The 72,089-nt window shown below is 40.6% G+C and overlaps 4 protein-coding genes and 1 non-coding gene across 11 annotated transcripts in view; 4 read left to right on the top strand and 1 right to left on the bottom strand.

Annotated features, from left to right (window-relative positions):
* Nucleotides 1-5,102, top strand: part of LOC131234296 (protein PHYTOCHROME-DEPENDENT LATE-FLOWERING-like) — a 15,320-nt gene extending 10,218 nt beyond the window's left edge. For all 6 annotated transcript variants that reach the window (XM_058231065.1, XM_058231066.1, XM_058231067.1 and 3 more), the window contains 5 exons: nucleotides 1-923; nucleotides 1,725-1,951; nucleotides 2,029-2,189; nucleotides 2,948-2,986; nucleotides 3,072-5,102. The exon at nucleotides 1-923 is cut by the window's left edge. In XM_058231065.1, the coding sequence (XP_058087048.1) occupies nucleotides 1-923; nucleotides 1,725-1,951; nucleotides 2,029-2,189; nucleotides 2,948-2,986; nucleotides 3,072-4,415 (2,694 nt within the window). In that variant the 3' untranslated portion in view covers nucleotides 4,416-5,102. The remainder of the gene's footprint in view (nucleotides 924-1,724; nucleotides 1,952-2,028; nucleotides 2,190-2,947; nucleotides 2,987-3,071) is intronic.
* A 4,209-nt stretch (nucleotides 5,103-9,311) lies between these two features.
* On the bottom strand, nucleotides 9,312-9,472 carry LOC131235841 (U1 spliceosomal RNA). The gene has a single exon (XR_009166360.1). It is a non-coding gene; the product is annotated as a U1 spliceosomal RNA (small nuclear RNA).
* A 20,842-nt stretch (nucleotides 9,473-30,314) lies between these two features.
* Nucleotides 30,315-50,139, top strand: LOC131234474 (2-oxoglutarate and iron-dependent oxygenase domain-containing protein CP2-like). Of its 2 annotated transcripts, XR_009165721.1 has the most exons (10): nucleotides 30,315-30,793; nucleotides 38,956-39,003; nucleotides 39,478-39,654; nucleotides 39,770-39,920; nucleotides 40,041-40,127; nucleotides 46,217-46,341; nucleotides 47,689-47,807; nucleotides 48,825-48,936; nucleotides 49,438-49,971; nucleotides 50,063-50,139. XR_009165721.1 is itself a non-coding variant. In XM_058231382.1 (9 exons), the coding sequence occupies exons 1-9, from the start codon at nucleotides 30,494-30,496 to the stop codon at nucleotides 49,471-49,473; spliced, it is 1,155 nt and encodes a 384-aa protein (XP_058087365.1). In that variant the 5' UTR covers nucleotides 30,315-30,493; the 3' UTR covers nucleotides 49,474-50,139. The 2 variants fall into 2 exon arrangements, 1 of the variants encoding a protein (XP_058087365.1); XM_058231382.1 differs by having other exon boundaries at nucleotides 49,438-50,139.
* Nucleotides 50,086-50,816, top strand: LOC131234475 (uncharacterized). The gene is made up of 2 exons (XM_058231383.1): nucleotides 50,086-50,210; nucleotides 50,531-50,816. Exons 1-2 carry the CDS (start codon nucleotides 50,106-50,108, stop codon nucleotides 50,759-50,761), a joined length of 336 nt encoding a protein of 111 aa, XP_058087366.1. The 5' UTR covers nucleotides 50,086-50,105; the 3' UTR covers nucleotides 50,762-50,816.
* A 17,255-nt stretch (nucleotides 50,817-68,071) lies between these two features.
* Nucleotides 68,072-69,138, top strand: LOC131235173 (E3 ubiquitin-protein ligase RHA2A-like). The gene has a single exon (XM_058232312.1). It carries the CDS (start codon nucleotides 68,400-68,402, stop codon nucleotides 68,892-68,894), a length of 495 nt encoding a protein of 164 aa, XP_058088295.1. The 5' UTR covers nucleotides 68,072-68,399; the 3' UTR covers nucleotides 68,895-69,138.
* Nucleotides 69,139-72,089: the final 2,951 nt, after the last annotated feature.

Genomic DNA, 72,089 nt, shown 5'->3' with positions numbered 1-72,089 from the left:
ATGTTCAAGAAACCAAAACAGGAGCAGCTCGACTTGGTTCAACAGCAGCTCAATGGGGGTCAAGTAGGTGCCATTGGAGCTGATCTCCAGTGGAAGAACAACATGTTACCGCTCCGACTGGAGGCTGGAAGAGTCCAACGTGCAAGATTTGCGGGCCCGAAGCATCCCCAAGCTTTGACGAATGACAGCCAGCAGGCAGTTCTAGAAGGGGATCTGAAGCTGGACACAGGGACACCCTCTTATTTAGACCCAAGGGGCCCACAATATTGTGTGAAAGATGAGCTGATCGAGACCACCAAGCTAGAAAAACCACAGGTTGAGAATATAGCTGGTCATCAGACAATGGGTATCAGAAGCGATCAATCTAATCATCTGCAGCGTCAATCGCCGCTCGTGCGAGCTCAGTTCCCACCCCCAATTCAATTGTACAATCCTGGTCTGCCTGTCGAGAAGGATATGAAAAGGGACGATGCTTCTCAGAAAAGGAAATCGGCACAGAGTCCCTGGGTGTCTTCTGTGGGGCCCACCCAGTCCCTGGTAGCACCTACAAGATCGGGGAAAATTTCTAGCTTCTCTTTGGGAGCTCCCTACAGCACAAGCCAGTCAGCTTCTGCTATTGGATCGCACAAGGAGAAAGCAGCATCAGTGTCAGGCGCTGCCCTTGGAACTGCTTCTGTAAACTCTGGCCACAATGATTCTTTGCGGGAGAATCAGGCCTCACTATCAACGAAGAGGAAATCTAACTCGCTCCCTAAAACGCCGAGTATGAGTGGAGTCGGATCTCCTGTGAGCGTGAGTAATGTTAATGCTCCGTTCAATGCAAACAGCCCTCCAGTTGGGACCTCATCCGTACCACTTCCTTCTGGATCTAAGGGCGATCCAGTTCTCAGCAGGTTCTTCAAGATTGAAATGCTGACACAGAGGTGTGTTTCAAATTGTTGTGAGGTTTTTCAACCACTGTATCTTTACAATCTAGCAAGGAGGAAGCTCATTAGGGTTGTCAATGGGCTGGGCTTGGACCTAGCAAATGCAAAATTTTGAATAGGCCCAGCCTGAACCGTTCAAAATGTGGGCCCGAAGCCTGGCCCTTTGACAGCCCTAATTCTCATTCACAGCCACCATACAGCCATCAATATTCTGGGCCCACCCATAGATAGGTCGTAATCCAAAAATCAAACTGATTGGATGATCCTAACTTTCCACTTGGCGGGCATCAAATGGACAGTGAAAATTAAGAGGTATTGTACTGTGCCCATGCCAAAACACAAGAATGGGTCGCATTCAACCAAGAGAAAAGGTCAAATAGTGTACCGCTAAGATCTCTCAATCTAGAGAATTTTAGGGCATGGGCCATCCATCGGGTGGCCCATCATATAAAGGGTTTGGATAACTGGTCCATGTGGGCCACTTATACAAACTGAAAACACTGGAATGCTTCTGTACAACCTTCTACCCAACTGTTGTATGATATAAAATAAGAAATTGATGGTCCAATTCAACAGAATAGAAGTTCAATAACCATGGGTTAGTATCATCTGATCTAATCTTATTCTGGGGTTGTGTCCTATATTCAATGTGGTCTGTCATTTGGATCATTTTGATCGAGTTACGTGCATGCCATGCATATGGTGACCATTTGCATGTCATAGTGCCAAAATATCACTATCAGATGGCTTCTCATCTTGTGAAGTTCAATTGCAACATTGCAAGTTACTTCATTTCAGGTACCGCCTCAATTACAAAGATTGCAAAGTTAATGAGTCTCCTGAAAGGAAGCCGTTCTTGCACGACCCTCAGCTGCTTGCTTTCCAGCTCTCCCAGTCTGAGGACACTGATGGATCCAGAGACACCATAAATACAATGCCAATGTCCAAGTCACTCATTGGAGGGAGCATCAATGCCTGCAAGACCAGAGTTCTGAGTTTCATCCGCCCACGACGTGCTTATCAAGGTAAGTTCTGTGGACAGTCATATTGCCTGATCACAGCTGAAGTGACCCTTTTTAGCTGATGTCTTCTGAAACCGCAGGAAATGGTATGTCTGTCATTGTTCGTGAGTCTCAGTGCAAGCTAGTAATGTCAGAGCACCCCAAAGACCACTTGGTAGAAGCGCAGATTATTTATAAAGGTGAAGAGGAGAGTGATGTTTTTGCAATTTCTCAGTATGACCTACCAAAGCTGCCCAACACTGTGAGTTCCGGTTAATCATAGCAAGTTTCTAATACTTCTCTGAGGTTTGCTAATTCCACGCGTGTAGTTCCCAGCCCCATCTATGTACTTCATTGCATGTGGATCCAGACTGTGGTTCCCACCATGTACATGTTGTGGCCCAAGAGTTGGGCGGTCCGCTTGTCGGGTGGTGGGCACAGTATCAAAACATATGGGCAGCTATGGATGTGTGGTCCTCAGTGACCATTTGTTTCATAAACTGGTCCACCTGACGAGCAGACCATCATATTTTTTGGGCCACAGCATCAACATTGTGGGGTCCACATTGACAAATCTTGTTGTCAGCAATTTCTCAGGAGCTTTTCAGATTTTGATGTTTTTCTTGAGATATTATTGGAAAAATCTCTGTAAATAAAAATATTTAAGAACTTATATTATTTTAGAAAGTAATATATAATTTTTAAAATAAAATGCATATAACAAGTAAATGTTTATTTGAACTTTTAAATATTTATTAGTTAAAACATGATAATTTTGGGATAAAATAGCGAAATATTAACAACTGCAGAGATTTTGAAATTATTGTGATATTTGTCACAATGGTGGGGCCCCACAGTATAGAGGGCTCAGATGTTCCGTTCATCCATGCATGTGCCAGCTTTGCAAAATCTGGCTGTGTGGGTAGAGGGGATCCTTGGCTAGGATCGACACGCATGGAATGAGCTCATCTCCACTTCTACTTGGACAATGTTTTCATGCAGCATATATTTTGTTTTCAGCATTATGCAGACTTGCTCGCCGCTCAGTTTGCTTCCCTGGTAGGTTTGCTACATTGTTTTCTGATTGTAGAGAGTAGATTGAAATTTCGTTCCTGTGTTGTCATGCAATAATCTCGATGTATAGATGGTGCGCAACCGGTACCAACTTACCAATGATCAAGTCCAACCTTATTCAACCTGCAATGATGGCGCATCCAGTAACCAACCTGCCTTTCCCGGGGAACCGTGGGGTAGGCCACCTGAGCTACCTTACCCAACAGCCATTTCAGGCCAGTCCATGAATGCAGTTAATCCCATGAGCAGCAGCATCTCAACCCAGAGCCTACAGCAATTCTCGCCGCAGAATATTGTAGCTGGGGTCCGCATGCTATCGCGCAACAATCTCCATGCTTTACAGATGTCATCCAGCTATCTATCGAGACCACTACAGCTGGACTCCGCTGTCCAACTCGCTGCAATGCATAAGCAGCAGCACCCTCACATTCAGAGATCATTGCCGCTTGTCGGGAACAATTTGTTGGGCAGTAGTACAAACCTCCAGATGGGTAATCAAGTGGTTAGCAGTCAGGCTCATCTGCAGTTTCAGTTGCAGCAACGACAGTCGCAGCTTCACCAGCAGAGGAAAATGATGGTTGCAGGACTCGGGCCCACTGTGGGTGCAGGCAACATGGGCATGATGCAATCCATGGGCAGTTCTCAGGGGCTCGGGAACATGGTGGGCCTTGGCTCCACGAGCAATGTAGTGGGCATGGGTGGTTTGGGCGGGTCCATGTCAGCGTCCATGGGGGGACATGTCCCCGGCCTGAGCAACCTGGGCCAGATTAGTAATCTCAACCGCGTTTCCAGTATTGGCAACTTGAGTCAGCAACTCCGGGCTGGAGGGATATCCCACGCTCAGGCTGTGACGTTGGCAAAGATGCAGTTGCAGCAGCCACGGGGAAGGGGAATGCTGAGTGGAGGGCTGATCCGAAACTCGATTGACGGTGTTGGCGGAATGGCTGGAAGTGGGATAATGCATGGCGGGTCTATGTCGATGAATCAGACGCTTGGCAGGGGTGGGATGCCCCACTCACAACATGGGGATATGGTGTCTATGGGCTTCCCAAAGTTTCCTTCCACGAACCCTTTTATGAACAATCAGCAGCAGCAATTGCAGGAGCTGCAGCAGACAGGCTCACCGATGAGCCCACAAGTGAGCGGCTTGCCTGAGCAGGTGGGTTCGCCGATGGTTCATACGAGTTCACAACAAATGGGCCAACAGGTGCCAATGAGCCCGCAGCAACTGTGCTCTGGGGCAGGGTCTCAGCAGCAGATGAACGCGGGTAGTGGCTGGGTGGGCCCAGGGAGTCCGCAGCTGAGTTCACAAACACACGGGTCTGTCGGTAGTATAACAAGCTCACCCATGGAGTTGCAGGGTGTGGCTAAAGTTGGTGCTACTGTGAGCAATGGTGTGGTGGGAGGCGAGTGAACCGTGAGCTGATATGCAAAGTATCCTCCAGCCGCGAGTTTACACAAATGGGCCCTGTGGTTTGATGATTCACACTGTTGATACGGTGGGGTCCAACCTGGATGGATGATTCCTGAAAGAGCCCAGATCCAATACTAAGCTTTAAACAGGTACAATCTGCACCTGCATGAACTTAACAAACATTGAAATGCACATTGACGCATTTAGACTGCACCGAGACACACTTAAACATGCTTAGATGCACTTTGACACATTGCACATACAAAACTTTGTATTGGATCCAAGCTATTCCTGAAACCTCTCCCAGATGGAATGATAGTTAAGAAGGAAATACATGAATTCTCTGTATTCTGGGGAATCAACCATCCATGCAATCGCCCATTAGATCGAACAGTATGGATCACCAATCAGCAGGCACCAGTTGGATGAATTCAAGGGTTGAGGATGCAGCGCATATCGTCTCGTCCCGAGGATCACAAAATCGCACATTGGAGCTGATGGGTGGTTTGTAAATAGGAGAGAGGAGGCATGGCTGCTTGCTCCTGTGAGTGAAGAGTGTGTAAAGCCATTTTGTTTCTCTTTTCTTCTTCTTCTTCTTCTTTTTTTGCGTTGTTGTTGGAAAGTTCAGCAAATCCTTTATATGTGAAGAGTATGTATTCCTATACAGTAAATCCTTTTGATGTTGCACTTTGGGTTTTCAGTTTGTACAAAGTGGGCCCCACAGGGGATGGCCCATGCACAAAATCCTATAAAATTGGAGGAATCTTATTCCTTCAATAGCTGGCCCATGTACAGGAATGGTTCACATTCAGTGTAGAAAATAGGCCAAACAGCATTCAGCTAGGAGGATCTTCATATCTGAGGATTTTGGTCAACTGGCCATCTATGGTGTGGCCCAATTTCGTTTGGAATCATTGGATGTTTGAAGTATAGGTCCATAACTCATCTTTATATCATTGCTTGGCTGGAAAGATGATCCTGACCATTGGATTGCAAGTGTTTTGCGGTTATGTTGAGTATAAAGATGGGCTATGGCCATGAAAGCATGTGAGCCGTTCATCAGGTGGGACTTAGCACGAAAATAGGGCGTATGTGTAGCAATTTCAAAATTTGAAAATTTCAGAAATCCATCTTGAAATGTGGGAAGATTCCCACCCGTGATTTTTCTGAATATTTGGTGATTAGTATTCTGTGGTGGCATTTTTGGATGGTCTAGCCAATCACTCGGTTGGTTTTCTTCCGATTTTGACCACGTTGGTCCACCGAATAAATGGACGAGCTTGATGGTAATGACTGGTGATCATCCTGTGTGGCCTGCTACAATGTTAGTTTTGCACAATTTATAAAATGGTGGTCACTAGCCATAGCTGGTGCAAGCTCTCAGCGCTGCCCAAATTGGGTGCTCTGTTGGCCCCGCTATGATGTATGTGTTTCATCCATGCTGTCCATCTACTTTTTCAGATCATTTTAGTGCATCAGCCAAAAAATGAGTCAGATCCAAATCTTGGGTCGAGTACACCACAGGAAAAATGGTGATTGAATACCTACCATTAAAACCTTCCTAGTGCGTACCCTAATGTTTATTAGGGCGGGGATTGGTTAGTACCCTACCAGGACCTGACCAGAGACTGAGAGTTGAGTTCCATGGGGCCCACTATGATGTCTGTGTTTTATCCATGCAGTCTATTTATTCTGACAAATCATTTCAGGTGATGAGCTGGGGTAGATCAAATGCTCCCACCAGAAATATGCCTACTGCTAAAAACCTTTTGGGCCATGGAAGTTTTGGATCAAGCCCATATATTTATATGTTCCCTTCATGGAGGTCTATAGGACACCATAAACTAGTTGGATGGCAAATAAACATAATCGATGGTGGTCATTGTCAACACTACTTCCAGTGGTGTGGTCTACTCAAGACTTAAATCTGCTTCCTTTTTGGACTCATGCCCTAAAATAAACTTTCAAAATGGACGGACGGCTTATATAAAACACATATCATGGTGGCCCGACAGAGGCACTGACAGGACCCTTCTTCTCCAGCTAAGTCCTAGTGAGGGTATTACCCAGTCCACGCCGGTTTATTTGCGATCCAATCCGTTGATTAGGTCTCACCGACCTGGATAAAGTAAAATTACAAATATAATCTTTATCAAAACTTCTATGGCCAAGAAGTTTTTAATGGTGAACGTCCAATGACCACTGTTTCCTACGGTGTTGTTTACCTAAGATGTGTATCTGCCTTATTTATGGACTCATGCCCTAAAATGACCTGGGGTAGATAAAAGGCATACATCATGGTGGGACCATCTTTCCCTTGAACATGCTACTAGTGTCGAACCATGGGCCCCATAAATGCATACAAATCAGGTTGGTCAGCTCATCAGTTGGGGCAGACAGTTCCATCCTACACAAGTGGTACGTGACACAAGTTGTCATTTCGTCGCCTGTAAGTGATCACTTGTCGTTCATACGAACCTGGCTTGGGTGGATCCTTGACTGTGGGGCCACCGTCATGTATGCGTATTATATCCCCGCAGTCCATCCATTTCCACCCAAGATTTGAACGTTCTGTATTTTTGGACTCTTTAGGCACCCACTTAAATCACAAAATGTTACTCTTTAACCGTTGGCCGTACTTCGATAAAACTGTCCCTCCATCCCTAAGGGCTAGTTCGAGAGTTTAGATTTGAAATACATTAAAAATCCAAATCACAATTACATTTGAATTAATGTGATTCTGAATCCTCATCTGTGTTTAGTGGAATGCACTAAAATTCAAATCTTATATTTGAGAACTTGTATTTAGAGGGCATTGGAATTCTTCGGTATATTCACCAAACTTAGATTAACTAAATTAACTTTCACATCTTTGATAAAATGATTGTAACAAGCCCATTAAAATTATATTTTAGCCAAAAAAGAAGAAATTTTGAGCCTTGAGTGAGCTACAAATGCAATGATCACAACATGTGACTCACCAACATTTTTGGGTGTCCATTTAGATGTCCAATGTTTGGATGGCTCGTATCATTCTATTAATGTAATTTTAGTGTTGCAATTGATAATTAAATTATTTTAGAGTATCATTAACATGCCATATGTATAATGGATTATTAGACTAAATACATAATTGTTACATGTGTGACTCTTTTGTCCTTAAAAAAAAGAAGCAAGAAAGGCATTTACTTTAAACTACACTGGAGTCTTAACATTTTGTTGAGATTTCAAAACACACCAAAAAGGTAAATTATAAATACCTCTTATTTCAATTACCTCGAAATCCAAGTTTCCAAACGCAAAGAGCATCTATTTGGATTTGAAATTCACCATTTTATCACCAAATCCAAGGTGCCAAACGGGATGTAAACAACCACTGAATGCTAGTAAGACCAAGAGATAGAACCTTTGGTGCATCATGAGTACAGTTATTGGACCAAATTGGGAGATTACCAACCCTAGAACGTGGAATTGAAGCCAACAATTCGCATCCACTTGAACTCAGACCCATGCATTGCTTTGATAAAACTGCACCTAGTTACGCAAAAAGTATTAGAAGCCGACAGAAAAATAAAGAATACAACCTAGATCCCTCCTAAAGGCAATGCATAGTGTAGATCAATCTTTCGCAGACCTTGTAAACTTGGATTTAGACAGAAAACGGACCCAAGAGAGGAGAAGAATGTTGTGGAACACCGCTTGAGCGAAAGAAATAAGGAAAACATATTGTTGGTCCATCCCACACTGATAACAGCCTGGCTTTCTTTTCACCAACCCAAGATGTAAATTCCCTCTTACAAATCTTTGCAGTGACGAAAAATGACAGGCGTCCACTGTCGGCCCACCACAAGCTGACAATGTTACTCTATAAATTCGACTCCAATAATCTACAGAGGAAGAGAGGAAGAGAGGGTGAGCTGGAGAAATAGGGTTCTCCTTTTTTGAGAAAGCCCATTCAACGCCGATGTCTTGCTTGCCTCAAAGCACCAGCTCTTAAAAAATCAACTCATCCGAAGAAGCTAGCCAAATCAGGAGTAGAGTCAAAATCATGGACGTCTGACCATCCATTTTAAATAAAAACAGCTTCCGATTTTCATTCTTCCTCACGTCTAAATCAAACTCAAAACACATTTAATTTCAGACATTCCAAACATATTATTATCATCCTCCATAGTCTTAGTTTTTCTGTTTTATGCCCTATTTTATTTATTATGTTTGCCAACCTAGAGTTGCTTGACTCCATAAAGCTAGGCCATGATTTCTTCTATTTCATCTTGCTAAGTTTTCTTAAAAGACCATGAGGTATGACTAAATGTATAATGTTACTGTATAATTAAATTTCCTTGAAAGTTGTATACCTCCTAAAATAAAGATGGCACCTAGTGCGAGCAAGATGTTACCTAACCCCTTCATCTTCCGTCACCGACCCTTTTACTAAGAATTGCGGTAACCCCTTCATCTTCTATCACTGAGAATTAGGTAAACCCTTCATCTTCTGTCACTGACAGGCCCATCATCAGAGTCATTTAGATAAGGAGATTTCATGTTCTACCTGACTCTCATTTAGATAAAGGAGATTTCATGTTCTCCCTGCCTCAAGGCAACTGGATTCGATCAAGCTTGCTTCCATGAACTGCACAATAAAGAAAATGAGTAAATAGGCAAGTCATAAATACATTGCACCATCCTAAAAGTAGCATCCTCCCACCACCACAAATGCTTAATGACACTTAAAACCCTCAAACACATTCTTACACTTAAAAGCTTCTTCCCAAGTGAACGACACTATTAGTGAGGGCCACTTTAACAAATGGTTCAGATCTTCAATATAAAAGGTTTAGATTTATTAGTAATGGTAAGGGGTAAATACAAAACGCTTAGATTTATTAGCAATGGTAAGGGCCGCGCATGCGCGTACCCTCTCTATCACAAATTCTGACGTCCACTCTCCCACTTAGGGAGACGGTAAGGCAGCCTACCTCCAAACGTGCAATGGAAGCAGCTGCCCTAGGCCATCCACCTTCCTGATCACAGATAGACCCCGCCCAGGTAAGTATGCTTTAACAAGTTTCGTTCCTCACTTTTGTACAGAAAGCTATTCCCTTGTTTTGTTCTCACCGTCCGATATGGGACCTTTTATTATAATATGAAAAACTTTAATACTCTGGGAGAGTGTGAGGAATGATACACAGGCACTTAGAAATTAAATAAGAATTGAATACGTTGCATACAGGTCAAATTGAACTAACCCAATTATGGGTCCCAGTTTAGTTTTTTCATGAGCTATTTATTACACCTGTTTCATTACCTGATTATTGGATTGATGGATTTTTATTTACTGTTAGAATTGAAATATCCAACGGTCCAATTTCAACAAACAAGTGTCCACCAATCAGAGGTTAGGTTTGCTGATGCAATCTGATTTTGGGGCTTTGAGTTAAGGGAGTGGATTAGGTGCGCCGGCGTAACCCAAGATGGTGCAGCCATTACAGTGGGGCCCCTTGATGTATTTATTGTATATCTACACTGTCCATTCCTTTTTTCATATTCTTTTAGGGCATGAGCTTAAAAATGAAGCAGATCCAAATCTCATGTGGACCATATAGTAGGAAACAGTGATGATCGACTACTGAAACCTTCTTGTGAACTATAAAAGTTTTGGATCAAGCTGATATATGTTTTTATTTTCTATGTTTCTTTTAGTTTTCTATGACCTTATCAATAAGTTGGATGGTAAATGGCGAATTAACATTATGAAAGGCCCTAGGTAATTTTTTATGGTGGAGGATTCAACCACCACTATTTCTCATAGTATGGCCCACTTGAGATTTGGATCTGCTTAATTTTGGAGATCATGCCTTAAAATGATCTTTCAAAACAGATATACAATGTGATATATAATACATACATCAAGGTGGGCTGCACGGTAAGGGCCGCGCCATTAATACTAACATATCAAGCATTGTATTCCACCGAGAGTATCAAATAATTACCTTTGCTTGTTCTGGATCTCTTAAAATCCTAAAAAGGATGGTTAATTTAAAGAAAAAATAAAATTCAGTTTGGAAAAATCTTTCAAGGGCTTATTTGGAATTGGATTCATGAAAGCATAGCTAAAGAAACAATTTCTTTGGAACCTTATTTCCAAGAAATTAGGGGAAAAGAATCGTTGTTTTGTTACTTATTTTTCAATAATATATTTTTTTTTCTAGAAATTTAGAATATATTTTTGAATTTGTTGTTTGAAAAAACAAAGATGGTCCTGGGAAAAACAATTCTAAGCGGCTGTTAGCATATGCCAGATTAGCACATGTGAATGCTTGAAGATAAATAATTGAACATGTGGCATACACAAGATATGTGGGTGATGCAGACATCAATGGTGCATCCTTTAGAGTGTACCAGAGGAGAAAGCGTTGTCGACAGAGTACCAGAGCGGATGAGTTGATGTAGATGGATGATGGGTCCATCGGACCCGCTTTCTGACGCGCTACAAGTGCAGAAGTGGTATGACCAAACCCTAAGCATAAATTCATGGGTCGGATGTCACATCCTACCACATGGGTGTTCACCTTGATCATAGATTCATGGGTCGGATTTCATACCCTACCACACGACTGTTTTAGTTTTATACTTTTTTTTGTTCTTTTTCTTGTTTCAGGAGTTTTATTGCAACTTTATTTATTTTTCGTCTTTTTGTTATTTTTCTTATTTTCAAGAGCTTTAGTGTACTTTTAATTTTTCCATACATTATATATACGTTGTGAGAAACTCTATTTTCATTATCATTGAATAAATAAAAATTTGCTTATTTTTCTTCCTCTTTATTTAAGAGATTAGGGTTTCAGGATTGACCCTTAAGTGTTGAGGATTTCACGTCGATTACATGTTTCCTTCTTTCTAGATCTTCGACGTGTAAGAAAATGTAAGAATCATCTTTTTTTCTTTCTTTTTTTTTTACGACAAAAGGACTTATATTTTTTTCATATCGAATCTTTCGTTCTTCAATCCCGTCATTCCTCTCTAGTAACCTCTTTTTAGTTTGAACGAAAAAGAGGAATAATTAGTCAGTATAATCAGATCCAAACTTAACCGTGAACTGATTTATGCTAGATTTGAGATATCCTCATATCCTAGTCCTTCATTTTTACTGTTTACGTGATCTTATACTAAGGGGCATGATCTTGACGGAATAACCCCATCATTGTGTTAAGATTTATCTAATCCCTTTAATTGAAAATGGTTAGTTAATTGGTGTATTTATTTGAATATTTTTTAATCTGATTACACATGCATTTAGGGTTATGTCATCATATGTTCATGCATCAGTGAGTGCTTGAAGCTAGATCGTATAGCACACGTGGTGCACGTGAGGTACTTGAAATTGCATGGCGGCACATGTGATGCAATGTTTTTATTAGCACATTTGATATGTGAGCACTTGAACTTAAAAGCTAGCACTTTTGCACATTGACTTTAGTGGTACACATGGCATATTTGAAGCCATTGAATATGGACAATGGCATATATGACTAATAGACCCATGTGAGGTGTTTTGTACATACGAAACGTAAGAGAAGATAGACGGTACATGCATGTAATACATTAACACGTGGGGAACATGAGAAGATGGATGATGGCATATATGGTACATCAACGCATGTGAGATGTTTTACACATGTAAGCACAAGAGATGGATGGTGGCATATGTGGCACATCAACATATGTGCGATACTTTACACATGTAAGCACAAGAGATGGGAGGTGACACATGTTGTATAACAGCATGTGTGGGGTATAACTAAAGATGGACAATGGCTATTTTAATACATTGGCATGTGGCACATGGGAGGCAATCAAAGGTGGATAATGGAACATTTGAGAAAGTAAGGCCCTGGCATGGTGAGATTTGATTGGTCCAGGCCCTGTGTAATATCAATCAAATACATACTCGACCAAACCACTTTCAAGCATGATTTTGTATGGTCCTATTTCTGACAGCAACACCTGGCCTAACTAAAATTACCTACATTTGGGCTTAACCGTTTATATTTCCCTTTTCTTCTGAGGAAATGCTTTTCAGGACAAAAGAATCCACAAACACATTCTAACTTGGTACTTTTTGCTGTAAAAATCTTAGTAACAACTCAGCCATTGACCATATTATTCCAGCCGTCAATTCTATAGCCACCAATTGGATGGGTCTGATCGTTCTGATTGGGAAGATTCTTAGATATGATCAATCTGCAATGTCCTGCAATTCGGACAGTCCAGATTGATCTTAGTGTATGCCACGGATACCAATACACCGTGGATGAGTCACCACCACTTAAAAATGGTGGGGAACCATGGTGGTAATTTATTGTGGAATGCGTCTCCGTATCACATGCATGGGATCTCAACAATTCATCTGGTGGGCCCTACTCTAGATGGGTCATACCATGAAAGTCGCAATGTGTAAGTAATCCTAACTACTTGATTGAACAAACTACAATCATTAGGGGTCATTTGGCACCATGGATTTAGGGGGATTTGAAGGGATTTAAAATTCCCTGATATGTTTGGCACCATAAGGGCCCGTTTGGGGGCGTGGATTTGGAGCCCCCTGGATTTGAAATCCTCCTATTGTGTTTAGCACCCTGGATTCGGAATCAACTTTAATCCAAAAGTAGCTATAGATGGTGTATTTAAAGGGGTTTGAATTTAATTATTAAATCAACTTTAACTCATCTAGTTAGTGAAAGTATGTTATGTTTGATACAATGGTTCTAATAAGCCCGCTGAAATATATACCTTTGCAGAAAATGATAAAATTTCAAGTCTTGGATGGGCCAGAAGCACAGGAACATGTTCGAGTGACTAACCAATGAATTTTAACCATTGATTTACATGGACAATGTTTAGACAACATTGATCATCATATTAAAGTAATTATAGTTATGCAATTGATAATCTAATTGTTTTGGGATATTATTATTGGGTCATGTGCCCAGTAGGTTAATAGTCTAGTGACACACATGTTACACATGCAACTCTTGAAAAGATTTTGGATGTAATCCAAGCTTTCATGGGGTAGTTGAAACCCCCTGGATTTAAAAATCCCATTTATTTTATGGTGCTAAACAACTAGGGGATTTAAAATCCTCTCAAATCCTCTTAAATCTATGGTACCAAATTAACGCCCCCTAAAGTAAATGGGGTTTCAAATCCAAAGAATTTCAAATCCCCTCATAGAGGGGGTTTGAAATCTAAGGTGGAAGATGTTATTACATCTAAAATCCTTCAAAGAGTTGCATGTGTAACATGTGTGTCACTAGGCTACTAATATATTGGGTACATGGACCATTGGCGATGTCCTAAAACTGCATCACTATAATTACTTTCATAGTATAATATACATTGTCCAAACATTGTCGATGTAAATCAACGGTTGGAAATCGTTGGTTAGTTATTTGGATGTGATCCTTTACTTGTGGCCCACCTGACTTGGAATTTCATCATTTTTGGGCAAAGTATATATTTCAATGGGCTTCTTACAACCATTGTGTCAAACATTAGATACATACACTAATTAGAGTCATTAAAGTTGATTTAGTAATTAAATTCAAACCCCTATAGATATATTTAGGGAGATATTTGATACTTTGGCAATCTATAATGCTTCATATGGCCGCAGTCCTAACTTGTAAAATTGTCATACACCCACTCAACCTAAAATAGACTAAATTACATAACCGATTGTCACTAGCTCACAATCCTAAAATCAGAATGGTTGAGCATTCCTTACCTCTGATTTGCGGACATTTGTCTTTGTAAGTAGGACCATTGGATACTTTTCAGTTTGAACCATCTAATGAATGTCCATCGATCCAATAGTCACCTAATGTAATAATCATAACTTTTGGTTCATGATTCATCTTACCCATATTTGGACAATTTAATTTGAATTATTTGTATGCCATGTAAACAATTTCTTAAGTAGTTCTAAGTGCCTTCGTATCACACCAGGTCCTAACTCATGACTTAGTGGTAATAAGCATGTCAGTGAGCTGGCTTGGAGTAGGTCTTGCCCTAGATTTTGAAATGATTCGGGCTAAGCTGTCGGGCTGACCCAATTCAAAATTATGATATTTTAGGCCTGAGCCCAGCCCGCTAACACTCTTAATGTGGTAGACTCACAAAAGTTTCAACACTAAGGTCGTGACTTCGAGTGCCTACTGTGGTGTGTGTGAGTGTGAGGGTGTGTTCGTTAAAAATAAAAACCGGCATATCACCGTTACACTCTTGTCTAGTCACTTGTATTTGATATGCATAGGCAATTATATGAAAATCCACGACAATTTGGTAACCAAAATTACCAATTTATGTTTGGTAGCCTCTATTTTGAAGAGAGAATGATGATTGTGACTTGTGAATTTGTCGTAATTAAAATTCATTGACATGGAATGACACATTTATTTTTTACACTTAACCTCATACTCCACATACTCATGCACACCTACTCCACACACTCTTGAACCACAAGGGGTGCTTGAACCCGCAATCACGTGTTGAAACTCTAGAGAGTCCACCATCAAGGGACGACAACAAGTGCAAAATGATACAATTTTACTATGATTTTAAAAAGTACATTTTTACATGTTTTATCTAATTCACAACAAATACATTCCTCCCTAATACAAGTAACATTTGCCAATAATAACTCGTTACTAAACGGTTACTAAACGGTGCTCTGACAACCCAACTAAGATGTATGTATTTTATTCATGCCGTCTATTCATTTTGCTAGCTTGTTTTTGCGCATTCTCTTAAAATTGAGGCAGGTCAAATCTCAAGTAGACCACACGATAGGGAATGATTGTGGTCGAATGCATGCCATTAAAAACTTCGCCTTAAACTTGAAACACATTTAATTTCAGACATTCCGGACATATTAATATCGTCCTTTATAGTCTTATTTATATTTTATTTTATGTCCTATTTAATTTTCTATGTTTGCCAACCTAGAGTTGCTGGACTCTATGAAGCTAGGCCATGATTTCATCTCTTTCATCTCTTTCATGCCGCTCGGTTTTCTAAAAAGACTGTGAAGTATGACTAGATGTATAATTAAATTTACTTGAAAGTTGTATACTTCTTTAAATAAAGATGGCACCCAGTGCAACCAGATAGGTTACTTAACCCCTTCATCTTTTGTCACCGACGCCTTTACTGAGAATTGCAATTGAGGGCCATCATCGGAGTCATTTAGATTAGGAGATTTCATGCTCTTCTTGCCTTGAGGCAATTTCATAGACCTTAGCCTACCATGGATTGGATGGATAAGTGGCCACTCAAATTTCTAGACACATCTTTCAGACGAGCCTTTAATGAATTGCACATTTTAAAAAATGAGTAAATAGCCAACTTAAGTCATAAATACATTGCACCATATCCTAAAAGGAGCATCCTTCCTCTCCTCACTGTGTTGGGAGCAAAAGTCAACCCCCGGCGGCGTTGAGAGACTCTTACACAAAAATGATCCGGGGAAATTGGCTAATATAAGACAAGGTAAGCCCGTGGATATAAGACACATATATCAAGGTGGGCTCCAGAGTAGGGATTTACCAAAGCTGCGTCCCATTTATACAATCTTTCTTTATGTGTGGGGACTACCTTGATGTGTGCATGACATCTGTTCCATTTATACTATCATTCTTTTTGTGTGGGGACTACCTTGATGTGTTCATCTTTCTTTATGTGTGGGGGCTACCTTGATGTGTTCATGACATCCATTCCGTTCATCATATAAACTCCCATGTGTGGGGATGGGATGACCAACATTGAAAACCTTCCAAATTCGATGTTGGTCCCACCGAGTTTTGTATATGCCATCCAATTCATTCAGAAAGGTGTGCCACATTGGGATGGTTGAATAATCCAGTCAAAATGAAAATAAGTTACAAATTTAATGCAGAATAATTAATCATTTGCTCTAAAAGCTCAAACTAATAAAATATGGTGAATAACAACTTACTTTAAAAACTCAAACTAGTAGAACATGGTGAATAACCACTTGATCTAAAAGCTCAAACTAATAGAACATATGATGAATTAATTCATTTATCTTATAACCTAAGCCCCAAATCCATAGACATGTCATGCAAACATCAAGATGGGCCACACTTCATGTTGTCTCTCATGCAAGCATCATTAGATTCGTACAAACTAATAGAACATATGATGAACATATGATGAATTAATCCATTTATCTTATAACCCAAGCCCCAAATCTATAAGCATGTTCCAAATCTATGGGCATGTCATGCAAACATCAAGAGGGGCCGCACTTCATGTTGTCTCTCATGTAAGCATCATTAGTTTCATACAATTCGCACATGGCAAGATCACACTATCAGTGAGCCCACCCCACTTGGACGTGGCAGGATCACACTATCAGTGAGCCCACCCCACTTTGACGAATGGTTCAGATCACTTCATGTTGTCTCCCATGCAAGCACCATTAGATTCGTACAATTCTCAGATCACTTCATGTTGTCTCTCATGCAAGCATCATTAGATTCGTACAATTCGGCCCATGCGCATACCCTTTCACGTCCACGTCCACTCTCCCACGTGGGGAGACAGTAAGGCAGCCCACCTCCAAACGTGCAATGGAAGCTGATGCCCTAGGTCATCCACCTTTCTGATCACAGATGGGCCCCACCCAGGTAAGTATGTTCCCACAAACTTCGTTCCTCCCTTTTGTACAGAAAGCTATTTCCTTGTTTTGCTCTCACCGTCCGATATGGGACCTTATATAATATGAAAAACTTTAGTACTCTAATAGGGTGTGAGGAATGATACACAGGCACTTAGAAATTAATTAAAATTAAGAGTTAAATAGCGTTGCATGCAGGTCAAATTGAACTAACCCAATTAAGGGTCCCAGTTTAGTTTTATCATGAGCTATATTTATTACACTTGTTTCATTATCTGATTATTGTATTGGTGGACATTTATTTATGGTTAGAATTGAAATATCCAATGGTCCAATTTCAACAAATGAGTGTCCACCAATCAGAGGTTAGGTTTGCTCATGCAATCTAATTTTGGGACTTTTGGGGGAGCGGATTAGGTGCGCCGGCTGCATCAATCCGCGTCCCAGCCTCACCCAAAATGGTCCAGCCCTTAAAGTAGGGCCCACCTTGATGTATGTATCGAATATCCACATTGTCCATTCCTTTTTCTAGATCCATTTAAGGCATGAGCCTGAAAATGAAGCAGAACCAAATCTTATGTAGACCATATGGTAAGAAACAATGGTGACTAACCACTAAAAGCTTCTTGTGGACAAAACATACTAATATTTGTTTTTTTTTTTCCCCTTTATCTAGTTTTCTGTGACCTAATCAACTGGTTGGATGGCAAATAAACATTACAGTGGACCCTAAGTAATTTAAAAAAAAAAAAAAATAAATAAAAATTTACAGTGGAGGGTTCAACCACTGCTGTTTCTCTTAGTATGGCGCACTTGAGATTTGGATCTACTTAATTTTGGAGATCATGCATGCCTTAAAATGATCTTTCAAAACAGATCTACAGTGTGACATATAATACATACATCAAGGTGGGCTCCATGGTATTGCCGCAACATTAGTACCAACATATCAAGCATTGTATTCCACCATAGTATCGAATAATTACCTTTGCTTATTCTAGAACTCTTAAAATCCTAAAAAGGATGGTGAAATTTTTTTTTTTTTTTTTTTAAAATCAGTTTGGAAAATTCAATCAAAGACTTATTTGGATTCATCCAGAGCATGGCTAAAGAAATAGTGTTTCTTTCAAAACCTTTTTTCCAAGAAATTAGGGTAAAGGATTCATTGTTTTGTTACTTATTTTTAATAATATTTTTCTAAAAATTTAGAATCTATTTTTAAATTTGTTGTTTGAAAAAACAAAAATAGCTTTGGGAAAAACAATTCTAGGTGGCTGCTAGCAGCATATATGAATACTTGAAGATACATAGTTGAATATGTGGCACATGATAGATGTGACGTACTTGAAGCAAGGCACATGTGGTGCAATGTCCTTATTAGCACATTTGATACGCGAGCACCTGAAGCTAAAAGGCAACACTTTTGAACATTGACTCTAGCGATATACATGGCATATTTGAAACGATTGGATATGGACGATGGCACATGTTACTAATTGACCTATGTGAGGTATTTTGTACATGCGGGACGTAAGGGAATGTAGATGGTGGTAGTACATGCATGTAATACATTAACACATGTGGGGCACATGAGAAGATGGATGGTGGCACATGTGGTACATTGGTGCATATGGGATGTTTTGCACATGTAAGCACAAGAGAAGATGGATGGTGGCATCAATGTATGTAAGATACTTTACACATGTATGCACAAGAGATGGGTGGTGACACATGTTGCATAATAGCAAATGTGGGGTATAATCCAAGATAGATAATGGCTCATTTAATATATTAGCATGTGGCACATGTGAGGCGATCAAAGGTGGATAATAGAACATTTGAGAAAGTGGATTCAATGAAGCCATGGCATGGTGAGATTTGATTGGTTTAGCACCGTGTAATATCAATCAAATACATATTAGACCAAACAACTTTCAAGGAAGCTTCCGTGTAGTTTCATTTCTGACAGCATCATATAGCCTAAGGGGTCATTTGACACCATGGATTTGAGGTGATTTCAAATCCCCGCATTGTTTGGCACCATAAAGTAACATGGGGTTTCAAATCCCCTCAATCCGAGTTTTCAAATCCAAGGTCCACATCTAAAACCACTCCCATAGTTGCATGTGTAACATGTGTATCACTAGACTATTAATCTGTTGGACACATGGCCCACTAATGATATCCTAAAATAATTAGATTATCAACTGCATCACTATAATTACTTTAATACGATGATCAGCACTGTCCAAACATTGTCCATGTAAATCAATGGTTAAAAATCGCTGGTTAGTCACTCGGACGTGATCTTGTGTTTGTGGCCCATCCGAGACTTGGAATTTCATCATTTTTTGGCAAAGATTATATTTCAGCGGGCTTATTACAACCATTGTGTCAAAAATTACATAAGTTTACTAATTAGAGATATTAAAGTTAATTTAGTAATTAAATTCAAACCATTGAAAATATACTAAGAATAGCTACTTTTGAGTTAAAGTTGATTCTCCCTCTACCCTAGGGTGCAAAACACAACAAGAGGATTTCAAATCCAGGGGTTCCTAATCCACGCTCCTAAACAGGCCCTAATCAAGTCTTACCACATCAATGCCTCCCCAAATCCGCTCTACATTTGGGCTTAACCGTATATAAACCCTTTTCTACCATGGAAATGATTTTCAAGACAAAAGAATCCACAAACACATTCTAACTTGGTGCTTTTCACTGTAAAAATGGTAGTGACGAATCAGACATTGACCATATTATTCTGATTGGGAAGATTCTTAGATATGATCAATCCGCAACATACTGCAATTTGGACAGCCCAGATTGATCTAAGTGTATGCCACGGATACTAGTATACCGTGGATGAGTCACCACCAGTTTAGAATGGTGGGGGACCATGGTGGTAATTTACTGTGGAATGCGTCTCCATATCACATGCATGGGATCTGAACAATTCATCTGGTGAGCCCTACTCTAGTTGGGTCATACCATGAAAGTAATGATATGTAACTGATCCTAACCACCTGATTGAACAAATTGCAATTATTAGTTTGGCACCATGGATTTGAGGGAATTTGAGGGATTTCAAATCCCCGTTATGTTTGGCACGATAAAATAATTAGACTTTCAAATTTCAAACCCCTTAAAAAAGGGAGTTTGAAATCCAAGGTGTAAGCTTGAATTGCATATGAAATCCTTCCAAGAGTTGCATGTGTAATATGTGTGACACTAGGCTACTAATCTATTAGGCGTATAGTCCACTAATTATATCTCAAAACAATCAAAATATCAACTGCATCACTATAATTACTTTAATAAGATAACATGCAATGTTCACATTGTCCATGTAAATCAATGGTTAAAAATCATTGGTTAGTCACTCGGATGTGATCCTTTGCTTGTGGCCCATCCGAGATTTAGAATTTCATCATGTTTGGGCAAAGTATATATTTCAACAAGTTTATTACAACCATCGCGTCAAACATTACATGTGTATCCTAATTAAAGATATTAAAGTTGATTTAGCAATTAAATTCAAATCTTAGCAAGTCTACCATGCATAGTTACTCTTGGATGATGGGGATTATGAATCTAGGGTACCAAACACAATAGAAAGATTCCAAATTATGGGGTTTCCAAATTTAGGGGGTTTCAAATCCACACTCCCAAATAGACCCTTAAGAGCTAAATTTGAACAACTTAACCTTAGAAAGGTGATTATGACACATTAAGATTTAGGGAGATATTTGATACTCTGGCAATCTATGATGCTTCATATGCCCACACTCCGAACTTGTAAACTTGTCATACACTCACTCAACCTAAAAACATACTAAATTGCAGAACCCATCGTCGCTATCTCACAATTCTAAAACTAGAATGGTTGAGCATTCCTTGCCTCTGATCTGCGGACACTTGTCTATGGAAGTAGGACCATTGGATAGTTTTCAGTTTGAACTGTCCAATGAATGTCCATCGATCCAATAGTCACCTTACTTTTAGTTCATGATTCATCTTACACATATTTGGATAATGTAATCTGAATTATTTGTATGTTGTGTAAGCAATTTCTCAAGTAGTTCTAAGTACTTACATATCACCCCATGTCCTTACTCATGGCTTAGTGGTAGTTAGGGCCGAAAGTCCGGCAGGTTCAACCCGACCCACCTGACATTGGGTTGGGCTAGGGCATGATTTATTGGGTTTGATTTTGGGCTTGGGCTATACAAACACCAACCTCCCGACCCAACCAGAACCCGATTGATATATGAGTTACTTATAAATTATAATTGAGTGCGGATCGGCTGTGTTGAAGGCACATGAAATTCCAGTGCCATCGTCGGGTTTCATTGGTCCACGCTATTTCCAATGACTCAAGTTAACAAGATACACTGGATTTCTCTCTCCCGAATAGATTGCGTGCAACACAACATGACTTTTAAAAGAGTAGTTGTCCTATATTTTAGCTTTTTTTTTTTTTAAAATGATAAATAAATACATATTTAATTTATAAAACCATAAGTACAAAATATAAGACGTGCATTGAAATTATAATAGACTAATGTAATAACAAAAATATTAGCACGTATTCACTTGACCGAGCTTGCTTGGGTTGAGAATTCTTAACCCGAGGTTGGATTGGGTTAGGGTTAGGGTTAGGGTTGAACTATAGGAACCTTGGATTGGACTAGAATAAGCACCAACCTGATCCAACCCGCCCGACTTTCAGCCCTAGTGGTAGCAAGACTGTCGAAGGGCCAGCCTGGCGTAGGTCTCGACCTGGATTTTGAATTGATTCGGGCCAGGCCGTTGAGATGTCCCTATTCAAAATTCTAAATTTTTAGGCCGGAGCTCAGCCCATTGACACCCTTAAGTGGTAGACTCACATGAGTTGCAACACAAAGGTCTTGGGTTTGAGTACCTACTGTGGTGTGGGTGAGTGTGAGGGTGTGTGCATTAAAAAAAAATGCTCTCATATTACCATTAGTTTAGTCACATGTATTGATATGCATAGTCAATTATAAGGAAATCCATGACAATTTGGTAACTGAAATTACTTGTTTGTGTTTGGCAGCCTTGCTTTTGAAGAGAGAATAATGATTGTGGCTTGCGTATTTGCCCCACATGGTATGTCATATTATATATATAAAAATTATTTATCTATTTTAATTTACACCAACTCACACTCCACACACTCATCCGCACCCACCCCACACACTCTTGCACACAAGGGGTGTTTGAACCTGTAACCTCATTTGAGTCTACCATAGTGGGACAACAACATGTGCAAAATGACACAATTTTACTATGATTTTAAAGTGTGTGTGTGTGTGTGTGTGTGTGTGTGTGTGTGTGTGTGTGTAATGTTTTGTCTAATTCACAACAAATACATTTCTCCCAGATACAAGTAACATTAATAGTGACTCATTACTAAACGGTGCTTTGTCAACCCCACTAAGATGTATGTATTTTATCCATTCTGTTCATTAGGGCTGTTGTAACATCCTGGATTTTCACTATTTTGGATTTTCAAAAAATCTTTAATTTTTTTTTTTATAATTAACTTATATTATCACTTACTGACCATTGACACTCAATGCTAATTTATACAGGGGTGGTACCAGTAAAGAACTGCACTAGTCCGATTAATCAACCGTATGAAGCCAACGAATCTGCCCAATCACTTGAACATCATATGTGGCCCCATGATTTACTTACATAGGACCCAATTCTAACCGACCCATCGCTAATTAATCAAAACAATCATGACTAAATTAAAGATCTAACCGGGGCCGAGTCGGATAAAGCCCGGATCTTAAATAATAGACTAAATCAACCCCATTACTCTTTTAGCCTAACACCGACGGTTTAGAGTAATCATGACTAAATCTTCACTTTAACTAGTTATAAATAGGCCACACTATGAACATAATTAATCCAAACCCTAATCATGGCCCACGAGAAATCTCACTACTAGATTCATTTCATAAATGTCTCGATTTTTTGAACAAGTTCTAGACTGCTCGTTAGTAGGCCACTAGTTCCAAAACTATAGAATAATATCCGTCTTACTGGGCTTGACGTTCATCGCGGAAGTCGGACCTGGGTGTTGTCTAGAAGAACTGCTCAACTTGAGCTAAAGGACAAGTGCATGAGAAGTGCAAATGCCCTAAAAGAATGAACTAAAACTTAAGTGAATTGGGTCGTCCACTCTTATGCAAAGTTGAGGATTTCGGATCGTCGGTTTATGACTAAACGTTACCCGTGGAGTAAGAATATTTTCCTGCTCATATCCATATAGATGCGGCTCCGATCGACTATCGGTGACTGTTGAAAAGACTTCTAATCATATCTATCGATTGGCGCATCCAAATGGCAGGCTGATCATATACATACGTAGATCATCATTAAGGCTAACTATCCTACGGTGTATATCAATATGTACACCCCATAGTGGGCGCTAGAGCTTAGAAAGACCCTCCCATAGGTATAGTATAGTAAAAACCTAGCTCTTGGGGCCATTTACACCAAATCTGGCATTATAAAAGGGTCTCATTTGGGCACCCCCTCTCCCCATACGATTTTGCCCTAGAGAAAGGAAAGAGAGAAAAAGAGGAAGAGGAAGAGAGGAGGAGGAAGAGAAGAAGAGAGAGTAAGGTGTGGGAGGCTTTAGTGCTCCCCTTCATCGGTCTACTCCAATCAAGCCCTAGCGTCGATTATTTCCCTCCGCCGAATCCGCCTCATTCGTGGTTGGAAGGTAAAAAACAAAACCTATTCCTCAACCTAGGTTTTTTTTAAATAAATTGCATGAATCTTACCTAATTGCTTCTAAATTGATATAAGAATCATTTTCCCCAATTTTCTAACCCAAGGAGCGCCATGAGTTGGGCGAAACGTCACAAGGTGCGGACTATTGTTCTTAAGTGGCCTAACACTAATTTTAATATGAATATAATGATTTTGCTTGTTGGGTGATGTATTTGAAAAATCTAGAAAAACCTAGACAAGCTATTACACTTTAAATCCTCTCCCAAATCAATATGGAATGATGATGGAATGTTTGATGTTTCTCAACATGATTTGGGTATGAAATTGATGATTGCTTGTATAATCCTTGCTCAATTCTTGTATGATGATTCCCCATAACATGTTTGATGTACTAACCCTTATGTATATTTTTGGTATTAGGAAATATATGAAATGCTTGGTTTTCTCACTAACCCACATCACATATGCACATTTATTTCACAAAAATGTTAGCATTTGCGTCGTAGAAAAATCTGAATTTTATGTTGGGAAATATGAATGCATGATATTGCTTATGTTAGTTGATAACCCTGATTGTTGAAGTATTAAGAATTACCATCAAAACCCTTGGGTTGGTCAAGAATCTGAGGAGAGAGACGGTGGTCCCGTTGGTAGGACTACCCTGAGGCTAAACCCGTGAATTTAGGTGGGTGCGTATGGGCGATAGTAGTTAGACTACATAAGTCGCTTGTACCCGATGTCGTTTGTCACGTACTCGCCTGAACTCGTGTGGTCTAGTTTACTTACTGACTAACCATGTTTGTTAACTATTTCTGCTCACGCCTAAATGGAACCTAGGACACCCTTCACCCACTGAAGCCCATTAATAACTGTTGGAAACTGATCTACTGTCTCGAGAGCTAGGCATGGTGGAATGAGATATTGTGTCCGAGCTGTCGGCCTACGCTAGGGTGACGAGCCTCCCCATAGTGACCGCGAGCGATCCCTTTCCCAGCACTCCCCATGTGCTTGAAATCGGGGATGGGGAACTCGATCGAATCAAGGATCCCAGAGTCTCGGCCTCGCGCATTGAGGGGCCTTGGCTTCGCAACTAGTTAAGGGCATTGATATCGTGTGGTGTATCAGATTCCCCAATCTGCTGGATGAACGGAATTAACTAAATACTTGGTTAACATTATTCATGCATTACATTAGATATGATTTGGTGACTTGGCAGTTGAGGTCGCAATGAGGGAGTGTTGGTTATGTGCGATCGTTAGATGGAGTCGATCGAGGGAGTGTTGTGGCGAGGTCATGCATCATATCATTTATCATGGACATGCATTAACAAGATTAGCTAAGGAGTTATGAATGTCTACCTTTCATTAAATTCATAATATGATTGATGCCTGATGTAACTTAAGATTAATAGTACCCACTGAGTTGATCACCCACTCCCACTTTGGGACGGTGTTTTAAAACACCAACCAGACTCTCCCGTAGTTGCAGGTGATACAGAGTATGAGGAGCCTGGCGGCGCGAGTCTTGATGAGAAGGACGAACTGTCCTACTACCAGCTGATGGGCGGTTCTCCATCGGCCTAGTAGACGGATCTTGGATCGCTGGGTGTTGGACCCAGCTCATCATTCTTTTGGACATATTTTTGTGATTTTGTTGGGCAACGCCTCGTGCGACCCATGATTATATTTTTTTTTTGAACTTGTATATTTTTGCCATTCCCATACCAGTAGACTAGCTGTAAATGGTGATTCATGATTTAAGTGATTACATGCTGCGCATTTAAACATGATTAAACATAAAACAGTGAAATTGGATATAAGTGATACCCAAGAACTTGGGAGTCGAGCGCATGCACGACTCCCAATTTCCAGGGCGTTATAGCTGTACACAAGCCAAGCTAGCTTGAAAAGCTCGCTCGGCTTGACCCGATCTAGCTCGACTTGACTTGACTCAAACGACGACTCGAGGCAACCCAAGCTTCATATGACCCAACTTGTTTTGAAAACGAGCCAAGTTCTAACATAATGTAACTTGACTCGGCTTGACTCGAATATATATTATATTATATTAAAAAAAAATTTAACAGTTAAAACTTAAACCCTACTTTACTTGTCCAACTATTTCTTATCATTTCTCTTTCTTACCTAACTTGCCATGCCCAGACTCCTTTTTGTCTCTCTAGCACCAACAACAAGGTACCCACTATGGCTCTCTCTCTCTCTCTCTCTCTCTCTCTCTCTCTCTCTCTCTCTCTCTCTCTATATATATATATATATATATATATATATTAGTTGAATATTTGATTTGGGGGTTGGGTCAGGCTTGTTGGGTCAATTTGGTCGAGTGATTGGATTGAGTTGGGTGCAGGTTGAGTTAGGTGCGGGGTAAGTGCTAGGTCGAGTCAGGTTGGAAAGGTAAGCTGGGCTCACCTCAATCTACTAGCTTGCCTCGATCTCAACTCGAAAGGCTTGGCGAACAAGCCAAGCTCCAATGGCAAGCTCAATGTCGAACTCGAGCTCGAGCTTGAACTCAAGGAGAGCACGGGCAAGCCAAGCCACCTCAACTGGGCTCGATGACCAACCCTATTCGTCATCCATAAGAAATGATGGTGATTGAAAGCATGCTATTAAATTTTTTACCTTTATTTTAGCTTCATTTCATTTAAGCTTTTATGACTTAATTAATGGATTAGATGACAAATAAATATTATAATTAGTCGTATAAAGTTTTTAATGGTAGGCCTTCAATCGCTATTATTTTCCTATGGTGTGGCCCACCTGAGATTTGGACCATGGCCTACAATAATGATCCAAAATGCGATGACAGCGTGTATGAAACACACCCATCATTTTGTGGCCCACGGAGCACCGTCCATAGCTACGCGTGTCAGCATGCAATCCGCGCAATTTGATGTGCCTCGAAAAAGCAACGGTTACCAACGCGTTGCATCGGTTCAGATGGATTCACACGTTCCCAAAACGACAAAGGTCTGCTGAATGTATGCTTTTTAATGCAATCAGAATCATTGAATTAGTGGGATGTCATGTGGAGAGGCCCCTGGTCCAAATAACAGGGCGACACGTGAATCCAACCCACAAAGGAGGGAGCGGATTACCGTAGGGCCCACCTTGATGTATGTATTCTACATCCACACCGTCCATCCGTTTTGCCTCGTCATTTAAGAGTATGAGATGAATGATGAAGCGGATTTAATTCTCAGGTGGTCCATACTGAAGGAAACAGTGGTGATTGTCCATTAATAAGCTACAAAAGCTTTGCATCAAGAAAATATTTATTTTTTTCCTTTCATCCAGGTTTTGTGTCCTTATCAAAGGGTTGGATGGCAAATAAAAATTACAGAAACATTATAGTAGGCCCTAAGTAGGTTCTAACGGTAGGGAGTTCAATCACAGCTGTTTACTGTAGCATGGACCACCAATCTTCTTCATTTTTTATCTCGTGCTCTAAAATGATAGGGTAAAACAGACAGACCGAGTGGATATAAAATAAGTACATCGAGGTGGGCCCCACGGTAAGGCCCGCACTTAATCCCCTCCCCCTGGTTGAGTTTTCGTTTCTATATTGACTGGGACAGATCTTGACCGTCCATAAAATTTTCCTTATACATTAATACGTCTGGCTCTTATCAGTATGAGATAGTTGAATAGCCAGAAGTTCTGACCACATGATCTGAGCGATGGGCCTCATCTCTAACATTCTAAGCGTATGGACCCCCAATTTTGTTCCTTCACCGTCCATTTGTTCGCCTTGGTGTGACTGATATGCATGTCTGATCCTGATGAAATTTCTGAAATAGCTCCTTGGTGCAGTCAGCCTATGAGATCAACCGTTCGTTTTTTAATTTAAATGAGCCACGTGTATGGTGGAGATGCTGTAAACGGGAAGGCCACTCTCTCCAGTACAGCTACAGTGTCAAAGGCAATTCGCGTGCGAAATTAAACGGGTGATTGGCCTCACACGTGCCAAAGTATCAATTCTACCTCCATGATCCGCGCGATTTGGTGGGGGCGAAAGTGGACATGAGTCACAAAAAATCAGATCCGTCCACTCGTCAAGTAAGAGACGCCCCTGTGAGAAAAATGAAAGGTTAGATCAAGCTGACCGTCTATCATCCAATGCAGGCTGACATGTTGAATTATAAAATTGTTGGTGCTTAGTTTGTTTTCTATTGTGCGGATCATGCAACGGCTCCATCAAAACTGATCAACTTTTATCTTAAGTTTCAAAATAAATAAATACATTTAATATAATCACCCAGCGGCGGTGGATAACATGGAGTGTGTGTACTTATATGGGTGTGTACTAACAAGCTAAACCCATATATATATAAAATAAAATATGATAATTATAAGAAAATCGGTCGTCTACTCAACCAATTGAAAAATTTGATAATAAACATAATTGAATGATGCAGTTCTTCTGCTTGTGTAAATTAAACAAAAGAACAAAAAAGACTCACAATCTATTATTAAGGATTGACAGGGACAATGCATGTGAGTGTAAACTTGGATTACGACTAAATATTGTTGCTAACAATTACCACTACTTAATTATTGCTACTCATATAATAATTTGAGATAAAATAAATTAATAAGATAAATTTGATTAATTTATTTAGTTTGATTGGGTTGATATTTTCTTTATTGAATTCCTATGCTATTTAAATATTTTTGTTATAGTTTATTCTTAGTATCTTTATATATTATTCTTTTGTTACAATTTTCTTTTGCAATTATTTCTCTTCCAAATACACTATGGTTGCTTGCTGTACTTTTGTTGGCTTAGTTTTTATTTTGACGGCCCTCAATCGCCTACTATATCTTAAGTAACTCGACAATGCTTTTTGCATATTGAACATAATATTTTGTCAATTATTCACTGATGTGTAGAATTAGACTTTTACCAGTTGTACCCTCACAAAAAGCACTGTAACTCTTTAAGATCTATTCATGGACTTCCTTTTTTTCATTCAATGCCACCCTTGCCTTTCTCATAACGGTCAAAATTAAGGTATAACAAAAATACATTAATAATTTTTAGTCCTTTCTTTGAAGATTTTACTAAAATGATAAATAGTTTTTTTTTTTTTTTTCCTTCGATTAGCTTGTTAGTACACTCACGGTAAGTTCACACTTCACTGTTAGCCACCCCCACTATGCAATGGACACCTGTACCTCAGTGTTGAAATGAGGTATCTCATGCTTAGTTTACCACTTGAGCTATGGATCAAGGTGATAAATAGTATGGAACCATAAAAACCTCTATAGGAATCTCCTCTTTAATATAGCCTTTGCCTTCTTTCTTTCTCCTGTGGATGGTTTTCTTTTCAAACCGTGGCATTTGCAGGCCCTCCTCATGATCTGGGAATGAGATATGCCCGCGGTGCCCACTGTATTGCACGTATTTTCTCCAAATTGTTCATGGGCTTTTAAAAATAATTTAAAGATATTATCTAAAAAGTAATATAAACTTAAAGCTAAAGTAAACCATATTATAAAAAGAAAGTAAGGATTTAATGCTTAGTGTTAAAAACTTTTATATAAAAATTTGATCATGCTTCATAATAAAACAAATACATTACGCGGGCCCCACAAAGCTTGGGCCACGTTGTGCCAAAGGGTTTTCTATGTGGCGCAAGGCCGCTTTCATGTTCAAGGGTGCGCAATGACATCTTTGGGTCATTTATGTGTTGTATCACGCCGTTTATCCGTTTTGCCACACCTACCGTTGAACCCTTACTAAGGCCCACTGCGATATTTATTTGCCATCCAATCCGTTCATAAGGTGCCTCCAAACTTATTTGAGGGAAAAATAGCAAATATCAGCGTGGCATATGTCGTAAAACGATCTATAGAAACGAATGAACGGAGTAGATATAACACACACTCTTCGGTGGGCTCCACAGAGCTTAGGGCCGAGGAATCCCTCCATCCCTTGCTTTGCGGATAAACTAGTTCGGGAGTACGAGATTAGAATTCGTTTCACCAATTTCGAGATTCAGCTTCAAAATAACGCATCAGACAATTGAGCCCCACACGAAGAAATATCCCGATGAACTGAACCGTCCATCCTCTGGGACCAATTTTAGATGGACAAGTGTACAATAACCACTCTGAAAAATGATCCTAATCGTTCATTTCTCTGGTTGAAATCCACTCCATTGAAAGTCGTCACTTCGTTGGTCCAAAATTACATCTGGATATAATACTAAGATTCAACCATTTACCTTGTTTTTATTATAATACCCTTCCAATACATTTCCCAGAAAATGGACAGCTACGATCATCGGACCGTCTCTACATGTGGGCCCAGTCCAGCAACAGATGGTCGTGATTTGTAAGCCGCGCCCAAACGAACCAAAAAAATAATAATCCACGTAAGCTCTACATCTCCAAACCCTAACGGCAACGGAAGCATTTTCACGTCACACACACACACACACTCTCTCTCTCTCTCTCTCTCTCTCTCTCTCTCTCTTCAGGAGCCCTAATTCCCACCCAATCCCTCTCTCTATAAAACCCCAATTCTTCCCAAAATGCGCTGAAAATCCCGCCATTCTTTCCATTATCTCTTGCTCTCTCGAAGCATGTCATTTGATGGCGCCGGTGATCGAAGAGAGGAATCTCAGGCCGGCAACGGCACTGGCAATGGCTCCGTTGCTGCTCCGATCCGGTCCACCTACTCCGATCGACGGCTACGGTTAAATCCGAACACCGATCACAAGCCGGAGCGCTATGATGACCTCCAATTGGAGTTTGATCCATCAGTCTTCAGCTCGCTGGAGCGGCACCTGCCCCCCAGTATGCTGGGGGTCCCACGGGACGTGAAGCTGCAGTTCATGAGGGAGATTCTCGGACGGTATCTTCCGGAAGGGGAGCGGACAAGGGTAAGATTGGGAATTCTGTTGGTTACTGTTTTTTTTTTTTTTTTGAAGCGGTTTGATGTATCTGGTCTTGAATTAAGGTTCGAATTGTGTGAATTTTGGTCGAACTCGCCTCAATTTTATTTCATTTGAAATGACGATAATGCCCTTGGGGTTTGGGGGAGTTTGGGCTGCGCATTTGGGGTTGACAGTGTTTGAATTGTGGGGATTCGTAGGGAGATTTTGGTGAATTTGATCAGAACCATTCACTAGGTGGGCCCCACTGTGGGCACACCACTCATCAGAAAATTTGGCTGACTGGACGATCATACCCATCTGCTTGGTGGATCACAAAGTTGACAGTATTATTTCCTACCGTCTGTTTGTGGTTCATCGATCGAACAGATTGGATCATGCAATCAGTGAGGTTTTCATGCCTTCGGGGGATCCGATATCGGACCTACCTAACGAACATTCAGATTGTGAAGCCCTCTTCTACATGTCCAATTTTGTAGAAGCCCACAATAAGCAGCAGTGGCACAGTGAAGAGGAGAGTATGACCAGCGGGTCTTACGGTGGACAGACCCTGTTGAAAATTTTCACTGACTGGATGATCCTACTCATCTGCATGGCAGATCTAAGGTTGACATTTGACAATACTGTTTCCAACAGTCTCTTTGTGGCTCACCAATTGAACAGTTAAGATCATGTAATCAGTTATCTTTTAACACCTTGTGAGATCCGTCAGACGCCTACCTGATGAACAGTAGTTTGTCAAGCCATCTTTCAAATATCCAATTTTGTAGGAGCCCAATGAGTAACAGTGGGAATAAGTAACACTGGTGCACAATGAACCAGAGGATAGTCTCTTTGATTAAATTTTCATCAATTCATGTTTTTGCCAATGATGGAAATTCCTTCAATTTTTGGATTTTTGCAAACTGAATGTGGTTATTGTACTTCTTTTGATAGAAAGCTGGGCTTGAAGGCCTCAATTTTGCATTATCGACATTTGTTGGGAGGTCTGGTAATTTGTTTGTGGCAAGACTATGACATGAGTTCATAATAAGGAGCCTGGGTCTTGTTAATCTGGTTTGACTCCATTCGTGGTTGTTGGCTCCATTATGCATGGTGTGTAGCCTGAAAATCAAACTGATCAGACAATCCTAACTATCTGATTAACTCCTGGTCGAATTCAGACTAATGGTTAAGACTTTTTAGTGTATTTTTGGGCTATGCTCTATACATGGCAAGGCCTGTGAGTTGGATGCTCTTGTTTGACATGCATGCGTATGGCGTGCCAAATGTATGGTGGATGACTTGCGAATGCACCCATTTGCTGTAGCGAGCTCATGCCATAGGTAGGCTTGAAATGTGTGTTTACATTGTTAGAGTCCCCTAATCTGTATCTAATTGTAACTTTTTTTATTATTTATTTTATCATAATTGGAAGACACAATTATATTTTCCCCAAGCAAAATAAAATAAAATAAAATAATAAAATAAAAATCTAATCCCAACCATCTAGTATTTCTTGACACTATTTCCGAATCAATAATTTTAAGAAAATATTAGTAATCACTGAAATATCTTTAAATCCTGTTCCAACTTAATGCATTGTTAGAATCAGGCGGCCATGTGCTTGTTTGAAAGCTAACTCAATAGGAGCAGGACAAATTTTGTATCATTTGGACATTGTTAAGTACCCGAAAAGTGGCCTGTAAGTTAAGGGTATGTTCGTCCACACAACATTTGCATATGCAAATGCTTTACATTGGAAAGTATTTCATTATGCATCCATTTGCATAGTAATAGACTAAAAGTATTTACAATACAATTATTTACCATGTTTGCTATTTTTTTTTTTTTAATTTTTAATTTTTTAAATGGAAGCCATTTTCCCTGTTTCTTTACTTCTACGATACGCAAGTGTGAAAATTATTTCAGCTCAATTTTTGACATGACAACATTGTTATATCGTCGGGTCCACTATGGGTGAGCCACATGTAAATGGGCCCAAACATACACACCAAGTTGTCAACACACATGGGGCTTACTGTAAGGGTCCATCATGTGCATCTCACCCTTGATTGCCCATGCCTCTCAGAATTCACATTTATTGGATGATACTTAATGGCCAAGGAAATGGATGGTCCTTATTGATCATGCTACAACCGTCTGAACATTGATGTAGACCATCCATAATGCTGGTCCCACTATTGATTTGCCATCTCTCTCAAAAATCACTTTGGCCAAATGATCCTAACAGTGCATTCAATGGCTAAGGATTGAGCAATTCATATCGATCATTATTCAAATGGTCTGGCCGTTAATCTAGACAATCCATCTTGTGGGTCCCACCATTGGTTTCTCATCCCTTTAAAAAATCACTTGTCTAATGATGCTAAATTTCCTCTCAACATCTATGGAAATGAAAGGTGAAAGGTCCATATAGATCATACTACAAATGGTACATTAATTAATCTAGATCATCCCTCATGTTGGCCCCACCCTTGATGGTCCATCCCTCTCAAAAAATCACTTCCAAGGGTTGATCTTACCTATCCATTGAATGGCCGTGTACTTGGATGGTCCATATTAAACATACTACTAATGGTCCAATTGTTGATCTAGACCATACATCGTGCAGGTCCCATCCTCGATTGCTCATCCTTCTCAAAAAAACACTTTTGTTAGATGCTCTTATCCATCCATTTATTGCATGGGGAAATGGATGGTCCATATTGATCACACTACAACTGATCTGGTCATTGATCTAGACAATCCATCAAGTGAGTTCCACCCTTGATTGGCCATTCATACCAACTAATCACTTTTGTTGGATGATCCTGACCATCCATTTATTGCCTAGGAAAATGGATGGTCCATATTGATTATACTACAAATGGTCTAATCATTGATCTAGACCTTCCGTTATGTGGAACCCTGGTTTTACATCCCTCTCAAAAAATTTCTCTGTTGGATGATCCTAATTGTCTATTCAATGCATGTGGAAATGGATGGCCTATATTGAGCATGGTTTGAGAAATTGTTTATTACGACTCCATATTATCTGAATTGTATGGGTTTCGTTTTGGAATAGAATGTGTCACTACACCATTACGAGATTGAGTAAGATTGAGTGGGGGCAAACCATACCGGTTTCGGTCCCTAGGTGAGTCACACTCTGAAACTGCCATTAAATCCACTATGTTGATTTTTTTTGAAAGGTTAAATCCATTATATTGATCATGCTAGTAATGGTCCTATCATTGATCTAGACCACCAATCATGTAAGTCCCACCCTTGATTGTCCATCCATCTTAAAAACTCGCACTTGTTAATGATCCTAACCATGCAATCAGTGGGGTGTCATTTTTTTTTTTAATTTTATAGAGATAACTAAAGATATATATTAAAAAAGAAAAGGATTACAAAAGGGAGGATCAACCCGTTGAGTTAGCGAGAAAGGGATCCTCTCAGAGCAAATAGATTACATTCCTTGATATTAAGAAAATACAGGGCCCATTCCGCTATGTACTGCTGAACTCTCTGAAGAACAACGTTCGCTGAATAAGAAGTGTTGTTGTAACATCTTCCATTTCTTTCCTCCGAAACCGACCACTAGACCGCCACGAGACATAACTTTTAGATTTTGTTAGCTTGGGGTCCAATATTAGGACCAAGCCACGCTAAGAAAAAAATCCCCCGTTGAAACAGGGCCACACCAGGATATGTTGAAAGATCTAAGGACTGCGTGTCAAACTTGAGAAGTGAAGGGACAATGTAAAAATAGATGATTCACCAATTCTTCTTTGTTCATGCAGCGGAGACAAATGTTAGGGAGAATCATTCCCCTTTTACGCAAATTATCCACAGTCAGCACTTTCTGTTTAGCCACCAACCATCCAAACGCTGAAATCTTTGGAGGAGCCTTGATTTTCCACATTTTCTGAAGCGGATTTTGGGGCAAAACGAAGGAGTTGCTGGCGATGCACTCATATAGAGCTTTGACAGAAAAAGGGGCTGATTGGTCTTTCCTCCAAACTAAGGAGTCCTGGGATTTATCTAGCTTAAAGTTGTATAGCTGACGATGCAGGGACGTGAACTCCTCCACCTCCCAATCATTTAGAGTTCTCCTGCAAACAATATTCTAGACCTAATCGTCCCACACTGAAGTGTTACAGTCAGCCACTAAGATAGACTGATTTGGGGCTAGACGATAAAGATTGGGGAAGTCCTCCTTGAGGAGAGAGTCTCCCGCCCATTTATCTTCCTAGAAGCGAGCTTTGTTCCCTTTTCCGATTTCTATACTTGTCCCTTCCACTACCAGCTTCTTTGAGGCGAGGATGCCTTTCCACACCGCAGATATTATTTTTCTGGGAGTATCGTTTGCCCACCACCCACCCGTAGATGAACCATACTTACTTTTGACTATTCTTGTCCACAAACTGTCACTGTCTGAGCCCAGTCTCCACGTCCATTTACCAAGCAATGCTCTATTCATAATGTGGAGGTCTCTGATTCCTGCACCCCCAAACTGGTGTTGTTTACACACTTCCTTCCAATTAATGAGATGAAACTTCCTCTCCTCTTTCCCATGCTACAAAAAATCTCTTTTGATTTTTTCAAGGACAGATAAAATGGCAGCCAGACATTTAAAAAGAGACATGAAGTAAATGGGGAGGTTTGACATTGCTGAATTGATAAGCGTAAGCCGACCGCCAAGCGATAGATAACAGCTTTTCCATCTAGCTAGCTAGAGGTCGAATCTATTGATGACACAGTCCCACAGATGGTGGGGGGGGGGGAGACCCACGAAAGTAGTTGGCAAATTACCTGTCGGGCAGTCCAGGTTATCTGCAAGGAGTTGCACTGCTTCAGCTGAAAGATTAACTCCGTACAACTTGGACTTTGCAAGATTTTGTTTGAGGCCCGATACCGCTTCAAAGCAGCGGATGATGGTTTTCAAATTGCCCACTTGGTCTTCCGCAACTTGACAAAAGATAAGCGTGTCGTCGGCAAACTGAATATTCGATATTGGGGATTCCATCCCTTTCACTTTGAAGCCTTGAAACAACTTTTCTTCCTGACCCTTTTGCAGCATTCTGGATAGTGCCTCTCCAACGATGAGAAAAAGAAAGGGGGAAAGAGGATCTCCCTGGTGGAGGCCTCTTGATCCCCTGAAAAAACCTTTGGGAGAACCGTTTAAAAGAATGGAAAAGATAGTTGATCGAACGCATTCACTCATCCAAGCTATCCATTTATCCCCGAAATCCATCCGGCCCATCATGTAAGAGAGGAAACCCTAGTCTACATGATCTTAGGCTGTTTCGATGTCGAGCTTGCAAATAAGACCCTTCGTACCAGCCTTGTGACAGGAATCAAGGCATTCGAGAGCAATGAGGGCGTTGTTGGTGATTTGTCTGCTCGGGATGAAGGCGTTTTGATTGTTGGAGATGATTGAACCCATAACTGTTTTGCGACGTGTGGCCAGAACTTTTGCCAGGATCTTGTAGGGCTGCCGAGAAGACTGATGGGCCTGAAATCAGTCACTGAGTCGGCTCCTGCTCGCTTTGGAATTAAAGCTATGAAAGAGGCCCCTAGATCTTTGGATAAGCGCCCTCTGGCGTGAAATTCTGAGAGGAAAGCCATGATGTCTCACTTTAGGATCTCCTAGAACGAGTGGAAGAAACTGATGGGGGAGCCATCAGGGCCAGGGTCCTTGTCTCCTTCCAGGGATGCAAGCGCTGCTCTGACCTCCTCGATCAAGAATGCTGATTCGAGGGAAGAGGCCTCCTTAACTAAGATTTGATTGAACAACAGATTATCAAGTTTCGGCCTCACCCAGTTTTCACTACGATAGAGATTACTAAAATAAAAGACCGAAGCCTTCTCGATTTCCAGTTTGTCCTCCGTGCGGACCCCATCTACAATGAGAGAGGATATTTTGTTTGTTCTTGCTCAGGCCGAAGCAATAGCGTGGAAATATCAAGTGTTCTTGTCCCCTTCTTTAAGCCATTTACATCTTGATTTCTGCCTCCAAAACAATTCTTTTTCGAGGATTCTTTGGGAGTATGTGTGAGCGAGCTTGAATCTTTTTGACCTTTGATCGGAGTTTGACTGATTTGCTTCAGTAGCAGAATCAATGGCTTGAATTTCTGCAAGAATGCTCCTAGTGTCCTCGTCCCTCTGATAGAGCGCTACTGATATCTAGTCCTTGATTTTGAGTTTGAGAAGTCTCAGTTTCTGACATAAGACGAAACCAGCATACCCTGTAACTTTCAGCTTCGACCACCAAAGATGTATTTGCTCTTTAAATCCTGCAATCAACAGCCACGCCATGTCAAACCTGAAGGGTTTGGGACCCCAATTCTCCTCGTCCACTGAAAAGATGAGAGGATGGTGATTGGAAGTGGGTCTGGGGAGAATGGATTGGGAGACTAAGGGGAAAGAATCGACCCAATCTGCCGAGACCAGGAATCTATCTAGACGGGCTAATGAAGGGCTGCTCCTCTCGTTAGACCATGTGAACTTGGCCCCCAGCAGTGGCAGGTCCACTAGAGCTTGATCTTCGATCCACACGGAGAATTTCTTCATTGGGGCTGAAGCGGGCCTTATGTGCGATCAGTGGGGTGTCATTGTGCATGGTGTTAATAAAAAGGACTTCATTTTGCATGCTAAAATAATCACTCTTATTTTTTTTCGGAAGGGGGTTGGGGCGTGTGGGTTGAAAATAAAATGGGAAAATGCATATGCAAAATGGCACATGAGGAAGCATTTGCATGGGAAAAATTGACACATATGAACGTGCGGAAACCTGTTTTGCATATGCTAAGTGTGCAAACAAACGTCCCCTAGGTGATGAAAATAAGGGGTACCTCTAGATTGTTGCTAGATGATCTGTTTTTGTTTTCCTATCAAAAGCAACTAAAAATCTATGATATAGTCCAATAGCATGGAGGATCATATGGCCCCACAGATAGAGCTGTCAACAGTTTGGGTCCTATAGTAGTACCCGTGCTAGCCAGGTTTGGTCTTGTTGGGTCTGCTTCTCAATCTTGAAAACCTGGACCTGGATCTGGACCAGTTCTGGTACCCATCAGATATTCGGATCTAGATTTCATGTCAATTTAGTACATTAACAGGCCCACTCAATGGATGGATTATGTTGCTCATGCATTTGCCACTTTGACACTTGCATTGGTGTGTAAATGGGTTCTCATACATGCACGTGGCTTAGGAAACATCATTGCTTTGTTAGAATAATAAATATATATTTACTAAACATAATATTAATATTACATTAATTGGATCGATTCAACCTGAACCTGACTTAACCTGAACCAACCAGATTTAAACCTGGACCTGGTTGGACCAAATTTTAACTGGGTCCATCAAGGTGAGAGCCAAACCAGACCCCATTTCTTGAAGGGTCCAAAAGTGTGGACCTGGACCCGTTAAAGTTGGGTTAGGTCCATTGGGTACCTGAGCTGTTGACAGCCTACCCACAGATCAATCAGACCATCATGTGGGGCCCACTTACTGATTAGACAGTTTTGTGGACCCAACGCATTGATTGGGTATCTTGATGGTCACCACTCTTGGGCTGCATCAGGTTGACTCATTTAAGTTAGAACCCTAGAGAATACAATTTTTTGAGACTTGTTTCAGAAAAGAGGTAGGGACTCGGGTGTAAATTAGACAAGCCCCCCACGATTCATTCCGCCATGGCCTAGTTGTATAGTGTGATTCATCATCCATTTTGATGATATGCACAGTGCGACTCATATTTTGACCTTGTCATATTGGATCATGTTATCCAAGTATTGGTATCTGTGATGTGATGCGAGACTCAATGCCAACTACTAGCTCTTCATGGAGTCTCTTGTTTCTTCCCTGTTTGCATCATAAAGCTCATATTTGGACTGCATTTACACATTCTGCAGCCTTATGCGTCACATGACTTCGTGTATATCTTGTAAGTGATGACTCATCACGTGTATCTTTCAAATGCTTCAATTGGATTCCAATGTTGGTTTTGTAGCATTGAATTTTTAGTGGTATTTTCTTTTCCACATGACACAGTTTCTCAACAAACAGTTCTTGACAGTGTTACTTGTTTTTTTTTTTTTTTTTTTTTTTTTTTTTTAATTTTTAAATTTTTAAATTTATTTATTAATCAGGTTCAGAGGCATAGAGAATACAGACAGAAAATAATATCCAACTATCAGGTTTGTTGTTCTGATGTCCAGTGAACTTTTGATTATGTTGTTTAATCAGTGGCATAATATCTATTACTTTGATGTTGCAAGTGAAAAGGATTGATCTGCTTAATGAGCAAGTCACCTCTTTTTTTGTAATCTTCTGAAAAAATTAGTAATGCTGTTCTGTTTTTGTCTGGTTTGACATTTGTTTGATTTTTTTGCTTTCATTGCTGTGGCATTTGTTTCCTTTTGTTTTTCATCTTCCATCCTGTTGTGAGTGTTCGAGTCCATCTTGGTGCAGACATTTTATGTAGGTTATCCACATTCAAGTGTTTTCTTCTCCAGGACTGCAATGTTTTATGTGGGGGTGTGGGTATAGATTGACAATGTTAACTGTTCTCTAGTCTGTTACCCTTCTCTTTTGCAGTTACTTAATAATGAGTATTAAATCCTGTTTTCTTTTCTTGCTGTGCTGTTCAATTCTTTTTATTGTTCTTGCAGCCTCTACATAAAGAACTATACAATATGCACCCTGCAAGCTTCTTCGTCCCATCATTTATTAAAGCAATCACTGACAATACAGAGGAGAGTTTCAGGAATATAATGTCTGAACCCTCTCCAGGCGTGTATGCATTTGCAATGCTTCAGCCAAGTTTCTGTGACTTGTTGCTGTCTGAGGTATCATTCATCAGTCTGTCGGCTATCTGACATGTTAGAATTAAAATTCCTCTGCAGTTTACTCTCTATCCGTCATTTTGAGCCCTGTACATCAGTTGAGTTTTTGCTTTTCTAGGTCGAGAATTTCGAAAAGTGGGTTCATGAAACCAAATTCAGAATCATGCGACCAAACACTATGAACAAATATGGTGCTGTTCTTGATGATTTTGGCCTAGAAGCTATGCTTGAAAAGCTCATGGATGAATTCATATGCCCAATATCTAAAGGTGATGTATTTCTTCTTGAAGCATGACAGTTCGGAGATTTAGCATCAGATATAATAACCAATCAGTGATGACTACAAAAATTCGTATATTTGCTGCTGTGAAATTTCCTTTTCTATGCAGTATTCTTTCCCGAAGTTGGCGGATCATCACTTGATTCCCATCATGGTTTTGTTGTTGAATATGGAAGAGATAGGGATGTTGAATTGGGTAGGTGCTTCTCTGAGCTTCTCTCTGCCATGTTTGCTTCTGTCATTTTTTTTTATATAAAAATTTTAAATTTTATTTTATCAATCTTTACCACCTATGCTTTTGTTGGTGTGCATGATGCCTCAACTTCATTGTTCAAATTAATTCTTGCAAGCTAAAGCATTAGGCAAATTTAATTGTGCCCTATTGAGGGGCACCTTTTGTCCGCTTCGAATGTGTAATTGCTTGTGAATGTGCCATTTTTATGCTGCCAAAGCAAGTTAAATACCGTTGAAGCAGCTAGTTAGCCAATCTCAGGTTGTGACTGATGGGTGGATTGTTGTTGTTTTTTTTTTTTGCTTGAATTGTTCAGAATTTAACGTTCTTCAAAGTTGCCCACCCACAGTGTGCCGTTTGCAATTTATAAACAAGAGTGGTGTTCAAGTCTCATGGGGGGTGCAAAATTCGGATTTGTTTGTTTACCTTGTCGATGCTTTTGGTTTTCATCCCTTTCAATTTGGTTTAGTTTGCTTAGATAGTTCTGTTTAGTGATGATGTAGAGAATTTTTATTATTTATTTATTTATTATTATTATTATTATTTTGAAGATGAGTGATTGTAGACACCCCATTCAAAATGAGAATAAACTACTCTTCCATCTTCAGCTCGACTTCGATAAAACTGTCTCTTATTGACTTAAAAATCATTGAAGATCCAAACGAGTAAAATGGGGAGCATCTTTGGCATGTCCTGGGAACAACTGATGGGCCAAATTGGTAGATTAGGGACCCGATCAATCTGATCCTAGCCAAATCAACCGGACTCCAGAACTATGAAAACTTTTTGTACGTAACAATTGATATGCAGAAAGGGACAAAAATGAACTCTTCCCATCCAAGGACCACTTTCCTTGCTACTTGGTCTCCCCCATATAACACAGTGTTAAGGTGTGAAAGATCAATTTTCGAGTTATGTCGAGATCGAGATTAGTATGGTCGTTCTTGTACTTAAAGTGGCCATGATGTTACAAAAAGTAGACTTCGAGTCAGATGATAACAGGCCAAGTGATATTTGATTAAGGTGATTTATGATTCATTGGAAATGTGGTCAAATGATATTACCAACAAGGATAAATTTGCTTTGATTCGAGTTATGATGAGGAAGATCTGACCTGTTTACTAAAACCGCATGTTGTCGAATTCACACATCCAACGACCAAATCATAATAACTTTGGCCACACTTTTAACGAATCAATGACGCAAAGACTGCACTACTGCATAGAATTTCTTGTCATAGCTAGAATACTTTTGTTTTGCTTCATTTAGCTTCTCGCTAAAGAAAGCGACATGGTACCCTTCCTGACTAAGCACTCCACCTATACCTATGCTAGACGCATCACAAGCAACCTTAAAAGCCTTGAAAAAAAATCTGAAGTTGCATGGCAAGAGCTTCACTCATCTTGACTTTGATCTCCTTGAACACCCTAGAGGCTGCTTTAGTCCTTTGGAACTCCTGTTTTTTATGTAATTGGTAATGGGAGCTATGATTGAACTAAACCCTCTAATGAACTGCCTATAAAAGGTGGCTAAGCCATGAAAGCCATGCACCTCATGAATATTACGCGGCTTAGGCCAACTGACTATGGCCTTGACTTTCTCGGGATTCGTAGACATGCCCTCAGATGACACGATAAAACCTAAGAAGATGACACTATCAAACAAAAATGAATACTTCTTGAGGTTGACATACAACTTCTTTGCTCTAAGGATCCCACACACTTGCCATAGATGGTGGAGGTGTTGTTCTTTAGTCATACTATAAATAAGGATATCATCAAAGTACACGACTAGGAACTTTCTCATGAAAAGTCTCAACACCTAGGTCATTACCAACATTAATGTATTTGGGACACTGGTCAGTTCAAAATGCATGACTAGCCACTTGTACAGCTATCCTTCGTCTTGAAGGCAGTTTTCCATTCATCACTTAGGCGAATACGGATCAGGTGATACCCACTCTTGAGATCTATTTTGGAGAAAATTGTGGCATTGGCCATCATATCCAACATATCGTTAAGACGCTGTATAGGAAACCGGTACTTAAATGTAATATTGTTGATGGCTTTGCCATCCACACGCATGCGCCACGTGCCATCCTTCTTGGGCGTCAGAAGGGCGGGCACGGCACATGGACTCATGCTCTCCTGAATGAACCATTTCTTAAGAAGCTCATCAACTTGCTTCTTGAGTTCTGCATGCTCCGTGGGTTTCATTCTTGTAATGAGGAAGGTTTGGGAGAGTTGACTTGGGCACAAGATCAATTGGTATGTTGGATGTCCCTCATAGGTGGAAGTTCATCCGGGAAGTCGTTAGGAAAGACATCACTGAAATCACCTTACTAGGCAACTCTACACCAACTTGGGGGGTATCCTTTGTAGTCACGAGGGCATACAACTTCAAATCCTCCCTATTCTCTCTTCCAAGAAAGGGCTTGGTAGGGTCATTTTTAGCTTTGAAAGAGCCTTTTTGCATAAGTTCTTTCATTAAGGGTACTTTTGTAAAAAAACACTATTCTTTGCTTTATAAGATTGGGCTTGTGAACCCCTTACGGTTAATGAACATTGCAACTTCTCTTTGAAAAGACAAACTCTCTTCGAGCTCTCTTGTGAATGGAGGATTGGAGGTGTGAAGCCTTCCATGTTTTGGAGTGAATCGAAGGTGACATTGTTCTTATTTCTTGTTCTAGTTGTTGATTTCGTCTTCTCTAATATTACTCTTGAAAACCAACTTCTTCTTAAAACCTTTCTTCTTCTCCCATCTCCACACAAACCCTAAATGCTTGAGCATCCAGCCACCCAACCCGAACAACCCTAGGGTACGGACCACCCGTCCGTACCGGACGTACGGCCCATACGGACCTCCCCCTTCTCCCCATCAACATCTCCCATCTCCAATCCCTAATCCCCTCATTCTAAACCCTAAACCCTCAATTCGTTTTCTTCTTCTAGAAACCCTAAACCTTTTTAAAAAAATAAAATAAAAATATCAAACCCTAACTATAGACCTATACTTTAAAACCCTAATTGATTCAATTGAATTCATATTGCATGTGGACGATCCCTATGCTATATGGAAGTTCCAACTTCTATGGGTCTAGTGATTAATACTTATAAATCATCGTTGTGGGCATGTGATATCTTATTTCTCATAGTTATGACTGCTGAATTTTCTGTAATTTGCAATTAGTTGGCATGTTTAGATCTTGATTTGCGTATTACATCTGTTATTTGGTTTCTATTACATATCATGGTAGTTTAGGCATTGGTCCTACATCTAGATCCCAGAGAGGGAAGTTCAAATGAGTTAGTGGTGGGGAGGCACATGCAAAAATTCTTGAGTAGTCCACACGAGTGAGTACTTGGCTAACGTCATCGTTAACAGAATAGACAACCGTCAACGTCGAATTCTCCGGGTGACATGTGTCTTTCGTAACATCGACGTGATTGATCCCCGAGGCTCCACATGGTGAGTGACGAGAAGCCACCGTTGTCTGAACCTTCGAGTCTTGTCTGAAGCTGCTTCTTGATCCATCAACTGTCTCCCGATCACCCTTACAGTCATTCGAGCCTCTGCGTCAGCTCCAAGCCTGTTGACCAAACTTCCACCCAGCATCCGAGCCGTCAAAGATGCCTCCTGAACCACTTCTTCGAGATTGCAGACGTCATAATTACCTTCTACCATCACAACTAAGGCGTTGGTGTCTCATCCACTTGTTGCCTAGTGAGACCCCACTACAATGCCTTGAGTGTCTTGCGATGGACACGTGTCCTTTTCGCCTTTCAGAGGTTCAGTGGATCATTGAAGGTGTGCCCCCTCACCTGCCATTGTTGCCGGAGAGCTTTGAGGTGGTTTGTAATCGATAGTCTCTTCCTCCTTGGGTGGCTTTGGAACTAGCTTAGCGCAACGGAGATCCTCTCTAGAGATACCCACCACCACTGAGTCCTCTCCCACCTCGATTTTGACCATTTCAGGAAGGACCATCGTCTTCTTCCATCTGATGAAGATCCTTGCTGCCTGCACGTCCGAGTAAGCCTCTGTCACTAAATCGTGAGAAGAACTCCAATACATGAGTCTATCAACACCAAGGCCTCCCTAAACTAGAGCTCCAAGGGAAGGCCGTTCACGTGGAACCAAGCTCTCTCCCAGCTGAATATCAGGCTATCCTTCCACTGACAAAGCTTCAACACTAGGCCATCGTTGAAGATAATGCTTGCCATTAGAACTCTTTCCAACTCTTATGGGTTGAATGAAACCTAGAACTCCATCTTCGATAGAGGTCTGAGGATGAAATCGCTATCCTGGATTCCACGCTTTCCAAAAGTCAAGAATGAACAACATCGATTAGAGTGCTGACCCGAACCTCCACCAACAAGCTTCGTTGAAGCTTCTCCCGGGCGTTTTCCAAGACTTTGGGGTGCACCTTCACCATAGGACCCTTGACATGACCCTTGACAGAAGGTTCCTTCCAGAGCCAAGAAGTCTCCAAATTTCGTTGCACTAGGCTCTCTGTAGATTTCCCCCCATTCTCTTCAAGCTTCTCAACAACAGCTCTGATGATAGTGCTCTTGTAGGAAGTGTCGGAGGTTACCACCGCAGCAACCTTCTGTGGGCTTGCCGGCCGGAACCTTCAGACCTTTGCCTTTTTCTTCTCCACCTTCTTAGTGATGCCTTGGTTTGCCATTTCTGATTTGTATTGAGCTCTTTGAACGGAAATCTTCCCATTGAACCTCTGTCGGTGCACGCCAACGTGACTTCCTCCTTCTTCAAGAATCGAATGAAGGTGAAGCCTCTAGGAGTTCCAATCCCCTTCAAATTCGGGGTTACTACCTCAGTCGCCTCCCCAACCCTTCCGAAAACCTGCCAGAAGTTAGTCTTCGTCCATCCCTCGGGGAAACCCTCCACAAAGAGTGTAGGGAGTTTTGGAAATGGACCCTTGGTGGCAGAGTGCCCTCCTCTCTGATGATTGTTGACTTGAACCCAGCCTCCTTCATGAGCATCATCTACCTCACCCCTTCCCCCTTATTTGAATCACCATATCCCACTGTTTGGATTCCCTCACCCACACAGCAGGCTCCTTTCCTAGAGTCCCCCCATTTTTGTCACCCATAACTCCCCTACCTCTAGCTTCCCCTCCCATGTAACTTTCCCTGACCTGAAAACCCGCTGGGTTCCCTTGTCAAGATTTTCTGCTGTTGCTGGAATCAGTGTTGGCACTAGAACCAGCGCCAATATAGATAGTTTCCCTCACCTCCCCTTTTCATGTCCAGCCTCTGGATCGAAACCGAGACCTCCTTCGCGGCTGAGTTCTTCACTGCCGTTTGGCTCCCCACGAAATTGCTCTTGATGATTTTCCTTTTGAGTGATTTCCTCCTGAAATTGAGACTCCACGACTGTAGTCGCCTCTGGATTGTCGAGCGCCATTGTCAGAGCTTTGCTTCTGGTTCTCAGTGCTCTGCTTCCAATGGCCTCTCTTGTCAGCATCTCTTCACTTGTCCCTTCATTACTTCATGCATGATATAATAAGATGATTGGCTACTCGAGCTTGCTTAAATGTTGACCGAACTTATTGCCTTCAAATCTTTGCATAAACCTGTTGTGAGTCTTGTGATTCCATGTTAGGTGTGTTGACATGGCTGTCTTAATAGTAAATAGCTCACAACAAATGTTTTACTCTTTTAATTCTTTTCTACATCTTAATTATTTTAATAGAAAATATTTGGGTATGGCAGAGTGTATCCAACACAGAGCCATACCATATCCATGCTGAAAACAGTGACATAGAGGATTGAGGATCTGAGTACATCAATTAGTACTTGTTCACTTTACTTTAACCCAATAATTATGCTTTGCTTTATTTTTTATTTTTATTTTCATTTTAAGAAATGTCATTTCTGATGTGCTCTTTGTTCTTCCTAGCTGTTTTTAATTTTGTCATCTTGTTTCACTAGAAAACAATTCCTTTAATATATTTTCTTGCACAATATCGGCTTGAAGCCTTGAACATGGTAACCTTATTATTATTAATAATCTATATGGTGTTATATTTGTAGGATTCCATGTGGACGATTCAGAAGTTACTTTGAATGTATGCTTGGGTAAGCAATTTTCTGGTGGAGAGCTGTTCTTTCGAGGTATTCGATGCGACAAACATGTGAATTCACATACTCAACCTGAGGTATGCTAATCTCTAAGGTATATTAATATTTGAACATAAATAGTGTTCTGTTTAAGTTTCCATTGAGTATGCAAAGTTGCAGAGCATGGTGGTTAAGATGCATGTACTCAGAATTACACAATGGCATATATGTAACTCAAATAGAACTCTCTAAATTGTTGGCTGCATTTGGAATGTGTCATAAACCAAAAATTATACTGAAATGAGCCTAGCTGGATGATTGTTAGGGCTTCTAATAGATCGTTAATATGAAAGATGATCTACAGTCTGAATTAACAAACAAATGCCCATCAATTGGAAGAGCAATCCAAATTTTGGGGTTATGGCCTTTCTAGAGTAGGTTCCATGATTTGGACAGTTCAAATTGAGTAATATGTATGCTACATGTACAATATATTAGTGCAAGTGTATGAATCAGAAGACTGCCAGAGTATCGAGTACCTCTCCTTCTATTTGCATAATCCTGGAAAGGCGTTTGCTTAACACCATTCGAAAAAAAAGAAAGAAAAAAAAGGAAAACTTGTGTGCTTAACAATGCTGTTATAAATGTATACTTGTCTACTAGTGACATCATAGTGTTGATCACTTGTGCTTATTGAAAAACTTTTAACTCTTTTAAGTTTTTTTGACTTCAAACAAGAGGAAATTATATGGCCCTCAGCCTGAAGGTGTATTGGTGACCCAGACTGTCAAGTAAATGGTCACTACCATGGACAGACCATGTCTTGGAGTCTTCTGTGGACACCTAACCCTTATCAATAAAAAACAAGCCTAACCCTTCGAAGCTGGACTGCCAATGGATGATTGAGAAAAATATGCAGCATCAGTCCACATTCAACAGGAAAAAGACCAAGATTGGATAAGATCGATCTTCTTATCTGGCATATTTTTTGTGCATGGTCCATCCATGGTGGGCTCACTGTATCAGTGGTCTAGATCGCTGAACCATGGGCCCACTTTTACAAACCGGGGACATGAGTATACCATAAAAAGATGACATCATACAATTCGTATAAAATAATACAATGGTAAGTAAAAGAACTATAGAGAAATTGCAATGTTCATGGTTCTCCACAATGGAAGATGATGAGCCATGGCATGTGGGTTTGTCAATGGGCCGGACCCAGCTCAAACAAAACAAAAAATTTGGATAGGCCCTATCTAGCCAGTTAAACATGAAGGTGAAAACAATCCCAGGCCCTGCCTGTTGACAGGCCTAATAGGATGGACCCAACATGCTCTGCAAGTGATACACTGCTTAGACAGTAGGTTGGCCTCTTCTTTCTTTCTTCTTTTTTCAACTAGCTTTATCACTCTTCTTATGGGGGCTTCTGATTCCATCAATAGGAAATCCTAGATTATTCTCACGTACCTGGACAAGCTGTGCTTCATCGTGGTCGTCATCGGCATGGAGCTAAAGCAACAACCTCTGGGCATAGGATCAATTTGCTCCTATGGTGCAGAAGGTATCTTTGTCCTTCCCGTGCTTCTTTTGTTAGCTATCATCCTTTGAAGTGCCCGTGATCTCTCCAGCAATAAATCAACGGAATTGATTTAGGACCCAATGTTCATCCTATACCAGTTAGTACATGGTAGTGACCTCATGAGCCCTTGATTGGTATGCTTTGGGAATTCATTTCCTGTGTCCGCCATAGCCCAAAATGGTGCCAATTGGAAGTTCATAACTAGCAGATCCCTTAGCCTTTTTGGACATCGGATAAGTTTGAAGAATGGTCCAGAAAATAAAAACTCCATATGCCACATGGTCAGAAATGGCCATTTGTCGAAAATTTGGGCCACTGGCGAATCCATGAGGTGCTTAGTCCAAATTGGTCTCATTGACACATTCACCAATCGTTCAAGTTCATACCATTTACTACATGGTATATGGCACATTGTATCTGGCCTTTTTAGTTAATTGTAGTGTCAATCTCAATTCCATTAGGCGCAGCTTAGTATTAATGAGGTCCTGCTTATAATACTTTAATTGATAAATTTAGGGTTCTGCTCATCAGCAAATATACAGCGTGTACATCAGTACAGGATTCCTTGTGGGCCACTTTTCGGTGATCTCAACGGTTGATGAGAGTGCTGGACCATATCTGGAGGTTGCCATGGGAAAATCCTGAATTTGAAGAGCCTAACCCTTCAATATTTGGCTTTCTTCATTGAATGAGGACCATTGCTTTACTTCATGCCTTTACTGTCTATTTGTTGGGCACCAACGATAGAAGGGTTGGGGCCATCCAATCTGGCAAATTTCCTAGGAATCTCATATGCAGACTGAGGTCCATCAAATCAACAGTTTGGATCGATGACAAATGGATCCGCGTGTAGGAATCCTGTGTATTAGCAAACCATCATCCACATGTAGGAATCCTGTGTGTTAGCAAACTATCTGCTTTATGATGAGCAGGGCCTTCCTCATTTCAATGACTCTAAAACCCCTTTAATGATTATACCACTGCTACTCATCTCTACAGTTCAGTCTTTAGAGAGCTGAAGAAGTATCAGAAGGATTTCTCTAGCTGGTGCGGAGAGTGTCAGCGAGAGAAAAAAGAGCGGCAGCGCCAGTCAGTTGCTGCTACCAAACTGGTAGAGTCAATTTCAAAGAATCCATTATTTCAAATTTTCTGGTACAGAGGATTTTGCTGATATTCCAGCAGAGAATGATGGTCCATATGCATGGACACTATCACTGTACAGTCAGCATTCATGCATCTCAATTGAAACCACCCAGATTGTGGGTCCAACTGCAGATGGGGAATGGAGCCAAAATCATGTAGATTGATGATTAGCAGCTTTGATTAATGGTCATTTGTTTGTTGACTATTTTTTAAACAAATTTTATTTTAACCATCAATTTGATGGTCATCAGTTGACAGTTCAGGATGTTTCCAGCGTTTTCTAGGTTATGACCCCTATTACAGTGGGCCAGGCCCATGATTTGGATGGTTTCATTGAGGTACATGTTTGCCACATACAATTGCTGTGTGCATGTGCAGATCAACACAATGGTAGATTGTCAAGTAATTCCTCAAGTATAAGGGGGTGGCTGACAAAACAGATGTTTTCTGTGCATTGGTTCTTTGGCAGGAAATCCTTAGGAGGGAAGGAGAATCCATGATCTAATGTTGATCGCTGTTTTGTAACGTCTGCTGGGTGGTTGTAAAATAGCAGTGTCATCCTCACCTAGAGACATCAAATGGAAGGAAATTGTGTTTTATGCACGCTCTCTCTCTCTCTCTCTCTCTCTCTCTCTCTCTCTAGAATGGTTAGGGTTCGAAAAGATGTTAGCAATATGCATGTTAATTATTTAGCAGTTAGCAGTCGGCCTAATATTAGCAGGATCCATCAAAATATCCAATGCCAATTTGATGATGCTTCTTCCACTGTTGTAAAAAAAAAAAAAAAAGAAGCCTCAATGATTAAAGTCCTGCCTTTTTTGGTACTGAAAATTTGTTGAACTTTAGATACAGCAATTAGTGCTAATTTCTTTTTTTTTTTTTTCTGGGTAATTCGAGCGGCACCCACAAACTCGGTCCAATCTACTGACCGATGGTGAGGAGATGGTGTTTCTCTCCAAAAAATCTGACCAAAATACCCCTTGGCAGTCATTTATGTCCACATGTGATGTTTGTAATGGTAAGTTGTATTTAACTATTTATGTGGGTAGTCGATGACTAATTGGGTAACCATTCTTTTTCTGTTATATGTATAGATGAACTCTTGCATGTAAAGGACGTGATGATGAATGCAAAGACATGGGTAGAGGGATTTATCGGCTTTGGTCCTTTACGAAGTTCCTGTCTAATTACTTTGGTAGTTATGGTTGGTGGAGGGGAATTGGACCAGATGAAGGATTACAGGTGAGGCCCACTTTGGTGGGTGGCAGCCTATCCGACCAGATGCATCCCATCACTTGTCTTCTCCATTGCCAATTTTTTCTTTGAATCAGCTGTCAATGACATGTAAAATGAGGAACAAATGCAGGATATCATCTTCAGATTGTCAGTTTGTGTAAGCTGGTCCTGCAGTCGCGATCCAGATTGTCAGCCCAAGCTGAATGGATCTTACCCCAGAAGTCTACTAGATTGACAGATCCTAGCCATCCAATCTTTAGCTTTTTTATCTTTTCAGTTGAATGGAGATTATTGCTGTATTTCTCTTCTTATCCATCTAATTGCAGGCCTCCCTTGTAGCTAGAGATTGGTGCTCTCCTCAAATGCTGCTGCAACATAGGATTTCCAGTGGATTTGACGGATTCATTCGGTTTCTGTTTGTATCCCTTTTCTCTTCTAGATTCCCAGACTACTGTTATACTAACAATGCACTTGGAGGGAAGGGAGATTGCTTGCAAGACTTGGGGGAAGGGGATTTTGACAAATATGGCAGGGATGTTATTGTGATATGCTCTTGAAATTTTGATGAAAATGTATTGTCATAATATAAATGATATCTTCAAAATCTTGGCAGTTTTCGATTTTTCACGAAATAATTGCAATTTCAAAGCAAAATTTATTTAACAATTAAAATAAATTATTTTATACCTGTATTTTTTTAAATTAAAAAATCATTCATTAATTTAATACCTGTATTATTGCAATTTCCTGAGACCGTTACGTCTGTCGATTCAAACCTTCTAAATAATTGAGAAATATAGTGGGTGGATTGCATCTTTAAAATCACACTCAGCCATGAATCATTACTTTCTAATCGTTCGCTCCGTCAAATAGATGGTTAGAAGTAAAATGGCGAATATTTTGAACTCACAAAAGGAAAACAGATGTTTAAAGAATGGTTAAAATTACTTTGATTCCCTTGAAACCATGTCATGTGAATGATTGATGAATCACTAATAACAGTTCACCTCCAAATTAGGTAAGAGCCCTTTATTTTGGTTTAAAATATTTTCCATGTCCTGGTTTGTTGTTGGTGTGTTCATTACTGGTTTTTATATTTCTTGGGGAATGAGTAAATTTTATTTGGTCGTTACACCAGATTTCTTAAAAGAAATCGAAAAAATTCTATTTTAGTTCAGTCTGTTTGATTTTTCAAATACCTTGTATATATTTTGTAAATAGGTAATAATTACTTACCTAGGTAATTACCATATCATCCCTAAGGCTGAGGTTGACACGTACTTTTTGAACCCTAAAATGGAGGATAAGTACGGAATAAATGTGGGACCTGCCATGATGTACATGGCTTATCCACACCCTCCATCTGTTATACCATCTGATTTTAAGACATGAACCCAAAAATGAGGCAGATCCAAATTAGCTTAGGTCCCTTTATTTTGGTTTAAAATATTTTCCGTGTCCTGGTTTGTTGTTGGTGTGTTCATTACTGGTTTTTATATTTCTTGGGAAATGAATAAATTTTATTTGGTCGTTAAACTGGATTTCTTAAAAGAAATCAAAATTTTCTATTTTAGTTCAGTCTGTTTGATTTTTCAAATACCTTGTATATATTTTGTAAATAGGTAATAATTACTTACCTAGGTAATTACCATATCATTCCCAAGGCTGAGGTTGACACCTACTTTTTGAACCCTAAAATGGAGGATAAGTACGGAATATATGTGGGACCTGCCATGATGTACGTGGCTTATCCACATCCTTCATCTGTTATACCATCTTATTTTAGGACATGAACCCAAAAATGAGGCAGATCCAAGGTTCAAGTGCGCCACACCATGGGAAACAATGGGAATTGAAAGGCTATCGTTAAGAACTTTTTGGGGCCCCAAGAAGTTTTGGATCAACCTGATGTGTGTTTTCCCCTTACCCATTTTCCCCTTATCCATGTCTGTGTGACCTTATGATCCATTAGATGACCAATAAACATTAATGTGGGCCCAGTAAAGAAAACAGCTTTCAACGGTGGAAGTTTTATGGCCACTGTTTCCTCTGGTGTGAGCCACTTGAGCTTTGAATCTGCATAATTTTTTGGCTCGTGTTCCAAAATGTTTTGATCTACATATATCATGGTGGGCCCCACAAATTTTAGTCAATATAGACCGGTTTTTGAACAAGCTGAAAGAGTAATAATTACCTATTTACGGTGTATTTACGGAGGATTTAAAGAAAAGATGGGGCAAGCATTTTTAAAGAAAAGCTGGGATATGGAATTCCTGGAAAAAAGTGTAAAAACTGATGCAATGCAGATGGGGTGACCTATATGGAGGGTTGGCTTATTGCTAGCCCCTCATGTCTGGGCTTGTGAGGAAGGCAATCGGGTTTGAATTCAAAATTTGGGGGGAATTCTAAATGCATTTTGGATATTTTCTTGTGGGTAGTTGCCTAGTTGGTACTTAGGTGGTTATGTTAGTTGGAATATTGGACTACTACTTATATGATTGGTTAGGCCTAATCATGATTAGTTAGGAGTTCATTTGGATACTTGCAGGAATCAGCATAAATACTTCATTTTGAGAATTGTCAATAGACTTTTGATTGAATTTGAATAAAATTTTCATTTCTTCTCTTGCTTCTTGTATGATTGAGGACCGGGTTTCATTGATCCATTGATCCTACATGTCATCCAATTTGTCTTTTGTTTTGTTTTTGGAATTTTTTTTTTTGAAATTTAGGAATTACTAATCTAAGAAATTATAAAAATCAGCAACCAAACACACCTTAATTGCGTGCACATTTTTGTAGAGATCCAAGGTGTTAGATGGGCTGGGCCTAACAAAATCAAAGTTTTCAGTCAGCCCAAAAAATCTTTAAAAAAACAAAAGAAGCCCCGTCTATACCCGGGCATTCCAATTAGAATCTGACCGCTGGAAACTTAAAAATACCAATAAATATCCAGAGCAAAGTTTAAAGTATGTTCAAACTCAGTACATATCACCAGCTACAATTTTGACAATGTATTGGGCCGGTATTGGCCCAAAAGAGCCTGGTACATGGTAATATGAGTCGACAACGGTGGTAAACGATATGTTACCCCAATACATCATTTTTAAAATCTTGATGCACAACCCATTGGATTCAAAGCTTTCTTAACTAAGTTTTTTAAATAATGGGAAGTTTGATGTATGCCATGTTCTGATCATTTAGGAATGCTAAAGTCTACTTCAATTAACATTTCTATGTATCAAGAAAACAAACGTCTACTGCACTCTCGTCTATGAAGCTTGTATGGGTTAGGTCCGCAGTCTTTGAAAGCAAGGAAAAAGGAACCTTTAATGTTATAAAATTGCTAAGTCGTCTCTGTCTATTAAAATTTTCCATTGAAATGGAGCATGTTATGTCAAGTTGATGAATGTAATTTAAAAAAAAAAAAAAAAAACTCTGTGGCAAGTAACTAAAGGCCTGTTTGGACCACGTCAAGTTGTCATTGAAAATGGAATATTGCTATTGATTATCGTTGTTGGAAAAAAGCTACAAGCATGTTTTCAATGAAAGTGACTTTGAGAGGCAGGATTATATCGACATTCCGCATGCTTGCTATTCTTCCTCCAGTCTATAGTATCCAAACTGTATATTTAGACATTCTGTGTCGTGCATCTACTCAGCCTGAAAATGATCTGTACCTGTTATCTATGCAGGCCTGGAATAGAGTGAAATCTGAGTTGTAAGGCCTAGAATCGATTGAAATCTAAACTGTAGGTTCAGATCGTGGCAAGTACTGATGACTATAATAGTGCCTGTCTAACAAAAAAAAAGATTTTGTTTTTTTTTTCTTTTTTAACTTAATAGGTCCAAATCATTTTAAGAATTAATAGTTACAGGCGTAAGTGGGCAAGCAGACACCTAATCCCAGGTAGATAAGATGATTATGTTGGGCCACGTCAACTCTACCAAACACTCAACTAAACCAAACCCAATCTAAAACTCTAACCCGAACTCATCAACTCAGCCTGGACAATTTACGCAGTTAAACCTTAGAACCCTAAATCCTAAAGCCTAAAAATCCGGTTAAATGCTTCTTAAATGCTTCGAGTCAACCTATCAAGTCAACTCACCCAATAAGTACGACTTACCCATTCAATTCACCTAGTGGAATCAAGCCCTAAACCAACCTTTATCCAAGCCCATATACACCAAGTCTAGTCAAAATCTAAAAAACTAGCAATACAACACCAACAGAGGCAGAGCCTCCACATGTGTATTAAAGCTCGCTTGCCAAAACAGGACTTCATATGACTCCGGTGGCACCTAGGGTGCTGCTAGCCACGTGACAGTTCCCCTATCTTGGCAGGGGTGCAATATGTGCGGACTCTCTCCTTTTGTAATACCTAAACTTGCAGCAATGTGAATTGACTTCGGTATCCCTCCCCTTAGCTAAATTTACGACACATGCTATCTAATCCAATCCTTGAAATCTTGACATGTGACAATCTAAAATGTAGGCCACCCAAAACTTTTCTAACTTTAAACTTGCCAAGTATTAACAGAAAACTGAGCTCAGGAGCTATAAATAACTTCTTTTCCTTCTCATTTCAATAAACCTAAGTATCTTAGAAAATCCAAGCCTTCTCCATTCAAGGAGAAAACCCCTTACCCTTAGTCATTACATCCCTCTACCAAGAAGAGGAGAGAGCAAGAGGAGAGAGTTCATCTCAGGTCTAGCCCAAAACCTTAGCCACATGGGCAACTAATGCCTTAATTCAAACCACTCGATCTATTCCTTGCGACACCACCATCTCTCTTATTGTCCAACTTTCAATCAGCTTCGGCCATCTTACACAAGCATCGTTCAACATCTATTCCCTTCTCACCCCTTGCTTATATAAACTGTAACATTGTATTATATAGCATTGTGCACCTAATTGATTATGAGCGCATGCTCTATAGTTTACCGATATAATTAGATTATATCCATTAGAAACTTTGATTGATTAGTTTATGCTTTGGTAAGTGGAAGAGTCGAGGCGGATTTATCCCATTGAAATTGAAGCTTGTCATAAGCGTTGCATTCAACGTTGCATCACACACACATCTTTACATATATAAATATATTGCATAGATAATACTTATCAGCTGAACAATTCAAACATATGCTCTATAGCTTGCTGAGTTAGTTAGATCTTGCCTATTAAAAACTTGGACGGCTTGATTCTCACTTTGGAAAGTGGGATAGTCAATGTGGATTTATCCAGCCTAGGTTAAAACTTGTCATAGGTATTGCATTCAATATGACATCATACACATTTTACATCATTAGTGTGCAAAAACTAACCTTGGTTCTAAAAAATCTGTGAGATTTTGTGAACTAGAGACTGTACGTTCGTACGTGCAGAGATAGTGCCTAACTCTTTCTTTCTTTGTAATCGTAATCCTTTATCAATCACTAGCGACAGGGACGAGCTACGGCACTAGACAGGGGCACCGGGCAAGGCAGGGACTAGAACCGGACAAGGGAGTGACGAGTGGCAGGGACTAGCACTGGACAAGGGAGAGAGAGAGAGAGAGAGAGAGAGAGAGAGAGAGAGAGAGAGAGAGGCCATGGGTGAGAGCGCTGGTTCGCTAGATGCTGATGGGAGGGATGTGTTTTTTGGTTTTGAACGGGCGCTGGGAGGGGCGTAGGGTTTTTTTGAACGGGCAGGCCGAAAGCGATTGAGAGTTAGGGTATTTTTGTTTTGGGGTATATATATACCCCTGGTCGAGTACAAGTCGAGTACCGAGTCGTATCGAGTTGAGTATTGCCCAGTTTGTACTCTGCTCGAAATCAATTCGAGTACCAAAAATCAGCTCGTACTCGGCTCAAACTCATTTCGAGCCGAGTCGAGTTGAGTCGAGCGAGTAACCGAGCTTACTCTGCTCGTGTACGGCTCTACTCACAAACAATAATAAAAGAAGAGGGGAAAAAAAAAGATTTTTAGATGTGGCTAGTGATTGGACTATGGACCTATTATAGTTGATGACACACACCCTAATCCATAAATCAAGTGGTAGATTGAGTGAAGGATTTCTAGTTTCGACATGGAGGTCTTGGCAACGATTCCCTAGTGGGGGTGGCTAACAGTGAAGTGTGAACTGACAGCGGGGACTACTAACAACCTAACCTAAAAATTTTTTAAAAAAAAAGAAAAAAACGTTGACGACACTGAGGCTGTTGGTGCAAAACGGGGATCGAAGGTAATTGCTGATGAACCATCAATGATGGCATCAATAACGATCGTGGATTCAGTAAGGCAAGGAAACAACAACTTTGATAAGGTCACAACCATAGGCTCACCTTGATGTATATGTACATGTTGTATATCGACTTTGTCTGCCGGTTTTACCAGGACATCTGCCCAGTAGTGAAGTAGATTCAAAGCTCAAGTAGACCACTACACATGAAATAGTGGTGATTGAACGCCCAACAATAAAACTTCTTAAGACCCGTAATATTATTTGTAATATTTGTTTGTCACTCAACCTATTCATAAGGTCACACAGACGTACGGATGAAGTGGAAATACAAATATCAGCTTCATCCAAAACTTTTGTTGCCCACAAGAGTTTTTTAACTGTGGACATTCACCGCTGTTTCCTGTGATAATGTTCACTTGAGATTTGGGTCGGCTTTATTTTTGGGCCCATGCCCTAAAATGATCTGGCAAAGGAGATGGACGGTGTATACATCACATAGTTCAAGGTGGGCCCGACCGCCATGGCCTCACCGAATCAGCGTTTGCCAATAAATTGTGGAACATAGACCAGACTTTGGTGTGCACAGTGCGTACTGTCAAGTCAGGGTATGGATTTTATCCACACCGTCCATCCAGTTTTTCTATATCATTTCAGTTTCTTAGACCGAAAATGAGGCAGATCCAATCCTCAAGTGGACCACAGTGGAGATTAAACACTCACCGTTGAAACTTTCTTGGGGCCCACAGAAGTTCTGGACTAAGATGATATTTGTGTTTTCACTTCATCCAGATCCATGTGACCTTATAAACAGATTGGATGTCTATTAACTATCACGATGGGCCCAGAAAGGTTTCAACGGTGGGTGTCATTACCATCGCTGTTTCCTGTGGTGTGGTCTACTTAAGCCTTGGATCTGCCTCATTTTAGATCTAAAATGATATGGGAAAATGGATGGACGGTGTGGATAAAACCGATACATCACGGTGACCCTTCCGAGCTCCTCCCCCGTTCCGAGCTACCCAATCCGCGTCCCCAGTTTCCACTGTCCGTGGTTGCCGGACAGGGATTCCCAAATCCCATTTTTAATTACATGTTGAGATTCTGTCAGTCGTGCACGCACGTTGGAGAGTGGGCCCTACACGATCATGTAAAGATATGCAGCGATTTTTTTCCTGCCAACGTATCACATATGCCGAATATCCTATCCCTACAAAAGGTGGGCCACAACATGATGATCACCTTATATGAAAATCAGGTTGATCCACACGGACATTGCGTCAATATCAATGGACGGCTAATCGTTGAATGTACTTGATTTTCCTCCTGGGTGATCAAACGGTGTGGATCATCTTCTGTACGGATGGGATATCCACGTAGGTGACACGCTGGATGGAAAATGGTTGTACATACAACCGCTGTATCTGATCATTTCTCCTACAAACTGTTACATGTGCCAACTACACATGCGTGTATGACATTTCAATTTGACAAAACGTTTTAGACCGTTCGTCGCTTTCCTTCATGTGGGTCCCACTAGATATGCAGGCATTGCCAGATCAGTACCATACACACATATCGGCTTGTCACATGTATCATGCACGGTGGGTCCCACCTGTTACACAGAGATCAGTACCATACACGCATGTGGCCTTGTCACACGTATCATGCACGGTGGGTCCTGCGTGATACAAAGAGATCAGTACCATACACACATGCGGGCTTATCACGTGTATCATGCACGGTGGGTCCCACCTGATACACAGTGATCAGTACCGTACACACAAGTGGGCTTCTCACATGTATCATGCACGGTGGGTCCCACCTGATACACAGAGATTCCAGTATAATCATATGATGTAGGGTTATTCTACATTGGATGTGTTATTTTATAATTATACATTTAAATCGCTTTATTCTCACTATCAAGACCAGTCCACACGTACACATCACCGCCCAACGAGCAGAATCCCACACACCATCTTTGGACGGTACACACAAGTTTTCGATTATGATGAGCGGGTCTCACAATTCGGTAATCCATACTGTTAGTCTGTTCTGTTCTACCATGGATTGAATGTACCTTAAAAAATCCTCCTTGACAGGCCAATCTTATCACTTCGATTTGTTTCCTACAGAGATAAACGGTTAAGATGAAAGTCCCTAATATTGGTTACTGGAATCATCCAATCTTGGGAATTTTTGGCGTACTCTCCATCCAAGGTGGGGATCTATAAACTGATGGTCTCGATTACCGATCCATGGGCCCACTTGTAAGAATCGAAACCCGCGTATAGTGTGCAATGTGGGGGGGCCAAGTATTATATCATTACTCCTTAAATAAAATAAGGAATATAAAATTTCAAATAAATGGTAGTAAACATCATTCAAAGGATAGGTAGCCCACTAACACAACCGCCCTTGATTATGGTGACCGTTTGATGTCGACATCAAGATAAAAAAAAACATGTAAATAACCGTCAGATTACCATGTGGGTCTTTCCCCATTTCTAAAATGGTGGTCAATCATCCACCGTACACGTGGCATATATATGTGAAATACAGACCGCCCAAATCACGGCCTTCGCTGTGGATGGAGTGTAGGCAAAAAACCGTACTAATCGGGCAACCTTAGCCATCCGATGTTGGCCGTTGAATTTAGAATTCTGCACATCTTGTTTCTAGCCGTCAACTTGATAGGATAGTTAGGACTTACCATTCAGGGATGTGTAACCGCAGAGGGACCCACGGTTTGGATGGGTAACCTATAATAACAGACATGTGTGCCACGTGTACGGCGGATGAGTCACCATCATTGTAAAATATGGAAACGAACGCACACTGAGTCTTTGATGGCCCTTATATGGCCTAAAGTTCAATCAAAGGAAAAAGGTGGGCCCCACCAACGAAAAGACACCCGAGATGACGAAGACCCATCGATGTTACAATTATTAACCCGCATTATAAGGGTCTTATAAAGGTACGGTGGTCCCATACCACAGATGGTACGGTGGCTAGTTTTCACGGCCGGATTGCATTTCAAATGATGATCTGAACCGTTCATGTTGTGCGTTTTATGCTACCAGGCCATTTTAAGAATAATTTTTTGAGTTGATTGTGTACGAGATGAATATTTAATGGTTCGTATTCAAATCCAAAATTCAAAGATTAGGATCATCAATAATGAAGCATGATTATAAGTTCATAGCTTCTATATGGTGGTATTGAGAACATGAACGGTTCAGATCGATCAAAGAATATGCGGTGGAAACAGGCCCCCGTGCCATAATCTGGTACTGGCCAATGTACCTAACAAAACCCCTCATAACCATGCGGATCGTGATGTATGTGCTCTATCCACGCCGTCCATCGCTTTTTCCACATCATTTTAAGGTGTGATTCCAAAAAGGAGCAGATCCAACGCTCAAGTAGCCCACGCAGTTTGGATTGAACGTTCACCATTAAAAACTTCTCGGGAGCCTCATAAGTTTTGATCAAGCTGATATTTGTGATTTCCCTTCATCCACGTCTACCTTATGAGCAGCTTGGATAGCAAATAAACGTAACGGTGGGCGTCATTATCATCACTGCTTCCTGTGGGTGTGATCCATTTGAGGGATCTGTCTCATTTTTGGTTTTCTTACAATAAAATAACCTTTAAAAACGGATGGACGGTATGGATTAAACAAATACATTACGCTGGTCCACACAGAGCCCCTGCCTGGACCGAGTCTGTCCAGGCAGGCGCAGGACCACACACATACATAGATGTATTATTAAGTAAATTAAATGTCAGTTGTGGAATTTTCCAAGGCCGGGAGAGGAGCAAGTTGGCATGCAAGTCACTAAAAGTAGGTAATTCATTCAAGTGGGCCACGGATCAGTGATCGAGAACATTGGTCTGTTGGGACCCACCATCGATCTACCATTGCCCAGAAATTTCAGAGATTAGAATATTCTGGCCACCAATATTGGCTCTTTCTATTATCGATTGTCTATTTGATTGCAATGATTTTAAGTGATATAATTCATTTTTGAATAAAATTTTTCGGTTATATTCGTACATCATGTTTCCCGACGAACCAACGGTTTAGATGATTGAGAAACAGGAACCACCTGTGTAAAATTGAAACTCATGTATACTATTCATGTCCTCCAGCCGTGGATCCGATAATTCCTCAGGAGAAGTTGGGTAGAGAAAGCAATTAAAATGGCGGTCGGTGGATATGGAAATCTTAAAAGGCATCTACTTGTTTTCTATGCGAGAACTGATCCCATGCATCTAGATGTATGTTGACTTCATGTTTAGACACAGCTATTCTGAATCATAATATTTTAATAAAAGATCTGAACCATTAAAACACTAGGTATCACTATTTAGTATTAAATTTATTGAAAATTAGTAACGGAAAATGTGATATAAATCATATATTTGGAATAAATAGGCAACGACAGTCTGACTCAATATACAGGTTTTGTCCACATGAATATATTATCAGTAGATTTTATAGTAGATGATTCTAATAATGAGACCTACTATTTTTGTGGTTCAGATTCTATATTTAAGTAAAATTTTGACATGAAAAATGAGGCTGGAGAAAAAGTTATCGTACAGACGGTTGTACGTTATCAGTTAGCTTCCTGTCCAAGAGAGCGAGAGGGAGACAAAGCTGGTTCTTAAGCCCCGAAGATCACGGCAAATCTTCCCCGTCTGGAGGTTTGATAGAATACATCTGGAAGTATTATAATAATACCATACGTCGGAAGTTGAGTCGTAGGATCGAGGCTCTTTTTAATATCTCAAACCGTTCATATGATGGAGTGTATAGTGGATGGAAGATAGCCTAAAAATACTATGAGGTTGAATAATTCAGGCCTTTGATTATTTAAATGTTAAAGATACCGTCCATATTCAAGGAAACTGATAAAAATGATCAAAGTGTTAAAGATTCCATTCGAAAGAGGGTTTTATTTTTTCGTATATAGTCCTTTTGAGATAAGTCCCATCGTATAAACGGTTTAGATGATTTTTGAAAGATAGCTCTGGATTGAAAGACTAAAGTTACAATTTATCTTACATAAATACATCGGGATGTAGTAAAGCTAACCTCCTTCGTTTGTTCCCCCACCACCATTTACGCGTTTCCACTTTCTAATACATTTTTGTGGGGAGCTGATTATGTGTTACCCTTACCGTGTGGGGGATGATTTAATGAAAATTTTGAATATCCAAGCCACCCATCTGTTTTTATATCTCATTATATGGAGTTATACCAAAAATAAATTAGAGACATGACTCTGGTGGACCAAACCACTGGAAAAAGTGGTGAATGACCATTAAAATATTTTTATAGGCCACAAAAGTTTTGGATCAAGATTCTCTTTGTATTTTCCTTTTATCCAGGTCTGTTTGACCCTATCAACAGATTGGATGGAAAATAAACGTTACGGATCTTATTATGGTCGGCCCTGGGAAGTTTTTAATCGTGGCCATTCAATCGTCACTCTTTCCTGTGGTGTGGTCTATTTGAGATTTGGATCTGCTCAAGTTTTAGGACCAACACCTAAAACGGGATGGAAAAACAGATGAACGCCGTAGATATACAACGTATTATCAAGGTGGGCCCCACGCTAGTAACACCTAATCCACTCCCATTTTTGTGATGGTTAACTATCTGCTAAGGGGTCCGTACTATTGCTGAGTGCGTGGGGTGTGTGTGCGTGTGTTAAAAAAAAAATAAACAAAACAATCTGCTAAGGCTATTCGCGCAAGTATTGTAGAATCGCATTTGTGGCCACACATGCCAATTAAGCATGGGTAGTGAGAAATCCTAGCCGTTCATTGGGTGTTGCCGCTGGGTCTGTACCCTGGAATAAAAGATTGGATTGTCTTGGCATCGGGTGGCCGCATGAAATTGACTTTGTTTATGCACACGGGTGGGACGTTGGATGGACGGTCAACCTGAACTTTTGCCTTTAATACATGAACGGTGGGCCACAACGGATGAGATTAGTGGATTTCGTACACCTGCGCCATGCCGTTATGGAAACGGATTGCCTGCTACTCCCAACTGCAGGATGTCTCTGCGGTCGGAAGGTAGGTGGAACCGTGGGACGCGGATTCCCTGCGAAAGTTTCGCAGGTAGATCCTGCACTCGAAACTTAGGTGGGGCCTACCGTGATGTTTGTGAGAAATCCACTCCGTCCATCCGTTTTTTGAGATCATTTTAGAACTTGAGACCAAAATTGAGTAGGATCCAACTCTCGAGTGAGACGCACTAAGAAAATGTGTGTAGGAAAATTCCTGCCGTTGAAGCGTTCCTGGAGTTGAAAGTGATGTTTATATTCCATCTATGCCGTTTATAACGTCATTCATATTGGGATGAAATGAAAAAACAAATGTTATCGGGATTCAAAGCTTCCGTGGCCACACGAATATTTCAACTGTTGACGTTCAATACTTACTTTTTTGGCCCACCTGAGTATTGGATACGGTTCATTTTTTACCTTATGTCCTAAAATGAGATCAAAAAACGGATCAATGGAGTGGATTTCTCTAAAACATCACTTCGGATCCCACCTAAGTTCCCAGAGCAGGAACTTCCTGCGCCGTAGTGATGTTTGTGAGAAATCTTTTTCCGAGATAATGTTAAGATATGAGCCAAAAAATAAAGTGTATCTAAAAGTGGGCCACGCCCGGGAAAAGAATGGCGGTGAAATGCATACCGTTGGAGCATTCTTGGGTTTCACCTTGACGTCTACATGCCATCCAAACCGTTCATAAGGTCACTTCCACTGGGATGAGCTGAAAACATTAAAATATCAGGATGATACCGAAATCAACGGCCCACGATTTTTTTAACGGTGGGCATTCAATCCCCACTGTTTCTTTTCGTGTGACCCACTTGAATTTTGGATCCACCTCATTTTTTTGTCTCATGTCCTAAAAGGATTTTTTTCAAAATGGATGTACGGGGTAGATTTATCACAGTTATCACAGTGGACCCCACCTAGCTTTCCCACTACAGGAACTTCTTGCTCAAGGCAATCCGTTTCCGCGGTTACGTGCCCTCAAGTATAATCCAATTATACTCGCGCAAGTAGCCTAGCATGGTCTTTTTTTAAGACGTGCTTTAGTGACGATCATGGGCAATAAATTAAAATTTATCTTGATAATCTCGATATAATTTTGAGAGTCCGTACCACACGTTAAATAGGGATTACTTACGTCCGGACGTATGTTACTTCACATACGATCGAGCTTCCATGTCAAGGAATGAATCCAAACCGTGCATCATCTCTGCCGCTTTTTGATCACCGCTCATCCCAAATTTCACATGGATCCAGAAATCAGATGGACAATAACGAATAGAGCAGTGTAAAAATCTATAAATCCCGTGATATAGCTTACCTGAGTATTGGAATAGTCTAATTTTTGGATGGTCTCTTTATCCTGGTGGGTCCCTTATGATGATTGGATGGTATGGACTATACACATGAGATCCACACACAATCCGGAAGTTTCTATGGAGGCCGTCCCTCTCCCATTTCTCCCTGTTGTTCCAAATGGTGTGGCCCATCTGAGTTATGGATTCAGCGTATTTTTAAGTACATTCCTAATTGAGATTCTCATCAGATGGACGGACTGGATGTCCGGGAAACATTTCGGTGGGCCAACACAGCTCGTCCGTATGGGAAGATGTGATTACTTAGAAGTATAACTTGAAATTATTACTACAATAATCTTGGTCGATGTGACCCATATCACAATAATTTATGTGGATGTCATATGGTTAGATTCAAAGAGACAACGACCGTTTGGCGCGTGGGCCCAGGAATGGTACACGTCGCGCATGTACAAAATTTGGGGTCCCCACATGTGATAGCTATGGCCCAAAAAGCATATGGTTAAACCATCGGATGTTTCTAGTAACTTAACACAGCAATGCTCCCAAATGGACGGTTCCAGCAAATATTGAGGTCATTATATACCATCTATTTTATAAACCCCACCATGGGTGGCCATGGACGCAAAATGTCTATGCAACTGACCAATCAAGGAGTTCCCAGGCAGAAGCTATGTTGCACCCACCCCCGTGTCCATGTGAAATCCACTCCATCCATTGGTTTTTGCAACTTGACAATTGATTAGGGTTAATAAATGAGGCAGGTTCAAAATTTAGGTGGGACACTCCATTGAAACTGTGGGGGATTGAAGGCCAGCAATGGAGACCTCATGGAGACCCAAGAATTTTGCATCAAGATGTTACTTGGTTTATAGTTCATCTGTGTGAGAATAACTTCAAGAACTTTGGATGGCATATAAACATTATAATTAGAGTTGTATCTGAGCCGAGATGACTTGGTTAGGTCCCTCCACTTAATTTGAAAGAATTGGACTTGAATCGGTTTGAAATTGAGTTTGAGATGTCGAATTTGAGTTTGCCTGGGCTCAACTCAACTCGAATCAAACCCCAACTTGAATTGGACCAATTTAGTGGCACATTATTTTGATATTCATGTTGCTCACCAAGTATTTGAAGAAACGACACAACGAAGTATGGGTGATGGCAGAGAAGATATGGATATGAAATGAATATTCTTATATTTTAATTTTTATATCGCTTACCGAGTGTTTGGTGAAATACCTATAAACTATTACTACTATTTTACGTATCATGAGAAATTAAATGAGCGAATTAGCTTGAGCTGCTAACCGTATCAAGTCAAGCTGGCCACTCAAGCTCAAGGAGTAAGCTGAGCCGAGCTAGGTTTGAGCTTGGGTAGCTAGTGGCCCAGCCAAGCTGTCCCAAGCTCAGCTTGACTCGGATCAACTCATGTAAAGCTTTAATTATAATGTCCCGGGAAAGGTTTCAACAGTGATCGTTTTTATGCTCCTGTTTCCTATCGTCTGGTCCGGCTGAGTTTTGGATCTACCTCATTCTTTAAATCCTGGCCTTTAATGATCTTTCAAAACTGATGGGCGGAGAGGATTTCTCACGGAGGTCATAGTGGGCCCCATATAGCGGGCAGAGGCAATTTGCATCCTGGTTCCCATGGTCTAAAATTCAGCACTCTTGACTGGATATAGACCAAAAAAGTCCTTTTCCGGTTTTCGTTATTCGTTCCCTCGTATTAATGGAAAAACATCCAATCCAATTTGAGGCCCACTATATGGATGGATGTCTTGCTGTCCATGTGTCCAACATGAGTCGGTCGTGTTCCTCCAAATACCTGTCACTAGAGTGTGTTTTCCCATGCAAGCCAATCCACACCGTCCAAATCACCGGCCTTACGAGCATATCTCTAAAACTTTTGAAATTAAAACGCTCAATTGCGATTTTCGAGTAGTGAATGTTGGACTGAATTCCATGCACGGTGGGGCCCGCTATTTGGAGAGTCTAGTCTGACTTCAGTACACAAATGTCCTATACGGCCTAGTGCATGGTGCATGAGCTGCCATCGTGTAAAAGATGCAACACGTGTCAGTACGTTACACGTGTCTTGCTTCCGAGGTCCCTTTATTAAAGTGGTGCCTGGCATTTGACAAACTGTCAATGCGTTCAAACGAGCACGCGCTCCTTACGAGTTCCTTTTGCATCTGTCGCGATTCATAATCCAGCGTCTGTCGCTGACCACTGTAGCCCACATGCTCAGTGAGTGGTCCGATGATCGGGACCGTCCACGTTTCGAAATCTATTGTATACGAGCCATCTTACGAAAATTACACTGAATGGATTATTGGGACCGTCGCCCTCTGTAGATTATTTTAGAACGATAAAAACAAAATTATCAATTGTTCTCATTCAGCGTGGTCGGTAGTAAGGATGATAGAGACGGTTCGAATCACCAGACTATCTAAGGAAGTGGGCCCAAGTGGCTGGCAATACACTGTGTATTCTCCGTCGCGACAAATGAAAACTACCTCTTTTTTATCACTTCTCATACTTGGGAAAGTGGCACACGTATACAAGGAACTGCTTTGATGTCCTGTAAAGCGTAAAAGGAAGAATTCCTTGGTCCGGATTGAACGGGAAATTTTTAAAAAATACGTGGCCAAGGTTGCTCACTTTTTAAGATTTGTGGACCATGGGCCATATCTGATGTATGTAGAGCGGTTTACTATGTACAATTTCATGGCCAAGATGGAACAGAAATGGCCCATGCGATGCGGAAGTGATCTGGACCATCGGAACCTTAAACCGGGGTAAGACAATCTACTTTAACCATCCAACCCTCTATGCCTCGTTACACACACTGAATCTATAAGATTCCATCGAATCAATGATCAAATTTTCATTTTTACTATTTAGAGTAATTGTTAGTTTGATTATAATTCATCATTAACAGTGGTTTAAGGGTTGCGTCCAACATAAAAAGTGAGTGGTTGAGCCAAATAAGACAACGTTTTTAGCCAAAAACCATGATGTTAGTAAGAATCATGACGGTCTACAAATAATAAGTTTACTATTTATAGTAAAACATGATTTTTAGGAATTTTAATTGTAGTTTAATTATAGAACTTATTCCTATTTAAAAAGTTTGTAACTACATTTTAAACATCAATTCACTCATTATGAATTTCTAATTTTTTTATTTTTTTTTCTTTTTGGATTCGAATCGTTTTTTTGAGCTGTGAATTCAGAATAGTTATCATTGAGGAGGACGGTGCATAGCCGTGTCACTGCTGCATATTTTCATCGAAAACGACGCGGATTGCATACTGATAATGTCAGTGCAGACGTCGCTATTGGTCGGTGACATGTGTGCCCACCAAGATGCATGCGCGTTTTATACGACCACACTACAGGAAACAATGGTAAATGATCGCTCACCGCCAAAAGCTTTTTTGTAGCCACAAAAAGTTTTGAATAAAGCGCTGATAGCCGTGTTTTCCCTTCATCCACGTTGTGTGGTATAATCAACAGGTTAGATAGAAAATGAACATTACCGGGGGTCTTAGGAATGTTTTTAATGGTGGGTGTATCACCACCGTTTTCCTGTGGTGTGGCATACCTAAGATTTTCATCTGCTTCATTTTATATCAAATCCTGATGGACGGCGTGGATAAAACAGATACGACATGGTGGGGCCCACGGAAAACCGACCAGTAACAACGTCGTTACTAGAGGGGGTCACTACCGAATCCATGGCAAAATCACAAACGTACTATGAATCTTTCTTTATTTATTCGTCACTTTCGTTGTTTGAGTGTAAACCATTCACCTTCTGTATGCCGTCGGATTGAAGGCCATTGACAGATGACAAGGATCACAACTGGTTTTGAAACTGTAACGTCATCCAAAACACCAGCTACTACATGGACCGGTCAGGATTCATGCATTCCCCATCACATGAAAGGTTAAGATGGGCCATCCTAACAGGTGGAAACGAGGATTAAATGTTTTAGCGGACATGATCATGAAAGTGGACCACTGCTGTATATATAATTCGTGGTCACTTGTCGAGGATCATATCCTTCTGATTCCATGGCATCTACCAGCCACCACATGGAGACCACTACAACAAGCGGCTCTCGTTCGGCACACATTTTGGTCGTCCCACGTGTGAGTAGAGTGGAGGGAGTGCACTAAAAACATTCCTCCTCCTCCTCCCTCTCTCCCTCTCTCTCTCTCTCCATGTGATGAGCCGCTCTCGAAGCATCCATCCAAGAGCAGATTTCACAAGTGGGCCCCACCAATTCCCTGCTTACGTTAGACCCAACTAATAAATTCAGTTTCGGAATCACAAAAAAGTGGGCCCCACACGCTCCAATCTCACCTCCAAATACCCCCTTTTTCTCTCCCCACGCAACTTCCGATTCCAACCTCCTCTCAAAGAAGGAAACCCTAGAAATCCTTCTCTCTCTCTCTCTCTCTCTCTCTCTCTCTCTCTAACCGATGTCCGCTTTCTCTCTTTAAAATCCGCACCGTCCGATTTTTTCATCTTCCATCTAAGAAAATTACCAAAATGGGTCTATCCAGCGATCTCAATAACGTATCTTCCGACTCAATCCCTCTACTCGTAGTGGCGTTGGTCGCACACGGCGTATGTTATCTCCGCTCCATGCTCTTTTGTTTCCTCCAGTTCATGGGCGTGTCCAGCGTCGCCGGTGGGGAAGTTGGTTTTGCGCCGGAGGGTCTATTCGGCGCCGTGGGCTCAGGATTAGCAAGCGTGGTCTTATTGGCGGAGCAGCTTAACGTGCACCGGGTGTTCACGTTCAGGGGGGAAGCAGGCGTGGAGAGGGATTGCATCGTGTGCCTGAACGGGCTGAGTGACGGAGACCAGGTGCGCAGGTTAGTTTGCGGCCACGTGTTCCACAAGGAGTGCTTAGATGGGTGGCTGGAACACCGGAACATGAGCTGCCCGCTCTGCCGTGCGCCGTTGGTGAAGGAAGAGCGGTTGGTGGAGTTGGAGAGGCGCGTGGGGGAGGAGCTTGTCACGTGGTTCTCACCGACACATTGATGGTCATGATGTGATGGTACCATGACATGATAATGATGGATTTTTATTTTTATTTTTTTCATATATGGAAATGACTATGTTGGATTTTTAGCTGTTTTTGGAGGGCTGGTAATGCTACTAAGCTCTTTTGGGTGTTTTTTGAAGGGCTTTTTTTGGGTTCTTTTCTACTTTTTGTAATTTTTTTTTTTTGTTGTAATTTACTGAAATAATGAGAGAGGCTTTCGAATGTAATTATATTTTCTTACTGTGTATATTTTATAGTTAGAAGGATGGTAATTTTTTTATTATTATTATTATTTTTCTCTTGGGTCAGGTTTAGCCTGGACCTAACCCAGCCCGGACACTACAAGGCCCAAGGGCTGAGCCTGGCCCGGGTCAAGCACAGCAAGGTGGAAAAGGTTGGTTAGGCATGGTGCCGCTCATCACCTGAGTATTGATTAGTTACTAATGGGGATTTTGTGGATACTCGAGTGGTGTATGTCCCTTCATATGCAGGCACTTATAGATTATACATGTGTTATAAATTGACTCAACTAAATTGGAAAACCCACAGTGGGTAAGTCATGATAGTTGTAAAATCAAAACTGGCTTGAGAATCCCAAGTCCGACCAAAATAAAATTGCTGAAGAATCCTATGTTGGAGGCCATGTATATTTTCAATTTTAATAGTCCAATTAATGTCCAAAAATTCAATAGTCAAATGATCAAACACATTTTTAAAAAAAAAATGATTTTAAGGTGTCCTGACTCATTTTGAGGTGAGACTATTTCTTGCATATGTACACAATCAACCGCAAACCATATGAATCTTGCATAAGTTGGACGCACACCCACGATGTGCCCAAACCCCATGTGTTCCTAATGTGACTGCTAAGCATTTAGCCGTCTTATCTAGCTATTTTGTAACCTATTTTGTTTGTAACATGTCTTGAAATAATGAATAAAAATAGATTGCAGCACATGTGAAACGCTTAGTGGATGCAACAAAATTTATGTCCCGAGTAGCTACAGTGTGTTCACGAAAAATATTTAAGTAAATAGTTAAGTTGTCCAAATTTTCTTTAATTGTGAATGGCTTCTTCTCTTTTTTATCCATAAAAAATAGAGAACAACTTGTACCTATCAATGGTACATGATGGGCCATTTTCGTGATACACTTAAAATGTTTATCTTCAATTGCCACAAATACGCAGTGTCAACTTTTTACGCGCATCATATGCAAATTTGTCACTTGTGCTAAGTTGCAAGAATGCATGTGCTTATTAAGAGCGCTCACATGTGCCATTATCTATCTTCAAGCATCCGTCATGTACCACATGTGCAAATGATACATTTTCAGGTATCACACATGGGTTATGTGCACCCGGTGATGAATGTGCATGTGTAGATAATCCTTCTTTATTTTAGTTGTTTGACAAATAATATTAGTATAATTAGTTCATGATAACATAACCTGTCTAATTAAAACCTAAATGAGTTTGACTTAGGTTGGATGGGATTAAACTTTTGCTAATGTTGAATAAGCCTTAATATGATTGGTGGTCTATGTATCATTTATAATAGTGCACATTGATACATGTATTTACACTTGGACATCAAGTTGAGCCGAACCAAATTAGGGCTGAACCGACTTGATTCGATTTTAAAATATGCTTGATCTGAACTTGACTTGGCTCAGTATGGAGTCCAGCATGCTTGAACCAGTTCAAATCCGGTTTTGACCGAGTTGGTTCAAGTAGACACCGATTCCCCCTTGAGAAATAAGGGAGGGGAGTGGAGAGGAGAGAGAGGAGGGTGATGATGATGGGGGCGGCCTTTGGTAAGGATCTGAGTACACATGCATTACGAGGGTGATGATGATGGTGGGCGGCCTGTGGTCAAGATCCCTTTGGTCAAGATCTGAATGCACATCTACATTAGGAGGGGTGATGATGATGGTGGGCGGCCTTTGGTCAAGATCCGAATGCACATATGCCATGATTAGAGTGGACAGACCTACGGTCAAGATTATCAAATCATAGCCCCACGTGTACAACTTTTAGAAAATGGCACTGAAGTGCAACAACCCAGCCATCCAAATTGTGGGCCCAATGTGGATGGAAGATATGTCTAAAATCACACTGATCAAGCCATCCTAATTATCCAATAACAGCTATCAAATAAATGGTTAAGAGTAAAATAATAAGCGGTCCAAATTCAAAGGGAAAAAGAATCAGATGGTTAATGCTATCTTCTAGGTTCAATGTTTTTCAAGTACTCCATATAATTTTGTCAGAGATATGGAAATCCGGAATCGCCGTACATCTATGCCACGTGTACGGTTAAAGAGTGTCCACCATTTATTAAGTTGTTTAAAACGGTTCCGTCCCTCAGAAAATAGTCCTTTCATTAGGACAAGCGAAAGGGATGTTTTGTAGCATTGCGAATGCGAAAAGAAAGGACAACGTCGACATATCTCTAGAAGGCTCGGTGGGCAGTTAATCTAAGCCGTTGGTATACTTGCACTCACATGCAGGCAACGATTTCCGTACTTGGATAAAACAAATATCATGTGACTTGCAGCTATGGTAACGTTTTCATTGTGTTATTGCATTCCCAAAAATGTACTACCTCCCTTCAGTCAGGTAGTACTTTTCTGGAATGTATGCATGGCATGGATGTTGGATGGTGCACGATATGATGCACATGAAACCCCTGCCACGTGGCTAACTGTTATTGCTTTGGAAGCCGTTCACGGTGACGGACGGTGATAGAGGGTGGACTGGTCTTTGGCTAAAGGTAATAAAATTTAAAAAAAAAAAAAGAAAAAAAAAGCGCTCTCAGAGCACTGAAAGTAGTAATGCGGGCTTGAAATTGAGGCCAATGTCCAGGTTAGGCTGATCTACGGCCAGTGATGTATGGCTGGATCGATTCAGGAAGTTTTTTATTCTTATATAAACGAATAGGTAATTCATAGACATTGACGAGTAATTCTCGTTCAGCGAATGAGTGTAGTTTAAAAACATTTTTATATCTAATCAAAATCATTTGTATGATGGGGCTTGATTTTTACCATGATCTAACCACTACGGGAATGGGAGGTCTTTGAGGGGTTGTGTATGATTTTTATGGTGTGACTTGGCCTAGTTTTTGGGTATGCACAGTACAGTAGTCCATGGACAACCATCCAAAATTACTCTAACTTTCATGGACCAC

This window comes from Magnolia sinica, chromosome 19, assembly GCF_029962835.1.
Source record: "Magnolia sinica isolate HGM2019 chromosome 19, MsV1, whole genome shotgun sequence".
NCBI lineage: Eukaryota > Viridiplantae > Streptophyta > Magnoliopsida > Magnoliales > Magnoliaceae > Magnolia > Magnolia sinica.
Note: the sequence above shows the minus strand (reverse complement) of the source record. Positions and strands in the feature narration are given on the sequence as shown.

What these genes read in the sequence shown, in the direction of transcription:
- LOC131235173 (XM_058232312.1), top strand. Translation starts at nt 68,400, where the DNA reads ATGGGTCTATCCAGCGATCTCAATAACGTATCTTCCGACTCAATCCCT.
- LOC131234475 (XM_058231383.1), top strand. Translation starts at nt 50,106, where the DNA reads ATGGGTAGAGGGATTTATCGGCTTTGGTCCTTTACGAAGTTCCTGTCT. An exon ending in GACCAGATGAAGGATTACAG is followed by an intron (nt 50,211 to 50,530) that starts GTGAGGCCCACT and finishes ATCTAATTGCAG; the next exon opens with GCCTCCCTTGTAGCTAGAGA.
- LOC131234474 (XM_058231382.1), top strand. Translation starts at nt 30,494, where the DNA reads ATGTCATTTGATGGCGCCGGTGATCGAAGAGAGGAATCTCAGGCCGGC. An exon ending in AAATAATATCCAACTATCAG is followed by an intron (nt 39,004 to 39,477) that starts GTTTGTTGTTCT and finishes TTGTTCTTGCAG; the next exon opens with CCTCTACATAAAGAACTATA. An exon ending in AGATAGGGATGTTGAATTGG is followed by an intron (nt 40,128 to 46,216) that starts GTAGGTGCTTCT and finishes TTATATTTGTAG; the next exon opens with GATTCCATGTGGACGATTCA.